At 46.0% G+C, this 72,089-nt stretch overlaps 1 protein-coding gene across 1 annotated transcript; it reads left to right on the top strand.

The window, feature by feature from the left end:
- The first annotated feature begins 33,554 nt into the window (after positions 1-33,554).
- On the top strand, positions 33,555-69,934 carry CHRNA9 (cholinergic receptor nicotinic alpha 9 subunit). The gene is made up of 5 exons (XM_063950737.1): positions 33,555-33,658; positions 53,626-53,771; positions 66,585-66,739; positions 67,066-67,598; positions 69,357-69,934. The coding sequence occupies exons 1-5, from the start codon at positions 33,592-33,594 to the stop codon at positions 69,932-69,934; spliced, it is 1,479 nt and encodes a 492-aa protein (XP_063806807.1). The 5' UTR covers positions 33,555-33,591.
- The last annotated feature ends 2,155 nt before the right edge of the window (positions 69,935-72,089 follow it).

Genomic DNA, 72,089 nt, shown 5'->3' with positions numbered 1-72,089 from the left:
TATCTCCTTATTACCTAACCCTGCTCACACTACTGTACCCTTACCCCCTAACCCTGCACCCAAATCTATCTCCTTATTATCTAACCCTGTTCACACTACTGTACCCTTACCCCCTAACCCTGCACCCAAATCTATCTCCTTATTACCTAACCCTGCTCACACTACTGTACCCTTATCCCCTAACCCTGCACCCAAATCTATCTCCTTATTACCTACCCTGCTCACACTACTGTACCCTTACCCCCTAACCCTGCACCCAAATCTATTTCCATATTACCTAACCCTGCTCACACTACTGTACCCTTATCCCCTAACCCTGCACCCAAATCTATCTCCTTATTACCTACCCCGCTAACACTACTGTACCCTTACCCGCTAACCCTGCACCCAAAACTATGTCCTTATCACCTAACCCCGCTCACACTACTGTACCCTTATCCCCTAGCCCTGCACCCAAATCTATCTCCTTATTACCTAACCCTGCTCACACTACTGTACCCTTATCCCCTAACCCTGCACCCAAATCTATCTCCTTATTACCTACCCTGCTCACACTACTGTACCCTTACCCCCTAACCCTGCATCCAAAACTATGTCCTTATCACCTAACCCCGCTAACACTACTGTACCCTTACCCGCTAACCCTGCACCCAAATCTATCTCCTTATTACCTAACCCTGCTCACACTACTGTACCCTTATCCCCTAACCCTGCACCCAAATCTATCTCCTTATTACCTAACCCCGCTCACACTATTGTACCCTTACCCGCTAACCCTGCACCCAAATCTATCTCCTTATTACCTAACCCTGCTCACACTACTGTACCCTTACCCCCTAACCTTGCACCCGAAACTATGTCTTATTACCTAACCCTGCTAACACTACTGTACCCTTACCCGCTAACCCTGCACCCAAAACTATGTCCTTATCACCTAACCCCGCTCACACTACTGTACCCTTATCCCCTAACCCTGCACCCAAATCTTTCTCCTTATTACCTAACCCTGCTAACACTACTGTACCCTTACCCCCTAACCCTGCATCCAAAACTATGTCCTTATTACCTAACCCTGCTCACACTACTGTACTCTTACCCCCTAACCCTGCACCCAAATCTTTCTCCTTATTACCTAACCCTGCTAACACTACTGTACCCTTACCCGCTAACCCTGCACCCAAAACTATGTCCTTATCACCTAACCCCGCTCACACTACTGTACCCTTACCCCCTTACCCTGCACCCAAATCTATCTCCTTATTACCTAACCCTGCTCACACTACTGTACCCTTACCCCCTAACCTTGTACCCAAAACTATGTCCCTATTACCTAACCCTGCTCACACTACTGTACCCTTATCCCCTAACCCTGCACCCAAATCTATCTCCTTATTACCTAACCCCGCTCACACTACTGTACCCTTACCCACTAACCCTGCACCCAAATCTATCTCCTTATTACCTAACCCTGCTCACACTACTGTACCCTTACCCCCTAACCTTGCACCCGAAACTATGTCCCTATTACCTAAACCTGCTCACACTACTGTACCCTTATCCCCTAACCCTGCACCCAAATCTATCTCCTTATTACCTAACCCTGCTCACACTACTGTACCTTTATCCCCTAACCCTGCACCCAAATCTATCTCCTTATTACCTACCCTGCTAACACTACTGTACCCTTACCCCCTAACCCTGCATCCAAAACTATGTCCTTATCACCTAACCCCGCTAACACTACTGTACCCTTACCCCCTAACCCTGCATCCAAAACTATGTCCTTATCACCTAACTCTGCTCACACTACTGTACCCTTATCCCCTAACCCTGCACCCAAATCTATCTCCTTATTACCTAACCCTGCTCACACTACTGTACCTTTATCCCCTAACCCTGCACCCAAATCTATCTCCTTATTACCTACCCTGCTAACACTACTGTACCCTTACCCCCTAACCCTGCATCCAAAACTATGTCCTTATCACCTAACCCCGCTAACACTACTGTACCCTTACCCGCTAACCCTGCACCCAAATCTATCTCCTTATTACCTAACCCCGCTCACACTACTGTACCCTTACCCGCTAACCCTGCACCCAAATCTATCTCCTTATTACCTAACCCTGCTCACACTACTGTACCCTTACCCCCTAACCTTGCACCCGAAACTATGTCCTTATCACCTAACCCTGCTCACACTACTGTACCCTTACCCCCTAACCCTGCATCCAAATCTATCCCCTTATTACCTAACCCTGCTCACACTACTGTACCCTTACCCCCTAACCCTGCATCCAAATCTATCTCCTTATTACCTAACCCCGCTCACACTACTGTACCCTTACCCGCTAACCCTGCACCCAAAACTATGTCCTTATCACCTAACCCCGCTCACACTACTGTACCCTTATCCCCTAACCCTGCACCCAAATCTATCTCCTTATTACCTAACCCTGCTCACACTACTGTACCCTTATCCCCTAACCCTGCACCCAAATCTATCTCCTTATTACCTAACCCTGCTCACACTACTGTACCCTTATCCCCTAACCCTGCACCCAAATCTATCTCCTTATTACCTAACCCTGCTCACACTACTGTACCCTTATCCCCTAACCCTGCACCCAAATCTATCTCCTTATTACCTAACCCCGCTCACACTACTGTACCCTTACCCGCTAACCCTGCACCCAAATCTATCTCCTTATTACCTAACCCTGCTCACACTACTGTACCCTTACCCCCTAACCTTGCACCCGAAACTATGTCCCTATTACCTAACCCTGCTCATACTACTGTACCCTTATCCCCTAACCCTGCACCCAAATCTATCTCCTTATTACCTAACCCTGCTCACACTACTGTACCTTTATCCCCTAACCCTGCACCCAAATCTATCTCCTTATTACCTACCCTGCTCACACTACTGTACCCTTACCCCCTAACCCTGCATCCAAAACTATGTCCTTATCACCTAACCCCGCTAACACTACTGTACCCTTAACCGCTAACCCTGCACCCAAATCTATCTCCTTATTACCTAACCCTGCTCACACTACTGTACCCTTATCCCCTAACCCTGCACCCAAATCTATCTCCTTATTACCTAACCCTGCTAACACTACTGTACCCTTACCCGCTAACCCTGCACCCAAAACTATGTCCTTATCACCTAACCCCGCTCACACTACTGTACCCTTATCCCCTAACCCTGCACCCAAATCTTTCTCCTTATTACCTAAACCTGCTAACACTACTGTACCCTTACCCCCTAACCCTGCATCCAAAACTATGTCCTTATTACCTAACCCTGCTCACACTACTGTACTCTTACCCCCTAACCCTGCACCCAAATCTTTCTCCTTATTACCTAACCCTGCTAACACTACTGTACCCTTACCCGCTAACCCTGCACCCAAAACTATGTCCTTATCACCTAACCCCGCTCACACTACTGTACCCTTACCCCCTTACCCTGCACCCAAATCTATCTCCTTATTACCTAACCCTGCTCACACTACTGTACCCTTACCCCCTAACCTTGTACCCAAAACTATGTCCCTATTACCTAACCCTGCTCACACTACTGTACCCTTATCCCCTAACCCTGCACCCAAATCTATCTCCTTATTACCTAACCCTGCTCACACTACTGTACCCTTACCCCCTAACCTTGCACCCAAAACTATGTCCCTATTACCTAACCCTGCTCACACTACTGTACCCTTACCCCCTAACCTTGCACCCAAAACTATGTCCCTATTACCTAACCCTGCTCACACTACTGTACCCTTACCCCCTAACCTTGCACCCAAAACTATGTCCCTATTACCTAACATATACGATAAATTGTAAATGGCAAACACTTGCTGAGCAGGACCCACCTTTTATCACAGAAAATGACTGCACACAGAGCAGGCTTGGGAAGGTTGTGTGCAGATTCAATTGAATAGATTTGAGTGTGGCACATTTCCCAGTTATTTATTATCACTGTAGCACATCACAAATGGAAGGAGACATGGAACACTGTAATACCCAATAATGCGATATGAAACATTTACCTATATGACGTTGGTAATTTGCTGATTTCCAACAATAAAAAGTAAATCTTTTGCAAATACCTTTACATTCTTTTAACATTGCTCCAATGATGTCTATCACTATTTGATTTTATGTCAGGAAAATAGTTCTCAAAATTATTTTGAATAATATTATTTGGAATAATAAATGATAACATTCTAGAGTAAAAATCATGAACATTCAATAAGGACACCAGCAAATAATGCCTTGGTACATCACACTATGACATTGTTCAATGCAATAAAAACCAGTGAAGATAAATTCAGTGATAACGGATAACGTGTTTATTTTAGGATAACAGCCTGTGGAATACAGGTCTCCTATATCAGCATGAGAACCGTGAATGCTTCTCTAGCACATGTTTATTGTACACCCCCTAATGCAGGAAACCCATCAAACAAGCCACTGACTGAGCATGTGACTGGGGTGGGAGAAGCATGTGGGTGATGTGTGGGTCACAACTAACACTTTCACACGATGCAGGGAATGGTGCACATTCATTCTTTACACCTGCACTGCCATAAGCTGCATTGTGGTGTCATTCAGGTAAGGTCGGATTTGCTATCACTGATTTGCTATTATTCCTCTGTAGCAGCAGTGATGGCGCTGAATGCAAATGCAGCAGGAGGCGCCAATTACATGCAGATGCCTCTTGCTGCACTAGTGATCCGAGCTGCGTCTAGGACGCAGCATCTGATGAAAGCACCCACTATCGGGTGGCTTGTGGCACCCATGGTGCTGTGAAGAGGCCAGGAAATGTATGCCCTACAACGAAGAAAAAGCAACAATAAAGTATAATTAAAGATATGTCAAGTATCGGGGAAGAAAACAACTTTAATAGTGTGTGCCGGGGGCTGTGTTATTCCCCCTCATATATCACTGTGCGGTTTCCTCTCTTCTATATATTAATAATACCACATATGGGAGCTGTGTTATTCCCCCTCATATATCACTCAGCGGTCCCCTCTCCCAGGCCTGTCTTAACAGCAGTGTAGGCCCCTGGGGAAAGCAATGCGCTGGGGCCCCTACCCATCCTCCAGCGGTGCTATCAGCAGCAGCTTTCATGTCCAGAGAGTGGTAGGGGGTGTTCTATCTTCTGCTCAGCATGTAGGACCTGGAGCAGTAATTTCTGCTAATTATTCCTCTGCTGCACAGATGGTGGGAGATTAAGTGGGAGGGAGAACACTAAGTTGTAGAAGGGTCCCCGGTACATGACTTCCAGGGTGGTAGGGGTTTAATACGCAGGGGAGGGGTGGATAGTGGAGTGGGCTTAATATTCATAATTTTGCAGTGGGAGGGCAGCTTGCTCAACTGCAGGTATCTCCCGTTCCTGGAAATAGATTTCTTAGCTTTCAATTGAACACAAAACTAGAAAGTCCCACCTTTCCAGAGGTGCTGGGGACTTTGGGATCTGAGTTCAGGAGCCGGTGCAATCCACCAACAAAAATATGAAACTCTTTACCAGGCGTGTGGAACTGTAGCAGGGACCAGCTGCTGGAAGGCTGATATCTCTGGTTTTGGGCATAGCAGAGACAAGTGTCTACTGAAAGGGGAGAATCCCAACTTTTGGAGTATACCTCAGAAAAATTCTACACCAGAAAGAACCCGAGATATCTGGTGTGGAAAAGCAATTGACAGGCTCGGATGGGGACCACTGCTTTGAAGTGGAAAATCTCCAGCTTTCCAGGAACGATTTTCAAAAATCTGGCACCTCTGGAAAAAGGGGACCCTCAGCTATCAGCCTAGGGCCCTTATACTCCTGGGGCCCTTGAGCAACTGCCCATTGAACCCATGCAAAGAGACGGCCCTGACCACTCCTCTATGTATTGCTAATATCACATATCAGTGTGAGCTGTGTTATTCCCCCTCAGATATCACTGGGCGATCCCTCTTTCCCTCCAGTCCAGCCACATGCCCTCTGGTATCCCCTCTTGCTTCTTGCGTCCCCTCCAGCCATAATCCCTCTGTGCCTCCTGTGTCTATTCAGCTTCCAAACCCTGTGCCAACCAATCCAATTTACCTTCTTCGTTGAGAGACATTTTTCTATCCAGATTTCAGAAAAATCCTCCTGCAGGTAGGGCAGCTGGGTACACAGGGCAGTCTGGCACACACACCTACAGTGCGTGATGGCTTCAGGAATGCAGCAGGGAGCAGAGCTTTGCCAAGGCAGCCGGGTATGCGCTGCAGCTCCCGCATGGATATTTCCCCACTCTGTCATTATCTTCTCCCGCAAGTGCAGAACGGTAAATGCTGCCCAATCAGAGCTAAGCTCCGATCACGGCAGACAGGCCAAGGCGGGCCACATTGCATTGTTTTTAAAAAGTAAACTTGGGTATCAAAAGTATGTTTTGTGGGCCGCATGCGGGGAGGTTGCTATTAATGAGCAGAAAGATGGCCTGCAGTATGTGCTTATTATGGGAGTGTCACCGGTGTCACGTTAAAGTGTTTTCCTGCACAGATGCTTCATCATTCACATAGGAGGCAATACTTAGATGGGAAATCTGCAACTGCCATAGGGCTGGTGCAAGTTTCAATGATGTGACAGATGGTGTCTTCTACAGCTGGGCATACTTGTTACGATTATCTGGCCGATCTACCCATCACTGGTGGATCTCCCAGATAATTGTAGCATGTATGCGACTGACCGATAGATCGGTTGGGGATGCCAGATTGTCTAACCTGTCTGGCCGCAGCGATATTTTCCAAGTGTCAATTTGGCCGCATTGGACAGTGTATGACCTCCAGCGGCCAACCGACGGACATTTCCCTGGTTACTCCACATGGGAAGGAAGGGAGGAATGTTTCCTCACTGGGGACGGAGCGCTGATATCATGGCCAATACACTATGGGGGTCATTCCGAGTTGATCGCTTGCTGACTAGTTTTAGCAGCCGTGCAAACGCTATGCCGCCGCCCACTGTGGAGTGTATTTTAGCTTAGCAGAAGTGCGAATGCATGTGCAGCCGAGCTCTGCAAAAACAGTTTGTGCAGTTTCTAAGTAGCACTGAACCTACTCAGCGCTTGCGACCACTTCAGCCTATTCGTGTCCGGATTTGACGTCATACACCAGCCCAGCGAACGCCCAACCACACCTGCGTTTTTTCAGACACGCCTGCGTTTTTGCAAAACCTCTCTGAAAATGGTCAGTTGACACCTAGAAATGCCCCCTTTCTGTCAATCTTCTTGCGGCCGTCAGTGCGACTGAAAACTTTACTAGAACCTGAGAACAACCACAACGGGCTTTGTACCCGTACATCGCGAGTGCGCATTGCGGGGCATACGCATGCGCAGAAATGCAGCTAGCGATCAACTCGGAATGACCCCCAATGAGAGATCTCACAGTGCATATCCCTGCTATCTGCACTGTCCGCAGCTGCCAGCTAAAATACTTGTCAGGCATTTTATCTGTACATGTATGCCTAGCATAAGGACTGTGTGTACAGATGGTGAAAGTTGGATACATACTTGAACACAAGGGAAGGGCTTTGTAGCGGCATTTGCAGAAAGCTGCAGATGTGTGACTGCCAAAAGACGTAGCCGTGACTACTGCTGAATCCGCTTCTATGTGTGTTCTCCAGTTCTGTTTGTTATACCATGGAGGTATATATTTTCTATGTAAGTTTTTGTTAGTTTCAACAATTGATTTGGAGATAATTGGGCATTGTGGAAGGAGAGGGACAGCTGCAGCGGCACCGCCACCAATTACAGTGCGCTGCTGCGGCTCCCTCCTCCCCCTCCCTCCTCCTCACCTTCCCCCCGAAGCTGCTCCTCTCCTCGACCCGGCACACAGGCGGCTTGTAATGAGTCAATTTGACTCATTACAAGGCCACTGACTTTAGGGAATGCGGGCAGTTGCGCCCTCAGGGCGACTGCGCTGTGTGCCAGGCACACCTGGCACACACATAGTTACGGCCCTGCCCCAGGGTGCCATGACACCCAGTTTGGGAACAACTGCCCATTTACAAGAGGCCTACAGCCTGTTTGCGGTGTCTGCAGTTGTGTATGATAAACAGTATTTTCAATTATTAGTGTGTAACATCTGTGGCACTTCTCATGGAAAATGGAAATATCTTGAGTGTTTTTAAGTATTTGACCCCTTATGGTATAATCCATCTATTTCTATGCACCTGTCCCTAAATAATGTAATTATTACTGAGCTACCAGCATGAAAAGAGTTCTATAATGCATGGGTGTTATAATAGAAGGAAATAGTATAAGTTGTAACACTGTAGGGGTGCAAGGTGCCTTTTCCTGGGGAATATGGCAGCCCGCAGCAGCTGAGGAACAACACAAGTCCAGTTTCTGGTACAACTGACCCCGGCCAGTTTTATTGAAACAGAAAATAAAACAAACCCCAAAATAAAAATACCTTGCCTGTCCGGCACTAACTAAACATAAGATGTTCCTAACTGTCACTAAACAAAACACAGAGTTCTTCAGTACATACTGTATAGCTTACTTGCATCAGAAAGCGTGTCTCTCACACACAGATCCTGCAGCCTTCCCAGGCAGTCTGCCCATACTAATCAGGTTAGAAGCACTATATCACTCTTACACAGCTGAAACCCTGATTAGCCCTCTGTGAGGCCAAAGACCCGAACTGGGCCCAATGTCTAGAACTCGCCTTATCTCTCTCTCAGAGCCTTTTCCCAGCTTTTACAGCAAACTGAAAAGGTTCAGACAAAACAAAAAGCATTTTTCCTAGAAGTTAACATTTTCTAAAACATGTAAGACAAGAACCTGGGACAAATATACCTGCCCTCAAACACTATCCCAGTGTTCTTGTCACATATCCCCCTCCCCTGTTTCGACCTAGGGGCCGGAACACTTGTAGCCCCCAAACAGAAGATGCGAGACAATGCATCTGCGTTGGCCAATTGTGTTCCCGGTCTATGTTCGACAGTAAACTTAAAGTCCTGCAACGCTAGAAACCATCTAGTTACACGAGCATTCTTGCCTCTATTTACATACATCCATTTTAAAGGGGCATGGTCTGTCACTAGTCTGAATTGTCTACCCAAGAGGTAATATCTCAAGGTATCTAGTGCCCACTTAATGGCCAAAGCCTCCTTTTCCACAATGGCATACCTTTTTTCATGCTCATTGAGTTTCCTACTCAAATAAATGATAGGGTGTTCGTCCCCATCTCTGGTTTGGGACAGCACAGCACCTATCCCTACCTCTGAGGCATCTGTCTGTACCACAAATTCTTTTGAAAAATCTGGTGTTATCAACACCGGTTGTGAACACAAAGCCACTTTTAATGCTTGGAACGCCTTTTCTGCATCAGGGTTCCATTTCACCACATTTGACTGCTTCCCTTTGGTAAGGTCTGACAACGGCACCGCTGTGGTCGCAAAATTAGGAATAAACCGTCTATAGTACCCAGTAATTCCCAAAAAAGCCCTTACCTGTTTTTTATTCACTGGACGAGGCCAGTTTTGAATAGCATCAACTTTATTCAATTGGGGCCTAATCAGACCTCTGCCTATGGTGAAGCCCAAGTATTTGACCTCCTCCATTGCGAGGCAGCACTTCTTTGGGTTAGCAGTTAACCCTGCCTCTCTGATTGAGTCCAGTACTGCTTGTACTTTAACCAAATGGGACCCCCAGTCTGTACTGTGAATTACCACATCATCCAAATAGGCAGCTGCATATTTTCTATGGGGCCTCAAAATTTTATCCATCGCCCGTTGAAAGGTTGCTGGAGCCCCATGCAACCCAAAGGGTAACATCTTATACTGGTACAGCCCCTCCGGAACCGAAAAGGCTGTTTTTTCTTTGGCGCTATCAGATAAAGGTATTTGCCAGTAACCTTTGGTCAGGTCCAATGTGGTGAGAAACCTGGCTGTTCCCAGCCTTTCTACAAGCTCATCCACACGGGGCATGGGGTATGCGTCAAACTTGGACACCTCATTTAACTTACGAAAGTCATTACAGAAGCGTATGCTACCGTCGGGCTTCGGGATGAGCACTATGGGACTGGACCACTCACTGTTAGACTCCTCTATGACTCCAAGTTCTAACATGGTTTTAACTTCCTTAGAAATAGCTTCTCGCTGAGCTTCAGGAATCCTATATGGCTTTAAATGAACCCTGACCCCTGGTTCTGTGACAATGTCATGTTTTATTATGGTCGTTCGGCCAGGCAGCTCTGAAAATACCTCCCTATTTTGGATGAGAAATTCTTTAACCTGATTGTTCTGATCAGCTGATAATGTCTCTGACACCTTCACTGCGGGAAGCAACCGGGGTGAAGACACCGAAGGGCAAGGCTCCGCTGACAGAGACAACCTATCTTTCCAGGGTTTGATTAAGTTAACATGGTAGATCTGTTCGGGTTTTCTCTTTCCCGGCTGGTATACTTTGTAATTAACCTCATTCACTTTTTCCCTAATCTCAAATGGACCCTGCCATTTAGCTAGGAATTTGCTTTCCACAGTGGGTACCAAAACAAGAACTCTATCTCCAGGAGCAAATTCCCGTATCTTGGCACTCCGGTTATAGACCCTCTGTTGAGCACTTTGGGCCTGTTCCATGTGCTCTCTGACAACAGGTACCACGGCTGCAATCCTATCCTGCATTTGTGTTACATGCTCAATAACGCTTCTATAAGGAGTGGGCTGTCCTTCCCACGTCTCTTTGGCAATATCCAACAGCCCTCTGGGGTGTCTACCATACAACAAATCAAATGGAGAAAACCCCGTAGAGGACTGAGGGACTTCTCTGATGGCCATTAACAAGTAGGGCAACAAACAATCCCAGTTTTTCCCATCTCTCTCAACAACCTTTTTTAACATACTTTTTAATGTTTTATTAAACCTTTCCACCAACCCGTCAGTTTGGGGATGGTAGATGGACGTCCTGAGGTGAGTGACCTTAAATAACTTGCACAATTCTTTCATGATCCTTGACATAAATGGAGTACCTTGGTCAGTCAAAATTTCTTTTGGTATTCCCACTCTACTAAATACCTGCACCAGCTCCCTAGCTATCGCCTTGGTTGTGATAGTGCGTAAAGGGACAGCCTCAGGATATCGAGTGGCATAGTCCATAATTACCAGGATATACTGATGGCCCCGAGCAGACTTTAACAAGGGCCCCACGAGATCCATGGCTATTCTGTCAAACGGGACCTCTATAATAGGCATGGGAACTAGTGGGCTCCTGAAATGGGGTCTAGGGGCATGATACTGGCATTCAGGACAGGAAGAACAATATTCAGACACTTCTTTATAAACCCCTGGCCAAAAGAACCTTTGTAAAACTCTTTCAGTGGTTTTTTCTGCCCCTAAATGTCCTGCGGTAACGTGACTATGAGCTAAATCTAGTACCGTTCTCCGATAAGGCTGGGGAACTACCAGCTGTTCCACCACATCCTCACCCCTTTTGACAATGTGGTACAAGAGCTCATTACAGATGGCCATGTGGGGATACGTAACCCTGTCACCTGGTACCACAGGTTCCCCATTAACAATCTTAACATTCTCTCTAGCCTTTATTAAGGTAGGATCCTTTAACTGTTCAGACGCAAACAGATCCTTCTTTACCTCCAGGTCAGGCACGCTTTCAGTTCTAACTACTATGTCTCTGTTCCCGGCAAGAGGGTCCTCACTGGACTCCCCATCTGTCACTTCCCCAGCCAAACTAGCAAAAGGCAAAGGGACAGAAAGTTCCGAAGACCCACGTACATCCATAAAATCACCGGTATTATCAACTGGTTTTTTACTTCTCACATCTGTTGATAACCGTGATTCCCACAGTTTCCAAAAATGAGGAAAATCCCTCCCTATTATGGCCTCATGCTTCAAGGTAGGGACCAGTCCCACTTTAACCCTTGCTGACCCACAACAAGTTTCTATATTCACCTCAGCAGTGGCATAATTTTGGGTATCCCCGTGTATGCAAGTTACCCCAATAGGTATTTGCTGGACCTTTAAGGGGTTCACTAATCCAGCTTTCACGAGGGTAACTAAACTTCCTGAATCTAGCAAGGCCTCTACCCGGTTACCTTCTAAGAACACATCACACATTTGTTTTTCCAGCTCAGGTGAAGGTACCACAGTACAGGCTAACCTAGCAAAGAAAGACATTCTGCGACATTCAAAGGCAGCATCACATTGCATGGGTTCTTGCGTGACTGGGCAATTGGCAATAACATGACCTGGCATACCACACCTAAAACATTTAACCACACGATTATCAACCCATTTGGGCAGCATAGACCGTTCTAGCCCCATTGGCCTGTTTCCAGGGCCAGTGTTTACAGTCTCTCCAGCCTTGCGTTCTCTTAACCGCCCAGCAACGTTTTCCCACGGAACAGTCTTACCAGTCTTTACTGAAGGGCGCTGTCGAGGACCTATGGGTTGCTGGGTGGTCATCAGTAGTTCCTCTGCTGCCAAATACCTCTCTACCATGTCCACTAATTGGTCAGCAGTACCCGGGTTTCCATGGCTCACCCACTTGCGCAGGACCATGGGCAAAGATCTCAAGTAGCGGTCCATGACGACTCTTTCCACCATCTGGGGACCAGTTAATGTCTCTGGCTGCAGCCATTTTTTTGTTAGCTGAATAAGGTCGTGCATCTGGGAGCGCGGAGGCTTCTCCATGGCGTACAGCCAACGGTGCACCCGTTGTGCTCGTACTGACAGCGTGACTCCCAGGCGGGTCAGGATCTCAGTCTTTAGTTTATCATAGTCCCGAGCCTCAGCAGGGCTTAAATCAAAGTAAGCTTTTTGGGGCTCACCTGACAGGAAAGGTGCCAGCAGACTGGCCCACTGTGCTTTCGGCCAGTTCTCACACTCGGCAGTCCTTTCAAACGTGGTCAGATAGGCCTCCACATCATCAGCCTCTGTCATTTTCTGCAGGAAGTGACTGGCTCGTATAGAACTAGAGCTGGTTGGAGCACTGACGGCCACATCCCCAACCCGAGCTGCAAGTCTCTGCACCACTTCTGTTAAGGCCTCTCTATCCTGACGCTGTTGCCTGTAAAGTTCATCAACAACTGCCTGCTGTTGTCTCTTATTTTCCTCCATTGCCACCTGCTGTAGTCTCCAATTTTCCTCCATTGCCACCTGCTGCTGTCGGTTGGCCTCCTGCTGAGCCGCTGTAGCTTGCAGCAAGGCTTTAAGCAGATCCTCCATGTCAACCGATTTTTCAGGCGGCTTTGCAGCTGCTTTCACCCAGGACATATATCAAACCCTCAGGGGTGAGTCTCAGTAACTTCACACTGGGCTGTATCTGCATAAACCACCGTTTTCTGCAGGCCTCACAAAGCTGCTGCTTTCACTTATGCGCAGAACGGCCTGCTCGCATTCTCCACCAAGTTGTAACACTGTAGGGGTGCAAGGTGCCTTTTCCTGGGGAATATGGCAGCCCGCAGCAGCTGAGGAACAACACAAGTCCAGTTTCTGGTACAACTGACCCCGGCCAGTTTTATTGAAACAGAAAATAAAACAAACCCCAAAATAAAAATACCTTGCCTGTCCGGCACTAACTAAACATAAGATGTTCCTAACTGTCACTAAACAAAACACAGAGTTCTTCAGTACATACTGTATAGCTTACTTGCATCAGAAAGCGTGTCTCTCACACACAGATCCTGCAGCCTTCCCAGGCAGTCTGCCCATACTAATCAGGTTAGAAGCACTATATCACTCTTACACAGCTGAAACCCTGATTAGCCCTCTGTGAGGCCAAAGACCCGAACTGGGCCCAATGTCTAGAACTCGCCTTATCTCTCTCTCAGAGCCTTTTCCCAGCTTTTACAGCAAACTGAAAAGGTTCAGACAAAACAAAAAGCATTTTTCCTAGAAGTTAACATTTTCTAAAACATGTAAGACAAGAACCTGGGACAAATATACCTGCCCTCAAACACTATCCCAGTGTTCTTGTCACAATATTTTCTGAGTTTTATTTTTATTTTTTTACAACAGTCAGAATTTTGTCCGATTCATTTTTGAAACAAGTGACATCCTATGGAAAAACTCTATTTATTTCTGTAGTTCCCCATCTTATTTTCTATAGCCTCTACTAGGCAGTTGTGCTACTAATTACTTAGCTATATAAACTACAGCTGCAAGAGACCTCTCAAGGGATTACAGTGAGGACCTCTCAAGGTATGTGAAGGGCTCTTATAGAGACACAGGGGGTGACCCAGAGGTAGACGCTATATCAGTGGTGGCTGTGACTTTTGTTGCAGCCACTAGCAATGGGCTGTCTATTGAGATGCCCACTGGCTGCTGCTCTAATCTGCCATGTCGCACCATCAATAGGACATTGGGGGTCAATCTGACCTGAACGCTCACTGCAGTTCTTCGCAGTGCAGTGATCAGGTCAGAACTGCGCATGCACCGGCGCCGCAGTGCGCCGGCGCATGGCTTACAGCCGACGGTTGTCATTGCTTATCAATCGCCTCTGCCTGATTGAAAGGAAGAGGCGGTCCCTGGGCGGGAGAGGGCGGCATGGTGGCATTTGGCCGCCGTTTTGTGGACAAGGTCCGGGCAACGCAGGCGTGGCCGGACCGTGCGGGGGGCAGGCCACAGCGGCTGCGTGATGTCACGCACAGCCACTGCGACCCGGGCAGCGATGAGTAGCTCTCCCGCATGTCTGTGTTCCTGATCGTAGCTGTGCTAAATTTAGCACAGCTATGATCAAGTCGGAATCACCCCCATAGGCCAGTAGGACATCGTCAGTAGGACATCAGTCACACAGTTGGACTTCACCCTATTTTTGTTCAGAATGTCTGACGCAATTTGATCGCCGCTGTCAGTGGAACTGTGTCTTATAATGCAGTCCATGATACCGGCACGCCCACCGATGCAAGCCCCCCTTCCGTCACCTCCCAGGAACACATATCGGAATTGTATGACTATCCATGCAATTCCCATCACATCTGCCAACTGCAACCATATGGACGCATACACATTGCATCTCAGGCGCATGCGCAGACGTAGAACATCTTGTTGCCGATGTTCTACAGTCCAGGTCTGAATCAGGTCCATAGTTAAGTCTCATTTACAAAAGTAGGGGAATAAAAGTTTACTATACCCCTCTCACACCAAAATCCCGGGTCTGACTCCAGATTTAGGGGCTGATTCAGCAGAAAATTTGTTAGCTAACGGGCAAAACCATGTGCACTGCAGGTGGGGCAAATATAACATGAGCAGAGACAGTTAGATTTGGGTTGGGTTATTTTGTTTCTGTGCAGGGTAAATACTGGCTGCTTTATTTTTACACTGCAATTTAGTTTTCAGTTTGAACACACCCCACCCAAATCTATCTCTCTCTGCACATATTATATCTGCCCACCCTGCAGTGCACATGGTTTTGCCCAATTGCTAACAAAAATCCTGCTGCGATCAACTTGGAATTACCCCCATGGTTTTGCCCAACTGCTAACAAATTTGCTGCTGCGATCAGATCTGAATTAGGCCCTAAGGTGGTCATTCCGAGTTGTTCGCTCGTTAGCTGCTTTTAGCTGCATTGCAAACGCTAGGCCGCGCCCTCTGGGAGTGTATCTTAGCTTAGCAGAATAGCGAACGAAAGGTTAGCAGATCTGCTACTAAATAATTCCTTGCAGTTTCTGAGTAGCTCCAGACCTACTCCTAGATTACGATCACCTCGGTCCGTTTAGTTCCTGGTTTGACATCACAAACACGCCCTGCGTTCGACCAGCCACTCCCCCGTTTCTCCAGCCACTCCTGCGTTTTTACCTGGCATGCCTGTGTTTTTTAGCACACTCCCTGAAAACGGCCAATTACCACCCAGAAACATCCACTTCCTGTCAATCACACTACGATCTCTCGAGCGTTGGAAAAACGTCGCTCTAGCTTGTGTAAATCTACTAAGTTTTGTGTTAAATTACTAAGCGCATGCGCGCTGCGTACTATGCGCATGCGCATTTTCCACCTAATCGCTCCGTTGCGAAAAACGGCAACGAGCGAACAACTCGGAATGACCACCTAAATCCTCTGCTGTGTGGAAACACTTTAATAACCAGTACTATGCGTAACTGATGTAGTAATCCAGATATAATATTGGAGCTTTTTTGAATGAATCTTTTTGGACTTTTTTTTAACTGCCAGGTGAGCATATATTTTATAATAAATTAATGTGATGGTATATATTTAATAAATAATGTTTATTTTTTACCATTATAAAAACTTTTTTTACCATTATAAAAACTTGTGTGTGTAGTGGATACTGGTGTGGGTTGTGCATACACAAGCACACTTGATCACTGCAGCTGAGCAATAATTGATCTGTAGTGTACAAAAGACAAAGACAAACTTGGTTTTAAAATACCGCCTACTTACAATTTGTTCTATATACCCATTCACACTGCCCGTTAACCTGGGGGATACGGTCGTTAGGTCGACACGGCTTAGGTCGACAGTCATTAGGTCGAACACTGAATGTCGACATGCATTAGGTCGACATGGCCGATAGGTCGACGTGGTAATTAGATCGACATGTACTATGTCGACAGGTCAAAAGGTCGACATGAGTTTTTCACATTTTATCCCATTTTTTGGACTTTTTCATACTTGACGATCCACGTGGACTACAATTGGGAATGGTAACCAGTGCCGAGGGCAGCAGTAGTGGAGTGAGGCATCTTGCCTGAAGCATGGCGAACGAAGCAAGCCATGCGAGGGGACACGGTGCACTAATTGGGGTTCCCCGTAACTTTATGAACAAAATGACACCAAAAAAAGTCCAAAAACCCATGTCGACCTTTAGACCTGTTGACCTAGTACATGCCGAGGTAATGACCATGTCAACCTATTGTCCTTGTCGACCTAATGCATGTTGACCTTCCATGGTCGACCTAATGATTGTCGACCTAAGTTGAGTCAACCCAATGACCCATACACAACCTGGGTCCAATCCTGCCAGCTACACGGTTTGGATTCATGGGTTACTGGACCCCGTTTTTTTGGGGTTTTTTTTTTGGGGGGGAGAGGTAACCCTTTCACACCAAGCTGCAGCCAAGGTTAATAACACAGCAATAATAACTCAGGTCCATTGGCGTTTCTATAATGGGTGCAATGTGTGGGGGCACACACTGCACCCATATTTAAATAATTACCTTTCCGGAGTCCAGTGGCGAGCACTGTAATTGCAGTGAAAATCACCACCAAAATGCCTGCCGCGCATGCGCAGTAGTTAAATTGGTCTCCTGGAACATGGTGGACGCCATGTTTCCTGGAGACCTATGCATGCGCAGTAGACTCTGGCAAATGGACCCCCTCCTCTGTTGAAATGCCCGTGCCCAGGTCAAAGCAGCGGTGTGAAAGGGATATTATTAGCGTTTGCCCTCCAGACATTAAGACTTTGTTGAGAACAGTGAATTGTTCAAACCATATTCTTTTAAAGGAGGATATATCGCAGCTTTGCTCCAAAACTATACTTTCCCTGAATTTCCCTGTATTTTATGCTGATTGTGCATTTTCATAAAATCAGCGCTGTGACCAACAGCATAAAGGTGCACAGAAGTCCCTACCCCACTACTCCAGCTATCTCCCCGGCACACACAAAACCCATCATCTGGGAAACCTGAGTCTGAGGTGGGCAGCAGTAAGACTCTGTTATCTATAAGTCTTCCTTACCTGTTGTGGATGGCATTTGTGTCATCCGATCCAGTTGGAAAACAGAACGCATTATTATTCGTAATAGTGACAGGAGGCAAGCTCAGGCACCACACTGTGCTCATGACTGAACAGAGACCCGAGCCAGTCTATTAGATAATAGAAGTCATTTGTCGGATTGCCCTTTTAGTAGGAAACTGCTTCCATATACTGTGAAAGTGTGAAAGGTGTTCTAGCTACTAGAGAAGCCCCAATAGAATACAGAACTGAGAGCTGCAGGCTTGCACACTCCTACTCAGTCTATTTATGTGTCCTTAACAAATACCAATTTCCTACATTAGTCACACAACACGTATCCCCCATGTGGGATGGCGTTGCTGACATACTGACACACGGCACAACATATACAAAGACTACTGTTCTCTATTGTAAGCACCATTGTACTGTAAAATACAATGTGTTTGCATTTTCTCCCCGCAATAGTTTATATACAGCTGAAGGAGCTACCAAAAATAAAAATGTTTGTCAGTGAAGTGAGGAATACATTGTCAGCATTTCCTCCACACGACCAGAGTACAGCTGTGAGCCTCCTCGTACAGTACTTCACTGCACTGTGTCATTAATGGATCTTCCTGTCTGTGATCACCAGTATTATTGCTACAATCCTTTTACTGGCATAGGGGGTCATTCCAAGTTGATCGCACCAAGCAACTTTTCGCTGCTAGTGCGATCAACTAATCTCCGCCTATGGGGGAGTGTATTTTAGCATAGCAGAGCTGCGATCGCTTGTGCAGCCCTGCTATGCTAAAAAAGTTTCACTCAAAACAAGACCAGCCCTGGACATACTTACCCTGTGCGACAGATGCAGTGATGATGGGGCCAGCTTCGACGTCACACCTCCGCCCCCCGTTCGCCTGGACACGCCTGCGTTTTACTCACCACTCCACGAAAATGTCAGCAAACGGTAAGTTGACGCCCCGGAAAGCCCTCATGCTGTCCATCTTCTTGCGGTCGCCGCTGCGACCGCTTTCTTCTCTGTCAGCGCCGCGCATGCGCATTCAAGACCCGTTCGCACCACAGCGAAGAACCATAGAGCCTAATTTAGCATGGAATGCTGCTGTGACAGCGCTCGTATGCTGATGCAGGGCGCGAGGGGCATTGTGTCGGCATTTTGGGGGTGGCATTGCGGCATTCGGGAGGGCGCGGTCCGGACAACGCAGGTGTGTCCGATCCGCTTGTGGGGTGGACCGCAGTAGCTGCGTGACATCACATGCAGCCGCTTCGACCCAAAACATGGCAGATAACCATCTGCCTTCGCAGCCAGGCTGCGTAGGCAGAGGGCAACCCTAAGCATGCAAAAGCATTGCCATCGTGCAATGTTTTTGCATTATTGCAGGGGAGGGACAGGACTCGGTATGTTGTGCGGACTTGCCGTGTGCTGGGCGTCTCCCCACATGTTAGTGTAATGGGTTGTAGATATGTGATTTTTTATACATCTACGATCCATGCTGAATTGGGGCCATAGTCTACAGTCCACTCTCACAAAGCAGGTGGCATCAAGTATATAAAGGGAACCCAGTTGCCCATACAAATTAAAATAGGAAGATTGAGAAAAATGTTTAAAACAAAAACAAATCTTGTCACATTATTTCTTCATAGAAATGTCTGGGAGAATGTGGTTGGGGTGATCAGAAGTTAAACTATACCCAGAACGGCCAATTTACAGCTGTATGTTGATGCAGCTATAAAGGGTCTGGCAATGCTGGTAGAAAATATATCCACACTGGATTGCACTGATGTATGTATATCATTTTATACAAGTCTACTGAAGAACAAACAACCCATAACCATGACAAGGTCTGCTCTCATAAATTGTGGGGCCCAGTGCACATTAAACATGCAGGGCCCCACTAACCCTCTGTGTCCCCAACATCTCCCATGCTACAAACAAACATTGGATGAAGAGAGTCACACTGACACAGATAGACACACATAGGACGTATTGCAATTAAATTACAGCACATTTTGCCCCTATTCGCATGCACTGCATACCAGTGCGTTAATTACGAATGTGTGCTGGCCCAAATCTTGGGTATTGGATCTATATCTCCTTCGTGTTTTGCCAAAACTGCACTTGTGGGTTTTGGTTCTGTATTTCCAGTCAATTTTGGCCACCTCACAATATTGTTTTCATCCAGCATCGGAGCTTGTAGGTTTTGGATTCCATATAAGGGAGCCTCAGCCGGGACATAATTTAATTTGTTGATTTAAAAAAATGTAATTAATTATTTGGGGCATTGGTGATGGCGTTTATTGCATAGACAACAATTTTTATTGGTTATTGCACTAATCCGACTTTTACTTTTTCTTTGATTTTATGCCCTTGGGCATCAACCTTAGTAGATGGACTTGTATCATCATGGCTGGTGGCAGCACCTGCAGCAATAGTATGTGCTTCCTGTTCTCCTCTCAATTCTTCGTCCTCCATATCAACAAACAAGAACCAAGTGGGGTACAGCACATACCACAATTTATACAAAAAATTTACCACCTACAGTGTCACAATACGTGTATGAGTCAGAGATAATAATCTAAGATTACGGTTTACTTTCACCTACAGTGTCACACGCGTGTGAGTACAAAATAAAATATGTTACTGTGGTACCACCTTCACCCAAAGTGTCACACAATACATGTATGAGTCAGAAATAATAATTTAACACTGGTTTAATTTCACCCACAGTGTCGCACAATACGTGTATGAGTATGAAAATATATTACTGTGGTACCACCTTCACCCACAGTGTCTCACAATACGTGTATGAGTACAAAATAAAATATATTACTGTGGTACCACCTTCACCCACAGTATCGCACATGTGTGTATGAGTACGAAATAAAATATATTACTGTGGTACCACCTTCACCCACAGTATCGCACATGTGTGTATGAGTACGAAATAAAATATATTACTGTGGTACCACCTTCACCCTCAGTGTCACACATTACGTGTATGAGTCAGAAATAGTAGTCTAACACTGTGGTTTAATTTCACCCACAGTGTCGCACAATATCTGTATGAGTATGAAAAATATATTACTGTGGTACCACCTTAACTCACAGTGTTGCGCAATATGTGTATGAAAATATATTACTGTGGTACCACCTTCACCCACAGAGGCCCACAATATGTGTATGATTATGAAATTATATTACTGTGGTACTATCTTCACCCACAGTGTCGCACAATACATGTATGAGTACAAAATAAAATATATTACTGAGGTACCAACTTCACCCACAGTGTCACACAATAAGTGTATGAGTCAGAAATAGTTATTTAACACTATGGTTTAATTTCACCCACAGTGTCGTACAATATGTGTATGAGTATAAAAATATATTACTGTGATACCACCTTAACCCACAGTGTCGCACAATACGTGTATGAGTATGAAAATATATTACTGTGATACCACCTTCACCCACAGAGTCCCACAATACATGTATGATTATGAAAATAGGATTTTAATTACCTACCGGTAAATACTTTTCTCGTAGTCCGTAGGGGACACTGGGAATCCATTTAGTACCATGGGGTATAGACGGGTCCACTTGGAGCCATGGGCACTATAGAAGTTTGATTACGTGTGCTGGCTCCTCCCTCTATGCCCCTCCTACCAGTCTCAGTCTAGGAAACTGTGCCCGAGGAGACGGACATAATTTGAGAGAAGGATATAGAAAAGGAAAGTGGTGAGATTTCGAACCAGCACAACCAGAACAAGAGGAAAGCCATGCCACCCAAACTTGCAAACAGGTAAAGCCACAGCTGAACCAAACAACATTACTTAACCAAGTAACAGTGCAGGAAGAACGAAGCACCGGGCGGGTGCCCAGTATCCCCTATGGACTACGAGAAAAGGATTTACTGGTAGGTAATTTCTCTTACGTCCTAGGGGATACTGGGAATCCATTTAGTACCATGGGGAAGTACCAAAGCTCCCAAACTAAGTGGGAGAGTGCTGAGGTTCCTGCAGAACCGACTGACCAAACAGAAGGTTCTCAGAGGCCAAGGTATCGAACTTGTAAAACTTGGCAAACATGTACGAACCCAACCAAGTAGCTGCTCGGCAGAGCTGTAAAGCCAAGACACCCCGGGCAGCCACCCAAGAGAAACCCACAGACCTAGTAGAGTGGGCTTGTACAGATTTTGGAATCAGCAAACCTGCCGTGGAATAAGGATGCTGGATAGTGAGTCTGATCCAGCGTGCAATTGACTCCTTTGAAGCAGGACACCCAATCTTATTGGGATCATAAAGAACAAACAGCGAGTCCGATTTCCTGTGACGAGCTGTTCTCTGTACATACACCTTCAAAGCCCTTACAACATCCATAGAATAAATGATAATGGTTCATTTGAAACGCAGACACCACCATAGGAAGAAAATGCTGATGAGTCCTGAGTTCAGCTCTGTCCTCATGGAAAATCAAGTAGGGGCTCTTGTAAGACAACGCCCCAGCTCAGACACATGTCTTGCTGAAGTCAAGGCCAACAGTGTGACGGTCTTCCCCATAAGATACTTTACGTCAACCTCCTGTAATGGTTCAAACCAGTCCGATTGGAGGAAATGAAGCACCAAATTGAGATCCCAAGGTGCTGTGGGAGGCAGAAAGGGAGGTTGGATGTGCAGAACACCTTTCAAGAATGTCTGGACCTCAGGGAGAGAAGCCAATTGTTTCTGAAAGAAAATAGACAAGGACGAAATCTGAACTTTTATGGAGCCTAGGCATAGGCCCACATCGACTCCTGACTGTAGAAAAAGCAGGAAACGTCCCAGATGAAATTCCACCGTTGAATATGTCTGCTCTCACACCAAGAGACATAATTCTTCCAGATATGATGGTAATGTTTAGATGTTACCCCCTTCCTGGATTGGATCATAGTCGGGATGACCTTGTCCGGAATCCCTATCCTGGCTAGAATCAGCCTTTCAACTTCCATGCCGTTAAACGTAGCCATGGTAAGTCTTGATAGATGAATGGGTCCTGTTGCAGAAGATCCTCTCGAAGAGGCAGAGGCCATGGATCTTCGATCAGCATCATGAGATGATCCATATACCAGGCCCCTGGTGGCTACTCCGGAGCAATGAGGATTGCTTGAACCTTTTCCCTTTTTATTCTTTTTAGAATTCTTGGGATCAGAGGAAGTGGAGGAAACAAGTACACCAGCTGGTAGACTCACGGAGTTGTCAGGGCGTCTACCGCCACTGCCTGTGGGTCCCTCGACCTGGAACAATACGACTTGAGCTTCTTGTTGAGTCAAGAGGCCATCATGTCGATTTGTGGATACCCCACCGACGTGTCAACCACCGTAACACCCTCGGGTGAAGGCCTCACTCCCCCGGGTGCAGGCCTCACTCCCCCGGGTGCAGGTCGTGTCTGCTGAGGAAGTCTGCTGCCCAGTTGTCTATTCCCAGAATGAAGATCGCCGACAACGCACCGGCGTGTTTTTCTGCCCAGAGGAGAATCCTTGACACCTCTGACATTGCGGCTCTGCTTTTCGTTCCGCCCTGTCGGTTTATGTATGTTACCGCCGTCACATTGTCCGACATGAATGGCCTGATTCTGAAGAAGAGATGAGGCCTGTTGTAGATAGCCCTGAGTTCCAGGATGTTTATTGGAAGGACAACTTCCTGACTTGACCACCTTTCATGAAACTGAACCCCCTGGGTGACTGTACCGCAACATCTGAGGCTTGCATCTGTGGTCAAAAGGATCCAATTTTGAATCCCGAACCTTCAACCCACCACTAGGTGAGAAGTTTGTAGCCACCACAGGAGGGAGACCCTGGATTTCGGCGACAGACGAATCCTCTGGTGCATGTGCAGATGTGATCCGGACCATCTGTCTAACAAATCCAGGTGGAAGGGCCTCGTATGAAACCTTCTGTACTGAATTGCTTTGTAAGAAGCCACCATTTTCCCCAGAAGGCAGATGCAGAGATGTACTGAGATCCGGGTTGGCTTCAAGACGGCCCGAACCATCGACTGGATTACCATTGCCTTTTCCAAGGGTAGGAACACCATCTGAGACACTGTGTCCAGTATCATTCCCAGGAAATGAAGCTTCTGCGTTGGTTCTAGGTGAAATTTTGGTTGGTTCAGAATCCACCCATGATCCAGGAGTAGCCTGGTTGTGAGACCAATGTTCTCCAACAACTGCTCCCTTGATGGCGCCTTTATAAGAAGATCGTCTAGGTACGGAATTATGTTCACTCCTTGTTTGCGGAGTAGTATCATCATCTCTGCCATCACTTTGGTGAACACCCTTGGTGCCGTGGAGAGATCAAATGGCTGGGCCTGGAACTGGTGGTGACAGTCCTGCAGTGCAAACCGTAGATAAGCCTGATGAGGCGGCCAGATCGTAATATGATGGCACGCATCCTTGATATCCAGAGACACTAGGTATTCCCCTCCTCCAGACCTGAGATCACCGCTCTCAGAGACTCCATCTTGAATTTGAACACTCGTAAATACGGGTTCAGAATCGGTCTTACCGAACCGTCCGGTTTCGGTACTACAAACAAGCTGGAATATTAACACTTTTGTGTAGATGAGGTGGAACTGGGACAATGATCTGGGTCTGTCACAGTTTCTGAATGGCGTCCTGTAAGGTTATGCTTGCCTCTTGTGAAACTGGTAAGCCTGATTTGAAGAATCTGTAAGGTGGGAGCTCCTGGAACTCCAGTCTGTAGCCCTGGGACATAATGTCTATGACCCAGAGATCCTGGAAAGATCTTGTCCAGATGTGACTGAAGAATTCTAGCTGGACTCCCACCTGCCTGTCTTCAAGGCATAGCGGTCCACCGTCATGCTGAAGGCTTTGAGGAAACAGAGCCTTAGCCCTGATCCTGTGAACCGGCAGTGGCTGGTTTGCGTGGTTTACCTCTAGCACCTCTGACAGTGGTTGAAGAACATCTGGCCTTGCCCCTCTATTTGGCAGTCCGAAAGGACTGTAGATTTGGTCCTGAGAAGGCCTTCCTAGCTGTCGGAGCTGCAGAAGGTAGTTATGTGGACTTACCCGCAGTAGCTCGTGAGATCCACTTGTCAAGTTAATCTCCAAATAAGGCCTCACCTGTGAAAGGCAGGCCTTCCACGCTTTTCTTTGAGTCCGCGTGAGCAGTCCACTGACGCAGCCATAATCTCCTGCGTGCCAACACTGCCAAAGCTGTAGTGCGTGCATTAAGCAAACCTATCTCTTTTATGGCTTCTACCCTAAAGTTTGCAGAGTATTGTATATGTTGCAGGAGTAAAACAATTTCCTCTTGAGGTAAGGTGTCTAACCCCTCAATAAAATTACCAGACCATTTGGCAATGGCCAGTGTAATCCACCCACATGCTATAGTAGGTCTCTGCTCCGCCCCTGCACCTGTATACAAAGATTTGAGTGTAGTCTCAATCTTACGATCAGCTGTATCCTTTAGGGAGGCTGTACCAGGCATAGGTAACACTATTTTACGTGAGAGCCTGGAGAGTGATGTATCCACTATCGGTGGATTTTCCAATTTTTTCCTATCCTCAGGAGGAAAAGGAAAAGATGACAATAACTGTATAGGAATTTGAAATTTCTTATCTGGAGTAATCCACGGTTCTTCAAACAGGGTATTCAATTCCTTTGACACAGGAAAAGTGGCTGAGGACATTTTCTTTACATTAAAGAAAGATTCCTCACACTCCTCTGTCACCTTATCAGGTATATTGAGGACATCTCTGATAGAATCTAAAGGCCCATATAGATGGGCCGATGCGGGGAGAGATGAGTGCTAAGCGAACCGCTCAGCACACATCTCTCCCGCCGCTCAGCACAGCGCGATCTGTGCTGAGCATGCGGGGGGAGACGGGGGGGCCACTCATTTCACCCAGCGGGTGAAGTGAGCGACCCGCTAGATTGGCATGCACGGCAGGCCAATCCAGCAGCAGCGATAGCGATGCGCGGGGCTGCGCATCGCTATCGCTGTAATCTAGTCAGATTGCTTAGAATATCGCTCCGTGAGTACCCCCCTTAAGAGAGCCTCTACACCCTGCAACAGAGTACCCTCCCCTACCTCGAAGTCCACCTCACCTTTTCTGACCGCTCATTGGGGGTCATTCCGAGTTGATCGCTCGCTAGCAGTTTTTAGCAGCCGTGCAAACACTATGCCGCTGCCCACTGGGAGTGTATTTTAGCATAGCAGAGGTGCGAAAGGTTGTATCGCAGTGCGGCTACAAAATTTTTTTGTGTAGTTTCAGAGTAGCTCAAAACCTACTCAGCGCTTGCAATCACTTCAGACTGTTCCGTTCTGGATTTGACGTCACAAACCCGCCCAGTTTCGCCCAGCCACGCCTGCGTTTTTCCGCACACTCCCTGAAAACGGTCAGTTGCCACCCAGAAACGCCCACTTCTTGTCAATAAAAAAAAAACACAGACTGGAACTGCGCTTAACATCCAATTAAAGATTTTATTCACTCTCACAATAAAAAATATATATATTTTTACAATCACCAGCCGGATTTCACATATTGCACAAACCATAAATATACTAATAAGGACCTTCAATGCCTCTATAACACATAATTAGCATACAAAAATCTCTTAAAAACAAAAATTAAGAACTCAGTGCACACATAGTCGTTTCACTGACTATAAGACTGCTCATAGGTGACTCCTATAACCTTGCAGGCGTCCCTGCAATGTATAGCATTTCGTCCAATGTCCGTATTATTTATTTCTACAACAGCAAAGGAATAATGAAATATTCTTGTAGTGCCCCTATGTCTACGGGGTTAAACTGAATGCCAGTCATTGATTAATAACCGTCCCATGAGCAGTAGGTCAGCAAAGCAATGTTAATAATGCGGTTATGGCAAGCTTGTAAATGTCCTTCCCTTTAGCACTAGGGTATCAAGGCTGTCTCTGAATGAAATTATGGCTGCGGATGTCCGGGTACCGAGTTGATTAGTTGGTTAATGAGCCGTCATGCAGAGTATGCCTAACACACTGAGGAAGCCGCCACATCGAGGCGGTGAAACGCGTATGTGGAGTGGATAAGTGAGTTTATAGCCGGCCGGCTGAGTTATTTACCAAGCGACTGTTAGGCATACTCTGCATGATGGCTCATTAACCAACTAATCAACTCGGTACCCAGACATCCGGACCCCAGTGCTAAGGGGGAATAGGGAGTGCGCTCCCAGACCTGAGTATCATTGCAGCCATAATTTCATTCAGAGACAGCCTTGATACCCTAGTGCTAAAGGGAAGGACATTTACAAGCTTGCCATAACCGCATTATTAACATTGCTTTGCTGACCTACTGCTCATGGGACGGTTATTAATCAATGACTGGCATTCAGTTTAACCCCGTAGACATAGGGGCACTACAAGAATATTTCATTATTCCTTTGCTGTTGTAGAAATAAATAATACGGACATTGGACGAAATGCTATACATTGCAGGGACGCCTGCAAGGTTATAGGAGTCACCTATGAGCAGTCTTATAGTCAGTGAAACGACTATGTGTGCACTGAGTTCTTAATTTTTGTTTTTAAGAGATTTTTGTATGCTAATTATGTGTTATAGAGGCATTGAAGGTCCTTATTAGTATATTTATGGTTTGTGCAATATGTGAAATCCGGCTGGTGATTGTAATAATATATATATTTTTTATTGTGAGAGTGAATAAAATCTTTAATTGGATGTTAAGCGCAGTTCCAGTCTGTGTTTTTTTCTTGTTCTATTAAAGTGGTGGCAGAGGAACCAAGCCCCAGGAACGTGCGGCTAACATCCGATTTAAACACTAGCGCCCAATTTTGTGTTTTCTTGTCAATCACTCTGCGGCAAGCAGTGCGACTGAAATGCATCGCTAGACCCTGTGCAAAACTACATCGTTTGCTGTGCCTGTACATCGCGTGTGTGCATTGCGCTGCATACGCATGCACAAAACTGCTATTTTTTAGCCTGATCACTGCGCTGCGAACAAATGCAGCTAGCGATCAACTCGAAATGACCCCCATTATCAGAGTCAGAATGCAGGATCTGGGCTAGAGTACGTTTTTGAGGACTGAGACGCTGGTCTGGGTACTGAGTCCTTTTGTATAAACTCAACCATAGACTGTCTTAAGTATTGCTTCTCTTTCTCATTATGAGATAGCTTAGTAGAGATGGTGGAAATCATTCCCCTAATGGAGTCCAGCCATGCTTGCTCCGCCCCACTAGCCTGAGAAGGGATACTACACTGAGTACACACTAATGAACCCCCTGGAGAAGAGGCACACTGTGCTTACATGAAACACACTCTTTGCCTGAAATACTGCAGCAGTGACAGCACACACACAGGAAAAGGTTAAATGCACAATTAACCCACAAAGAGCCTTCCCGCGAGACACAGAGAGAGGATAGAACCAGCACATGGCGCCCTTATAGCTAAAGCTAAGCTTAGCCGGGTCGCAGGCTAAGTACCTAGATTAGGGACTAAGGGGGACATTTACTAAGCAGTGATAAAAGTGGAGAAGTGAGCCAGTGGAGAAGTTGCCCATGGCAACCAATCAGCATTGATATAACATTTATAATTTGCATACTATAAAAACATACAGAGCAGCTGATTGGTTGCCAAGGGCAACTTCTCCACTAGCTCACTTCTCCACTTTTATCTCTGCTTAGTACATGTCCCCCTTAGTACACTAGTATATAGCTCCCCCCCCCCCCCCCCCCCGATATGACCCCCTGGTACCGCTGAGGTCATCTGGAGGCTCTCCGGTGGAGTTGCGCTTCCCTGTCAGTCAGCTTCTCAGTCAGCTGCAGAAGGGTAAAATGGCACCTGTGAGCTGCTGGATCTGCTCATAGTGAAGCCCAGTCCCTTCAATGGCACACGGTCTTCCCGCTCTTCTTTATACTGACTTGTGTGACTGAATGTATAAAATGGAGACAGTCCCCTTTTAAGCCTTTATTGCCAGTCTGGGTACTGTGTACACTACAGTGTACTAAGTCTGGAGATGCATTCTGCCATGTGTAGAAGCCGTGCGTCTCTGTACCCTTATGCTGCCATAATGGCCGGCGACCCGCTAACTGGGACGCCAGCTTAGTACTCACCACTCTTCTTTCTTCTGACTCTGTTAGCGGGGAACGGGACCATTAACTCTTAGTGGGGTCGGGCCATCTCCCCCCCACCCCCAAGTCCCACGAAGCAGGCAGGCTGGTGCCATCCAGTCCTGAATGAAAATAACAAACTTTGACAATAAATGCAGAAAACTCTTCAGGAGCTTCCAGAGATGTGACCGGCTCCTTCGGGCACATTTTCTAAACTGAGTCTGGTAGGAGGTGCATAGAGGTAGGAGCCAGCACACGTAATCAATCTTCTATAGTGCCCATGGCTCCAAGTGGACCCGTCTATGCCCCATGGTACTAAATGGATTCCCAGTATCCCCTAGGACGTAAGAGAAAATATATTACTGTGGTACTACCTTCATCCACAGTGTCGCACAACACATGTATGAGTACGAAATAAAATATATTACTGTGGTACCAACTTCAACTACAGTGTCACACAATACGTGCATAAATCAGAAATAGTAATCTAACACTGTGGTTAAATTTGACCCACAGTGTCGCACAATAGGGGTCATTCCGAGTTGATCGCTCACTGACTATTTTTGCAGCGCAGCGATCAGGTAAAAAAAGGCTAAACTGCGCATGCGTATGCTCCGCAATGCGCATGCGCGTCATACGGGTACAAAGAGCATCGTTGCTGTGCAATGCTTCTAGAGACTAATCCATTCGCTCAGACGATCGCAAGGAGATTGACAGGAAGAGGGTGTTTATGGGTGTCAACTGCCCGTTTTCTGGGAGTGGTAGGGAAAACGCAGGCGTGTCCAGGCGTTTGCAGGGCGGGTGTCTGACGTCAATTCCGGGACCTCTGTCGCTAGGATCATCTCACAGGATAAGTAACTTCAGGGCTGGTCTTGTTTTGCACAAAATGTTTTTGTACTGCTCTGCTGCACATGCGATTGCACACTTGCAAAGCGAAAATACTACCCGTGGGCGGCGACTATGCGTTTGCACGGCTGTAAAAAGTAGCTAGCGAGCGATCAACTCGGAATGAGGGCCAATATGTGTATTAGTACGAAATAATAATATACTGCCATCTGACCAGCAATGTCACAGTACTTATGAAAATAAAATAAAAATTGTATAGTACACTGGGGTACAGCACAGTAATAAAAAAAAATATATTTTTATAATTATATTTTAGGCTTTTTAGCTTTTATTATTTTAATTTTACACTGGGACTAGCAGAAAGAGCGGTACTTTTTGCAAAGCACCTGTTAGACAAATGTTATAGAGATGGTTCAAGTTGATGGTACAATTGCTGGGACAATAGAAATACTCAGAGAGATCGACGACCCTGTTCTGCTCAACTCCTACGGTCCAGACATACCTGCACCATCATTCCTGCCACCAAGTTCAAACTTAGACCACAAGTTGAGAACAACATACAAGATACTTTGCAGAACTCCAGGTTGTGGCTCAAAGCCACTCATGATAAAATATTAATTGCTTAAGACCGTAGTCCTCTGGACAGACCGTACCGTCCAGACAGTGTTTTATTTATTTATTAACAGTTTCTTATATAGCGCAGCATAGTCCATTGTGCTTTTGTATCAGTGCAACAGGTGCCACCTCCCAGGGGTGTGTGAGCCAACACCTCATTCTCTCCTGGCACTGACTGAGGGTGTCAGAACACCCATCATGAACAGTGAGTCCTCTAAAAGAAGTACCTATTTGCGTGCAGGGAAGACCCATGCCCTTGCACAATAGTGAACTTATTCAGGCACTGGACACACCATTAACCCCTTCCTTTATTTTCAAGTCTTGGAGAATTTGCAAACCTAATCCAATACTCCATGACTATGTATGTTACTTAGGGAGACATGTACTAAGCAGTGATAAAAGTGGAGAAGTGAGCCAGTGGAGAAGTTGCCCATGGCAACCAATCAGCACTGACGTAACATTTCTAATTTGCATACTATACAATTGTACGGAGCAGCTGATTGATTGCCATAGTAAATTTCTCCACTGGCTCATTTCTCCACTTTTATCACTGCTTAGTGCATACACCCCTTAATCTCCCATTTTTTTCAGTTTATGTTTGTTCTTTGTTACACACTGTCCCTGCAACCAACACAAGAAGGTAGGGATTGCATCTCTGCCATCTACTTGTTATTCTGGAGGTACTGCTGCAGCCATGTTTCAGCATGACTGCAGCTAGTAGAGTTACAATTCTGCAGCTCTTCAGACTCCTGTGGTGATTTACACATAAACTACTTGACAATGACTATTGTAAAACTTTTCATATTAATGGGGTTATGTGCTAAAGAGACTTACAGGACATATATGTGCACCATGGCAGAAATGTCTTTACCAGGGCTGTTTCTAGCCAATTTGGCTCCCAGTGCGAGATTTAAAAATGCGCCCCCCCATGACATAAAAAAGTGCCCCCCCCCCCACACACACCTAGATAAAAAAACAACAACTTGCGCGCGCACCCGGCAAGGGGGCGTGGTCTCATCTAAATGGGTGTGGCCTCGTCTGAAAAGACTACCTCACAATCCAGTTTTTGACGACAGGGAAAAAAAATTCTACCATAATAAGCCCCACACAGTAATGCCCCCTGCACCATATATGCCACACACCGCAATGCCCTTGATACATTAAATCCCCACACTACGGCAGGCAAGAGTCCCCATTTCACACATTACGGCAGGTGTCCCCATTTTACACATTGAGAGAGAGAGAGAGAGAGAGAATACATACAGAGGTGATTACCGCTCTCCGGCCCACCTCACCAGTCGCTCCTCGCGCCGGCCTTTCCCTCCTCCTAACTTGGATCCCCCTCTGTACTCCGCTCGGGGGGGGGGAGGGTTTCGCGGAGTGACGGGGTTGCGTCGTGACGTAACGACGCAACCGCGTCATTCCGTGAAACTCCGCCCCCCGAGCGAGTTACTCGGGGAGAAATAGGAGGGGTAAGCAGGGAGCCACAGTTAGTGCCGTGGCAGGCGCCCAGTGCGGTTGCACTGCTCGCCTGCCCCAAGAAACGGCCCTGGTCTTTACTGTGACAACTGTGCATGGTTTGCAAAACATAAATGCTTGGTTCAAAGCACAGCTTCCTATCACATTATGTAGCTGTTCTGTGTATGGTTTATATGTGCTGCTCTATGTAACGGCATTAAAGTGCATTTGTAATTTGACATGAGACAATTTTATGTCACGACTCTCAGATAGAGCAGCACACACCCTCTTCAGCACCACACACACAGGTGTTGTTTTAACAATCTGCTTGAAATGCTCACGCAAAAGTAGGCTAGTATGAATCAAATTTTAAGTAGATTTGACAAAGGACTCTGAACTAGGAATGACCATCGACCATTGATTGTTAACAGCCATCGATGGTTTACCACTGATGGTTGATGGTTGTTCTCCAACATCTAAGGCAGAGAGCCCTGTGATGTTTTCTTTCTTGCTTCCCGCTGGATACATGGAGCATAGCTCATGCTCTGAGCTGTGAAGCTCCACCCCCTCCCCTTAATGGCCTGGTGTGTCATGACCTGCAAAGCCCCTCCTCCCTCCCTTATTGGCCCACTACCTAGCGTTACAATGGTTTCACGCCATCATTGCTAAAGCACCGATGTTAAGCCTTCAATGGCCAACCCTACTCTGAACTGTACAACAGAGAACAGAACAACCAATGGCTGATGTGCAATGTTACTGCTTATGAGACCACAGTGAAAACCTCTGCACAGATTTAGGGGTCTATTTACTAAGCCATGAACGGAAATAAAATGGATGGAGACTTAGGGGTCTATTCATGAAGCAGTGAAAAGAGTGGAGAAGTGAGCCTGTGGAGAAGTTGCCCAGGGCAACCAATCAGCTGCTCTGTACAATTGTATAGTATGCAAATTATAAATGTTACTTCAATGCTGATTTTCACTGCTTCATGAATAGACCCCAAAGTCCCAGCCAATTGGCTCCTAACTGCCATATTACAGGCTTTGTTTGAAAAATGACAGTTAGGAGCTAATTGGCTGGTACTTTATCTCCGTCCACTTTATCTCCATCCAAGGCTTAGTAAATAGACCTAATAATTTTCAAAAGGGTATCAAGTGAAGAATGAGAGTGTGCACTAAAATGTGCCAGAAACCGTGGCTGGAAAGTAAACGGTAACTTCAGATTTTAGAACCGACGATTCAAATGGGGCCAAGATGCACTACTCTAAGATGCTGTATGAGGGTGGGCACAAGAACAGGCTATTGTATATAACTTGTGACATTAGGATGGAATCTGCTTTGGAGTATGGTCATATTAATAGGTTTTGTATTGTAACTTGCATCTTTCCTTAAATACCATCATACTAGCTTGTTTAGTGTCCACCGTGCTTAGCATCTGAGCTAGCGGCAGGTGCAGGACAAGCGGAATGACTTTAAAATTGCATGAAAACCTTCATTTCAGCCATGGGGTGTAATGCATTCTTTATTAGCAATTAAAACAAAACATGTGGTCTTTCCTGTGACACACTGTCTCACTGAGTCGGGTGAAACAGGAGAACACAATGGTTGGTAGTAGACTAGTTGTCACCGAACCATTGCACTGTCAGATCACCTTTTGTTGGCTGTTTGCTCCATGAAGTATCAGTTTCTCTCTGGTTATTAGAGAACACTGGGTGCCTTCCTTGTTTATCCCCACATCACTACAGGTACTAGGAAAGACTTCAGTATAGTAAGAATGAACCTGTTTCTCTAAGTTTGTCAGCGTGAGTAAACAATTCACCAGTCGTTCAGGATTGCTAGGTGTAGGGAAATACACTACAGCAGGACATCACTGTACACAATGAAGGCTGAGTCGGCAACTCTTTACCGATTAACATGGCTTATTTCCGCATCTCTGCATCTGAAAGGTGAGATGACCTACCACTAATTATCACAAGCAGCTGATTTACCGTAACCCAGATGTTCTCAAACACGGTCCTTCAAGGCTCCCCAATGGTCCAGGGTTTAAGTATATCCATGCATGGGCAGAGGTCTCCTAATTAGTACCTCAGTCAATTTGATTTAATCATCTGTGCTGAGCCATGGATATACCTAAAACCTGGACTGTTGGGGTGCCCTGTGGACTGTGTTTTAGCATGTAATCATAGGCATACTGTATGTAAGCCTGGTAAAAATGTAGTTCTGTGGTTGAATGAGAGTGCAAGTGAAATGCTTAGTTGCACTGGGGAGGAGAACATGCAGGGAGTGCTGCAGAGGACCTGTATACACATTACTGGGAATATGTATCACACCCACACGTGTGGAGGGAGTAGATATAATAGTAAGCAAGCACCATAGAAACTGTAAAGGCTGCTTTGTGTTTAATTATGTCACTTGTTTTATTGCAGACAGATACATAGGAATGTTTTGCTACTGACAAAGGGACTAATTCAGATCTGTTCGCAGCAGCAAATTTGTTAGCTAATGGGCAAAACCATGTGCACTGCAGGGGTTGCAGATATAACATGCGCAGAGAGAGTTAGATTTGGGTGGGTTATTTTGTTTCTGTGCAGGGTAAATACTGGCTGCTTTACTGTTACACTGCAATTTAGATTTCAGTTTGAACACACCCCACCCAAATCTAACTCTCTCTGCACATGTTATATCTGCCTCCCTGCAGCAGGGCCGTAACTAGGTGTGTGCGGAAGGGGCACTGCACATAGCACTGCAGGGTAGGAGGCACTGTTGGCGGCACTCGTCAATTATCTGTTTTAATTACTTTCACTTGCAGCTACCCCCCTTTTTCAAAGCCCAGCATCTCCTGACCACCGCTGTCTCCTACCCTGATCCCTTCTGTCACTAATACCTATACAGAGTTCATGGACTTGACTTGATAGCTCTTTGAAGAGTCCTAACTATTTGAAGCTTACCTTGTAGTTTGTGAAGGGGTAATCAGTATTGCGGCTGGGCTGATCTATGTAGTGTGTGGCTGCAAGGGATTGGAGGTGTAGCTGCACACTGCAGGTATCTGCTCGATTATGGTGCTGGTTATTTCTTTACTGGGCACAGGTAGCTTCATATAGTAAGAAATCTCATAGTTTTTATGCAAGATCAAGTGGCTCGGTGGGTGGGGTGTTTGGCTGGGATGCAGCAGCAGTGCCGTAACTAGACATTTTAGCGATGTGTGCAAGAAACGGCATTGGAGCCCCCCTCTATGTAAACAGGCAGTGCGTGCCATAGGTGCGCGCCAAAAATATAGGGGCGTGGCCACAAACTAATACCAATTCATATAACGGTGCACAGTAGTCTCCATTATCCAAATTACGCCGCACAGTAGCACCACTACACCAGGTAGAGCCCCTTTTACACATTACAGCGGACAGATTCCCCTTTATACACATTACGGCAGACAGCGTCCTCTTTTTACACATTACGGCAGACAGCGTCCCCCTTTTTTACACATTAGGACAGACAGCGTCCCCTTTTTTACACATTTCGGCAGACAGCATCCCCTTTTTACACATTACAGCAGACAGCGTCCCCTTTTTACACATTACAGCAGACAGCGTTGCCTTTTTACACATTATGGCAGACAGCGTCCTCCTTTTTACACATTACCGCAGACAGCGTCCCCTTTTTACACATTACAGCAGACAGCGCCCCCTTTTTACACATAACGGCAGACAGCGTCCCCTTTTTACACATTACAGCAGACAGCGCCCCCTTTTTACACATTACGACAGACAGCGTTCCCTTTTTACACATTACGGCAGACAGCGTTCCCTTTTTACACATTACGGCAGACAGCGTCCCCTTTTTACACATTAAGGAAGCCAGTTTCCCTTTTTACACATTGTGGCAGACAGACAGAATATGTAGATAGATAGACAGACAGACAGACAGAAAGAAAGAAAAGATTATACTTACTGTCTCTGCTGGCAGTCAGGCTCCTCGGTGCAGCTTGATGGCAGATGATGATCCCGGGCAGGGGAGAAAGAGGAGGAGGGAGGTGGAGGAGGGAGCTGCAGCAGTGCAGTGTAATTGGAGGAGGCGCTGCTGCTGCTGTCCCTTTCCTTCACCATAGGCTGTTCTCCGGCACTGTAAATGCTGGGAAGCGCTTCCCTCATCACAGCGGCGGAGGACAGCCTATGGTGAAGGAGAGGGACAGCAGTAGCAGCAGCGCCTCCACCAATTACACTGCGCTGCTGCGGCTCCCTCCTCCTTCCCCCCGTGGTGCAGCGCTCCTCTCCTCAGCGGGCAGCGGCATGTAATGAGTCAGTTTGACTCATTACATGCCGCGCTGGCTTTGGGTCCCTGGACAGTAGTGGGCCCCAGTGCAAGGCACTGCTTGCACTGGCCGTAGTTCCCGCCACTGTGTATACATATATATATATATATATATATACATATAGTACATGCATGCATACACACACATATATCGATACACAATACACACATACATATGTAACACACACACCTCCACACTCACCAAGCAGGGGATCAGCTGTCAGCTGCCTCCAGGTCCAGGACAAGGCAACATTCTATTAGGCTCCGCCCCCAAAATGTTGCGATTTGTGGGTCTTCCGAACTTTTGGTTGATGGGACCGCAGTGGCTCTGCTGCCTGTCACTGATTGTGGTGCTGGCAACTCTGAGTGTATGCTGGGGGGGACTGGTGACTGGAGGAGCTCCACAGACTCCTCCAAACTGCAAGCCTCTGGAAGGTGCCGGTACAGTTTAGCATGGTGACTGACGTGCTACTGGGGGCGGGACCACATATAGCATCCGGTCCCTCCGTAGTACTGGCTTCTCCTCCTTTAATTCCGGTAAGGGAGAAGGGGGGACGGTGAGGGGAGCCGCGTGCAGTGGGAAGCCGGGGGTTGCTCGACACTCTGGCAAAATACGGGAGGCTCCCGTGGGTAGGCAAGTCTGCTTGGTGGGTGGGTTGTCTGAGACTCCGGAGTCCGGCACCATTTCCCCCCCTGCAGCCCGCCCCCTCTCCTTTACAATCTGCGCTGCCGTTGTTAGAAGCTCTGCCCACGCTGTTACACAAATAGCAGACACAGCCCAGCCAGAGTGCTCACCTGCTCTGGAGCTGTTGCCAGCTGCCTCTCCCCCCAGCTAACCCCACAGACAGGTGTGCCCGCACCCGCAGCAGAACACACGTCTGCACAGTGGGGGACTTGCCACTGCTGCCACATTAAAACACAACAGGGCAGCCAATTGGGGGGGTCAGCGTACAATGCTCCTCCATCACAAGTGCGCTGTGTGCAATGCCCACTCTGCACACACGTAGTTACGGCCCTGCGCAGCAGGTTGTGGGTTTGAGTCCTGGGTGTCGCAGTATATTGAAATGTGTTATTTAATGAGGGGTATAGTGACTGAATGGTGCGAGCTCTTGGGTTGAGTGCATGAATGTGTTATAAAGAGGATTTGCATCCAAATCCATTTTGTTACAGTATAAAATGTGGGACAGGGCATCATAGCATGGGCTTTCTCTGGGATCAAGTTTGTCATGCTCCTTCCCCGCGATGTATGTACCTTATGTCCCTATTGAAATAATGGGGGGTGGGGGTGGGCGCCAATTCTCTATCTGGCACAGGGCACCAAAAAGTCTAGGTACGGCTCTGCCCTGCAGTGCACATGGTTTTGCCCATTAGCTAACAAATTTGCTGCTGTGATCAGATCTGAATTAGGCCGATTGTGTAACGCCGGCCATACAAACTGTCCGATAATAATGCCTGTAAATATCCATAACTGTATCCTAGTTATCTCACAATATTTTATATATATATATATATATATATATTTATTCCATGACTGTATCCTAGTTATCTCATAATGATTTTAAAACCTATTGAAATATATATATATATATATATATATATATTCTAATGTAAGCTGGAAGTGTACAGTGGTAGTGTACTGGGTTGTAACAAATCTTTTCTATGAATCGGTGTAGAAAATAGTTTGTTGGCTGTAGATAAGTTAAATTTGTATAATCAAACATTTTCTGAATAATTTTTCTCATTTGTAAATAAAAACAAGAGGGATGCAATTACTGCTTTTATTTCCATAAAAGGCTTTTTTTTGTATGGTATAAAGGGGCCCATTTATCAACGAGTTTTATCATATGCAACATGTTTTAAAACTCGTCGCATAGGACAAGTGGTGCTCCTACCAATAAGCTCACAACTGTCATTTTTCAAATACGTCAGTCAGGAGCTGATGTGCTCGTTGCATATGATAAAACTCATTGATAAATGGGCCCCATTGTACATATAACCAGTGGCGGCTGCTCCTCCTGGGTTGCAGCGCCGGCCACACATTGCAGGGGGGAACTGATCAGCTCATCTAAACATATATGCAATGTGGATACTGTTGCAATTACTGAGTCATGGTGCACTGAGAATCATGACTGGGACATAGCTATACCAGGATACAATTTATTTAGGAAGGATAGAATGGGAAGAATAGGAGGAGGGGTAGCAATGTATGTGAAAAAAAGCATAAATGCTACTTTAATATGAAATGTTGAGGACAAAACTGAGGCCCTTTGGGTCACCACGGAAACTGGGGAGAAGGACATTATTCGCTTTGGGGTGATCTATAGACCACCAGGGCAGGGGCAGGATTTGGACAGGAACCTATTGTTGGACATCTCTAAAATGGCTCTAAAGGGAGAAGTCATAATCATGGGAGACTTTAAGTTATCTGATGTAAATTGGGAGGGATCCTTTGCAAGTTCAGATACAAGTGGCAAATTTCTAAATTCCTTACAGGGAGCATCTCTCAAGCAATTGGTGAGGGAGCCCACTCGCAATGACTCAATATTAGATTTAATTCTTACAAATGGTGACAGGATATCAGACATATATGTGGGTGAGCACCTGGGATCCAGTGATCATCAAGCAGTATGGTTTAGTATAAAGACAGGATCCAACTCCTGTCACACAAAAACAAAGGTGTTGGATTTTAGAAATGCTGACTTTGCAAAAATGGGGAGATGTTTAAGTGATTCATTGGCGGACTGGAAGAACTTGGAAGGGGTGCAGGAGAGATGGGAAAAACTGAAAAGTGCAATACTAAGGGCAACTACCTTTGTATCAAAAGTGTTAGGAAAAGCACCAGGAAAAGGAAGCCAGTGTGGTTTACAAAAGAAGTATCAACTAGTGTGAAAGCAAAAAAGATGGCTTTAAGGAAATACAAACAGATTCAAAATAATAATGACAAAGAGATGTATCTTGACAGACGGAAGGATGTTAAGAAAGTGATTAGACTACCAAAGGCAGAAGCTGAGGAGAAAATGGCCCTGTCAGTAGATAAAGGGGGCAAAACTTTTTTTAAGTATATAAATGAAAGGAGAAAATCAAATGGAGGAATAATAAGACTTAAGACAGAGAGTGAGAATTTGGTGGAGGGAGACAAGGCAATAGCAGAACACCTAAATAATTATTTTTGCTCAGTATTTACTACAGAAGGAGAAGGGAAGGGGCCCCAGTTATGTTGCAAGGACATTCATAAAAATAAGGTAGATGAAAGTACATTTACAGAGGAGAAGGTCCTAACTGAACTTTCAAAACTAAACGTGGATAAATCAACGGGGCCATATGGGATACACCCAAGGATACTAAAAGAGCTAAAAGATGTGCTGGTGGCACCATTAACAGAATTATTTAACCAGTCACTAAATACAAGTGCCATTCCAGAGGACTGGAAAAGAGCAAATGTAGTTCCACTGTACAAAAGTGGAAGCAAGGAAGAAGCAAGTAACTACAGACCAGTAAGCCTTACATCAGTAGTAGGGAAAGTAATGGAAAAACTACTAAAATAAAGAGTTGTGGAATATCTTAAATCAAACAACTTACAGGATCCAAAACAGCATGGATTTACTGGTGGGAGATCATGCCAAACAAATCTTATTGACTTTTTTGACTCTGTGATGAAAATAATAGATCAAGGGGGAGCTGTAGATGTAGCATATCTAGACTTTAGTAAGGCATTTGACACTGTCCCATATCGCAGACTGCTAAATAAACTTGAAAGTGTGGGGGTGGATTATAAAATAGTTAAATGGATAAGAACCTGGATGCAGGATAGGAAACAGACAGTTGTAGTCAATGGAGTGCAATCTATGGAGGGAAATGTTACCAGTGGAGTACCCCAGGGATCTGTACTCGGACCAGTTCTCTTTAATATCTTTGTTGGTGACATTGCAAATGGTATTGAAGGGAAGGTATGCCTTTTTGCAGATGATACAAAGATATGCAACAGGGTAGACACACCAGGAGGGGTAAAACAAATGATTGATGACCTAGCTAGGCTTGAAAAAATAAGATTTTACTCACCGGTAAATCTATTTCTCGTAGTCCGTAGTGGATGCTGGGAACTCCGTAAGGACCATGGGGAATAGCGGCTCCGCAGGAGACTGGGCACAACTAAAGAAAGCTTTAGGTCACCTGGTGTGCACTGGCTCCTCCCACTATGACCCTCCTCCAAGCCTCAGTTAGGACACTGTGCCCGGACGAGCTGACATAATAAGGAAGGATTTTGAATCCCGGGTAAGACTCATACCAGCCACACCAATCACACCGTATAACTCGTGATACTATACTCAGTTAACAGTATGAATATAACTGAGCCTCTCAACAGATGGCTCAACAATAACCCTTTAGTTAGGCAATAACTATATACAAGTATTGCAGACAATCCGCACTTGGGATGGGCGCCCAGCATCCACTACGGACTACGAGAAATAGATTTACCGGTGAGTAAAATCTTATTTTCTCTGACGTCCTAGTGGATGCTGGGAACTCCGTAAGGACCATGGGGATTATACCAAAGCTCCCAAACGGGCGGGAGAGTGCGGATGACTCTGCAGCACCGAATGAGAGAACTCCAGGTCCTCCTCAGCCAGGGTATCAATTTTGTAGAATTTAGCAAACGTGTTTGCCCCTGACCAAGTTGCAGCTCGGCAAAGTTGGAAAGCCGAGACCCCTCGGGCAGCTGCCCAAGATGAGCCCACCTTCCTTGTGGAATGGGCTTTTACAGATTTTGGCTGCGGTAGTCCAGCCGCAGAATGCGCCAGCTGAATTGTGCTACAAATCCAGCGAGCAATAGTCTGCTTAGAAGCAGGAGCACCCAGTTTGCTGGGTGCATACAGGATAAACAGCGAGTCAGTTCTCCTGACTCTAGCCGTCCTGGAAACATAATTTTTCAAGGGCCTGACTACGTCCAGTAACTTGGAATCCTCCAAGTCCCTAGTAGCCGCAGGCACTACAATAGTTGGTTCAAGTGAAAAGCTGATATCACCTTAGGGAGAAACTGGGGACGAGTCCTCAATTCTGCCCTATCCATATGGAAAATCAGATAAGGACTTTTTTATGACAAAGCCGCCAATTCTGATACACGCCTGGCCGAAGCCAAGGCCAATAACATGACCACTTTCCGCGTGAGATATTTTAGATCCACGGTTTTTAGTGGCTCACACCAATGTGATTTTAAGAAACTCAACACCACGTTGAGAACCCAAGGTGCCACTGGAGGCACAACCGGGGGCTGAATATGCAGCACTCCTTTTACAATGTCTGAACTTCAGGTACTGAAGCTAGTTCTTTTTGGAAGAAAATCGACAGAGCCGAGATCTGTACCTTAATGGAGCCTAATTTTAGGCCCATAGACACTCCTGCTTGTAGGAAATGCAGAAATCGACCTAGTTGAAATTCCTCTGTTGGGGCCTTTTTGGCCTCACACCAAGCAACATATTTTTGCCATATGCGGTGATAATGTTTTGCAGTTACATCTTTCCTGGCTTGAATCAGCGTAGGAATGACTTCCTCCGGAATGCCCTTTTCCTTTAGGATCCGGCGTTCAACCGCCATGCCGTCAAAACGTAGCCGCGGTAAGTCTTGGAACAGACAGGGCCCCTGCTGCCGCAGGTCCTGTCTGAGCGGCAGAGGCCATGGGTCCTCTGATATAATTTCTTGAAGTTCTGGGTACCAAGCTCTTCTTGGCCAATCTGGAACCACGAGTATCGTTCTTACTCCTCGCCTTCCTATTATTCTCAGTACCTTTTGTATGAGAGGCAGAGGGAGGAACACATAAACCGACTGGTACACCCACGGTGTTACCAGAGCGTCCACAGCTATCGCCTGAGGGTCCTTTGATCTGGCGCAATATCTTTTATAGCTTTTTGTTGAGGCGGGACGCCATCATGTCCACCTGTGGCCTTTCCCAATGGTGTACAATCCTTTGGAAGACTTCTGGATGAAATCCCCACTCTCCCGGGTGGAGGTCGTGTCCGCTGAGAAGATCTGCTTCCCAGTCGTCCACTCCGGGAATGAACACTGCTGACAGTGTTAACACATGATTTTCCGCCCATCGGAGAATCCTTGTGGCTTCTGCCATCGCCATCCTGCTTCTTGTGCCGCCCCGTTGGTTTACATGGGCGACTGCCGTGATGTTGTCTGATTGGATCAGTACCGGCTGGTTTTGAAGCAGAGGCCTTGCCTGACTCAGGGCATTGTAAATGGCCCTCAGTTCCAGAATATTTATGTGTAGGGAAGTCACTTGACTTGACCAAAGTCCCTGGAAGTTTTTTCCCTGTGTGACTGCCCCCCAGCCTCAAAGGCTGGCATCCATGGTCACTAGGACCTAGTCCTGTATGTCGAACCTGCGGCCCTCTTGCATGGAACCTGCCGAATGGGATTGCTTCGTAGGAAGCTACCATTTTTTCCCAGGACTCGCGTGCAATGATGCACCGATACCTGTTTTTGCTTCAGGAGGTCTCTGACTAGAGATGACAGTTCCTTGGCTTTCTCCTCCGGGAGAAACACTTATTTCTGTTCTGTGTCCAGAACCATCCCCAGGAACAGTAGACGTGTCGTAGGAACCAGCTGTGACTTTGGACTGTTTAGAATCCAACCGTGCTGTTGTAGCACTTTCCAAAATAGTGCTACCCCGACTAGCAACTGCTCCTTGGACCTTGCCCTTATAAGGATATTGTCCAAGTACGGGATAATTAAAACTCCCTTTTTTCGAAGGAGTATCATCATTTTGGCCATTACCTTGGTAAACACCCTCGGTGCCATGTACAGTCCAAACGGCAGTGTCTGGACTTGGTAATGGTAATCCTGTACCACAAATCTGAGGTACTCCTGGCGAGGATGGTAAATGGGGACATGCAGGTAAGCATCCTTGATGTCCCAGGATCCCATGTAATCCCCCTCGTCCAGGCTTGCAAAAACCGCCCTGAGCGATTCCATCTTGAACTTGAATTTTTTTATGTATGTGTTCAAGGATTTTAAATATAAAATGGGTCACACCGAACCATGCGGTTTCGGTACCCCAAACCGTGTGGAATAGTAACCCCGTCCTTGTTGAAGTAGAAGCACCTTGAGTATTACCTGCTGGGAATACAGCTTATTAATTGCCTCTAGCGCAGCCTCCCTGCCTGAGGGAGTTGTCGTCAAGGCATATTTGAGGAAACGGCGGGGGGGAGACATCTCGAATTCCAGCTTGTACCCCTGAAATACTACTTGAATGAAACAGGGATCCACCTGTGAGCGAGCCCACTGATCGCTGAAATTTTTGAGACGGCCCCCCACCGTACCTGGCTACACCTGTGGAGCCCCCGCGTCATGCTGTGGACTCAGAGGAAGCGAGAGAAGAATTTTGATTCTGGGAACAGGCTGACTGGTGCAGCTTTTTCCCTCTCCCCATGTCTCTGTACAGAAAGGAAGTGCCTTTGACCCGCTTGCTTTTCTGAAGCCGAAAGGACTGTACCTGATAATACAGTGCTTTCTTAGTCTGTGAGGAAACCTGAGGTAATGGATACGAGGTCCCAGAGACCATCCCCAAATAATTCCTCACCCTTATAAGGCAGAGTCTCTATGCGCCTTTTAAAGTCAGCATCACCTGTCCAGTGACAGGTCTCTAATACCCTCCTGACAGAATGGTCATTACATTCATTTTGAATGCCAGCCGGCAAAATATCCCTCTGTGCATCCCTCATATATAAGACGACGTCTTTAATATGTTCTCATGTGTGACAGGGTCACCGACCACGCTGCAGCAGCACGATCTGCAGGTCTCAGTCTAGTACCTGAGTGTGTAAATACAGACTTCAGGATAGCCTCCTGCTTTTTATCAACAGGTACCTTCAAAGTGGCCGTTCCTAAAACGGCAGTGCCACCTTTTTTGACAACCGTGTGAGCGCCTTATCCACCCTAGGGGATATCTCCCAGCGTAACTTATCCTCTGGCGGGAAAGGGTACGCCATCAGTAACTTTTTAGAAATTACCAGTTTCTTATCGGGGGGAACCCACGCTTTTCACACACTTCATTCATTCATCTGATGGGGGAACAAAACACTGCCTGCTTTTTCTCCCCAAACATAAAACCCTTTTTTTTAGTGGTACTTGGGTTAATGTCAGAAATGTGTAACACATTTTTTATTGCCGGGATTAAGTCACGGATGTTCCTAGTGGATTGTGTATATGTCTCAACCTTGTCGACACTGGAGTCAGACTCCGTGTCGACATCTGTGTCTGCCATCTGAGTGAGCGGGCGTTTTTTGAGCCCCTGATGGCCTTTGAGACGCCTGGGCAGGCGCGGACTGAGAAGCCGGCTGTCCCACAGCTGTTACGTCATCCACCCTTTTATGTAAGGAGTTGACACTGTCGGTTAATACCTTTCACCTAACCATCCACTCTGGTGTCGGCCCCACAGGGGGCGACATCACATTTATCGGCATCTGCTCCGTCACCATATAAGCCTCCTCATTAAACATGTCGACACAGCTGTACCGACACACCGCACACACACAGGGAATGCTCTGACTGAGGACAGGACCCCACAAAGCCCTTTGGGGAGACAGAGAGAGAGTATGCCAGCACACACCAGAGCGCTATATAATGTGGGGATTAACACTATAACTGAGTGAAATTTCCCCAATAGCTGCTTGTATATATAATATTGCGCCTAAATTTAGTGCCCCCCTCTCTTTTTAACCCTTTGAGCCTGAAAACTACAGGGGAGAGCTTGGGGAGCTTTCTTCCAGCTGCACTGTGAAGAGAAAATGGCGCCAGTGTGTCTGAGGGAGATAGCTCCGCCCCTTTTTCGCGGACTTTTCTCCCGCTTTTTTCTGGATTCTGGCAGGGGTATTTACCACATATATAGCCTCTGGGGCTATATATTGTGGTATTTTTGCCAGCCTAGGTGTTAATATTGCTGCTCAGGGCGCCCCCCCCCCAGCGCCCTGCACCCTCAGTGACCGGAGTGTGAGGTGTACATGAGGAGCAATGGCGCACAGCTGCAGTGCTGTGCGCTACCTTGGTGAAGACTGATGTCTTCTGCCGCCGATTTTCCGGACCTCTTCTTGCTTCTGGCTCTGTAAGGGGGACGGCGGCGCGGCTCCGGGACCGAACACCAAGGACTGGGCCTGCGGTCGATCCCTCTGGAGCTAATGGTGTCCAGTAGCCTAAGAAGCCCAATCCGGCTGCAAGCAGGCGAGTTCGCTTCTTCTCCCCTTAGTCCCTCGCTGCAGTGAGCCTGTTGCCAGCAGGTCTCACTGAAAATAAAAAACCTAAATCTATACTTTCTTTCTAAGGGCTCAGGAGAGCCCCTAGTGTGTATCCAACCTCGGCCGGGCACAAAATCTAACTGAGGCTTGGAGGAGGGTCATAGTGGGAGGAGCCAGTGCACACCAGGTGACCTAAAGCTTTCTTTAGTTGTGCCCAGTCTCCTGCGGAGCCGCTATTCCCCATGGTCCTTACGGAGTTCCCAGCATCCACTAGGACGTCAGAGAAATGGTCAAGAACATGGCAACTACAGTTTAATGCTAAAAAATGAAAAATCATTCACTTGGGTCTCAAAAACCCAAAGGCTAAATATTAGAGATGAGCGGGTTCGGTTTCTCTGAATCCGAACCCGCCAGAACTTCATGTTTTTTTTCACGGGTCCGAGCGACTCGGATCTTCCCACCTTGCTCGGTTAACCCGAGCGCGCCCGAACGTCATCATGACGCTGTCGGATTCTCGCGAGGCTCGGATTCTATCGCGAGACTCGGATTCTATATAAGGAGCCACGCGTCGCCGCCATTTTCACACGTGCATTGAGATTGATAGGGAGAGGACGTGGCTGGCGTCCTCTCCGTTTAGAATTAGAATAGATTAGAGAGACACTTGATTTACTAATTTTGGGGAGCATTAGGAGTACTCAGTAGTGTACAGTGCAGAGTTTTGCTGATAGTGACCAGTGACCACCACTTTTATTTATAATCCGTTCTCTGCCTGAAAAAAGCGATACACAGCACACAGTGACTCAGTCACATACCATATCTGTGTGCACTGCTCAGGCTCAGGCCAGTGGGCTGCATCATCTATTATCTATATATAATATTATATATATCTGTCTGACTGCTCAGCTCACACAGCTTATAATTGTGGGGGAGACTGGGGAGCACTACTGCAGTGCCAGTTATAGGTTATAGCAGGAGCCAGGAGTACATAATATATTATATAGTGAGTGACCACCAGACACACAGTGCAGTTTATTTAATATATCCGTTCTCTGCCTGAAAAAATCGATACACACAGTGACTCAGTCAGTCACATACCATATCTGTGTGCACTGCTCAGGCTCAGGCCAGTGTGCTGCATCATCTATATATATTATATATCTGTCTGACTGCTCAGCTCACACAGCTTATAATTGTGGGGGAGACTGGGGAGCACTACTGCAGTGCCAGTTATAGGTTATAGCAGGAGCCAGGAGTACATAATATTATATTAAAATTAAACAGTGCACACTTTTGCTGCAGGAGTGCCACTGCCAGTGTGACTAGTGACCAGTGACCTGACCACCAGTATATAATATTAGTAGTATACTATCTCTTTATCAACCAGTCTATATTAGCAGCAGACACAGTGCAGTGCGGTAGTTCACGGCTGTGGCTACCTCTGTGTCGGCACTCGGCAGCCCGTCCATAATTGTATATACCACCTAACCGTGGTTTTTTTTTCTTTCTTTATACATACATACTAGTTACGAGTATACTATCTCTTTATCAACCAGTCTATATATTAGCAGCAGACACAGTACAGTGCGGTAGTTCACGGCTGTGGCTACCTCTGTGTCGGCACTCGGCAGCCCGTCCATAATTGTATATACCACCTAACCGTGGTTTTTTTTTCTTTCTTTATACATACATACTAGTTACGAGTATACTATCTCTTTATCAACCAGTCTATATATTAGCAGCAGACACAGTACAGTGCGGTAGTTCACGGCTGTGGCTACCTCTGTGTCGGCACTCGGCAGCCCGTCCATAATTGTATATACCACCTAACCGTGGTTTTTTTTTCTTTCTTTATACATACATACTAGTTACGAGTATACTATCTCTTTATCAACCAGTCTATATTAGCAGCAGACACAGTACAGTGCGGTAGTTCACGGCTGTGGCTACCTCTGTGTCGGCACTCGGCAGCCCGTCCATAATTGTATATACCACCTAACCGTGGTTTTTTTTTCTTTCTTTATAGTCATACTAGTTACGAGTATACTATCTCTTTATCAACCAGTCTATATTAGCAGCAGACACAGTACAGTGCGGTAGTTCACGGCTGTGGCTACCTCTGTGTCGGCACTCGGCAGCCCGTCCATAATTGTATATACCACCTAACCGTGGTTTTTTTTTCTTTCTTTATACATACATACTAGTTACGAGTATACTATCTCTTTATCAACCAGTCTATATATTAGCAGCAGACACAGTACAGTGCGGTAGTTCACGGCTGTGGCTACCTCTGTGTCGGCACTCGGCAGCCCGTCCATAATTGTATATACCACCTAACCGTGTTTTTTTTTTCTTTCTTTATACATACATACTAGTTACGAGTATACTATCTCTTTATCAACCAGTCTATATATTAGCAGCAGACACAGTACAGTGCGGTAGTTCACGGCTGTGGCTACCTCTGTGTCGGCACTCGGCAGCCCGTCCATAATTGTATATACCACCTAACCGTGGTTTTTTTTTCTTTCTTTATACATACATACTAGTTACGAGTATACTATCTCTTTATCAACCAGTCTATATATTAGCAGCAGACACAGTACAGTGCGGTAGTTCACGGCTGTGGCTACCTCTGTGTCGGCACTCGGCAGCCCGTCCATAATTGTATACTAGTATCCAATCCATCCATCTCCATTGTTTACCTGAGGTGCCTTTTAGTTGTGCCTATTAAAATATGGAGAACAAAAATGTTGAGGTTCCAAAATTAGGGAAAGATCAAGATCCACTTCCACCTCGTGCTGAAGCTGCTGCCACTAGTCATGGCCGAGACGATGAAATGCCAGCAACGTCGTCTGCCAAGGCCGATGCCCAATGTCATAGTACAGAGCATGTCAAATCCAAAACACCAAATATCAGTAAAAAGCCTCTTTTTTTCTTTGCGTCATGTGCTGTTTGGGGAGGGTTTTTTGGAAGGGCCATCCTGCGTGACACTGCAGTGCCACTCCTAGATGGGCCCGGTGTTTGTGTCGGCCACTAGGGTCGCTAATCTTACTCACACAGCTACCTCATTGCGCCTCTTTTTTTCTTTGCGTCATGTGCTGTTTGGGGAGGGTTTTTTGGAAGGGACATCCTGCGTGACACTGCAGTGCCACTCCTAGATGGGCCCGGTGTTTGTGTCGGCCACTAGGGTCGCTTATCTTACTCACACAGCGACCTCGGTGCAAATTTTAGGACTAAAAATAATATTGTGAGGTGTGAGGTATTCAGAATAGACTGAAAATGAGTGTAAATTATGGTTTTTGAGGTTAATAATACTTTGGGATCAAAATGACCCCCAAATTCTATGATTTAAGCTGTTTTTTAGTGTTTTTTGAAAAAAACACCCGAATCCAAAACACACCCGAATCCGACAAAAAAAATTCGGTGAGGTTTTGCCAAAACGCGTTCGAACCCAAAACACGGCCGCGGAACCGAACCCAAAACCAAAACACAAAACCCGAAAAATTTCAGGCGCTCATCTCTACTAAATATAGTATCAAGGGTACTATAATGGAAAACTACTGAGGAGGAAAGGGATTTAGGAGTCACTATTTCAAGTGACTTAAAGGCAGGAAAGCAATGCAACAAAGCAATGAGAAAGGCAAGTCAGATGCTTAGTTGCATAGGGAGAGGAGTCAGTAGCAGGAAAAGAGAAGTAATAATGCCACTGTATAGGTCATTGGTGTGGCCTCATCTGGAATACTGTGTCCAGTTCTGGAGACCATATCTCCAGAAGGATATAAATACATTAGAGAGTGTACAAAGAAGGGCAACTAAAATGGTGCATGGCCTACATCACAAAACTTACCCGGAAAGGCTAAAAGATCTTAACATGTATAGTATGGAGGAGAGAAGGGAAAGGGGAGACATGATAGAAACTTTCAAATATACCAAAGGTTTTAACAAAGTTCAGGAGGGAAACATTCTTCAAAGGAAGAGAAGTATTAGAACTCGAGGACATACACTGAAACTGGAGGGAGGCAGGTTCAGGGGAAATTTAAGGAAAAATTATTTCACAGAAAGGGTAGTGGATAAGTGGAATAGCCTCCCATCAGAGGTGGTAGAGGCTAAGACTGTAGAGCAATTTAAATATGCTTGGAATAGGCATATGAATATCCTTACAAAGAATTAAGGTTCAAAAAGGGTTGCTATTACCTAAAGGATAAAAAAAATGGGCAGACTAGATGGGCCAAGTGGTTCTTCTCTGCCGTCAAATTCTATGTTTCTATGTTCTATGTAAAATATGTGCAGGCTGCCTTACCCAGAGATCAGTAGCGCCGCTGTGTCTCACTGACCTGCAGCAGCACGGGACACAGCGCTCAGTTTGTGTATCTTTTCAGAGCCGGCCCTAGGCACAGGCAAACCAGGCAATTGCCTGTGGCATATGGAAAGCCTAGAGGAACAAGCAGCTTCTGCTGATTAAAATGATATGCAGCATGCCTATATTCTGTGTGTGACTGCGGCTCTATCTGCATACGAAATGCATTGCTTATGTGCGGCATTATGTGTAAGGGGCATTACTGTGTGGTATTATGTGAATAAATGCATTACTAATGTACGGCATTATGTGTATAAGGTGTACTACAGGACATTGTGGCGTAACGTATAGAAAGGGCACTACTGTGTGGTCTAATGTGAATAAAGAGCAATATGGTGTGGTGTAATGTGCATAAGGGGCACTACTGTGAGGAGTAACGTGGTACTACTGTGTGATGTAACATGAATAAGAGACACTATTGCATGATATAATGTGAATAAAGTTGCAGTACTGTGTGGCGTAATTTCAACTGGGGGTATTATTGTGTGGTCATGCCCGTCCCAGCAAGAACACATCCCGTTTTGGGCTGCGCACTGAATGTGCACACTGTTCCTATATAAAATATAGGGGGTAGGAGCATCAAAATGAGGACTGCTATGGGTGAGGGGTGATGGTGCTGGGAAAGGGGTACAGGTCAGAGGCGGAACTAGCATTTGTGCTAGGAGTCACCAGCCAAAATCTTGCCTAGGGCATCATATTGGTTAGGGCCAGCTCTGTATCTTCTATAAGCCCGCCCCGAGACTTCTGTGAAACTAGCCAATGGGAGTCTGGGGGCGGGCTTATAGAAGATAGACAAGCTCAGTGCTTAGTGCTTAGTTAGTGATACACAGCGGCTTTCTTGCGACTGTACATTTCCATCCAAACATGAATTAGGCCCATTGTCCCACCCGACGTGCAGATGGGACAATGCGATGAATGATCTTTACAAACGGCAGATTGGCATACTACATGATGGCAGTTGATGCAGGTACCATAACTGCACCACCAGGGCCGGCTCCAGGCCTACTAGCACCCTGAGCGAGAAAATGTAAAAGTGCCCCCCCCCCATGCGCGCACCGAAGGCGCTCGCGCTCCTGGAAAAGTGGGCATGGCCTCCTGAAAAAGTGGGCGTGGTCTCGTACCCCAGCAGTGCCAGCTACACATGACATGCCCTCCAGCAGTGCCAGCTACACGTGATAGTGTTCACTTTTTAGGGCAGGGTGCTGATCACAGGGAGGGCACATTTTTAAGTTAGGTGGGCAAAATGATGTACATACTGTAATGCTTGTTGTTCCCATTTCCACACGCCAAAGCATGGACAGTGCGCGCCGCAAAAATTTAGGGGAGTTACTTCGTGGGGAAGGTGCGTAGCCACATTATAGTGGCAATTCACATTACACCACACAGTAGTGCAGCTAATACACATTGCACCAGGTAGAACCTCCTATAAGAGCACGTTAGACACATTGCGCCAGGTAGAGCACTGAGACACACTGCCCAGCCACAGACGCCTAGCGGGAACACTACATGATATGCCCCCCAGCAGTGCCAGCTACACATGACATGCCCCCCAGCAGTGCCAGCTACACGTGACATGCCCCCCAGCAGTGCCAGCTACATTAATGGCCACACAGTTCCAGATGGATAAATGCCCCCACAGCGCAGATATGCCCCCACAGTGCCAGATACATTAATGCCCTCACAGTGCAAGATATGCCACCACAGTGCAAGAAATGCCCCCACAGTGCATGAAATGCCCCCACAGTGCCAGATACATTAATGCCCTCACAGTGCAAGATATGCCCCCACAGTGCAAGAAATGCCCCCACAGTGCCAGATACATAAATGCCCCCACAGTGCCAGATACATAAATGCCCCCACGTGCCAGATACATAAATGCCCACACGGTGCCAGATACATAAATGCCCCCACGGTGCCAGATACATAAATGCCCCCACGGTGCCAGATACATAAATGCCCCCACGGTGCCAGATACATAAATGCCCCCACGGTGCCTGATACATAAATGCCCCCACGGTGCCTGATACATAAATGCCCCCACGGTGCCTGATACATAAATGCCCCCACAGTGCCAGATAAATGCCCCCACAGAGCCAGATAAATGCCCCCACAGAGCCAGATAAATGCCCCCACAGAGCCAGATAAATGCCCCCACAGAGCCAGATATGCCCCCACGGAGCCAGATATGCAATGCCCCCACAGTGCAAGATATGCCCCCACAGTGCCAGATATGCCCCCACAGTGCCAGATATGCCCCCACAGAGCCAGATATGCCCCCACAGACCCAGATATGCCCCCACAGAGCCAGATATGCAATGCCCCCACAGTGCCAGATATGCCCCCACAGTGCCAGATATGCCCCCACAGTGCCAGATATGCCCCCACAGTGCCAGATATGCCCCCACAGAGCCAGATATGCCCCCACGGAGCCAGATATGCAATGCCCCCACAGTGCAAGATATGCCCCCACAGTGCCAGATATGCCCCCACAGTGCCAGATATGCCCCCACAGTGCCAGATATGCCCCCACGGAGCCAGATATGCAATGCCCCCACAGTGCCAGAAATGCCCCCACAGTGCCAGAAATGCCCCCCACTGAGCCAGAAATGCCCCCCACTGAGCCAGATATGCCCCCCACAGTGCCAGATATGCCCCCCACAGTGCCAGATATGCCCCCACAGTGCCAGATATGCCCCCACAATGCCAGATACATAAATGCCCCCACAGTGCCAGATATGCCCCCACAGAGCCAGAAATGCCCCCACAGTGCCAGAAATGCCCCCACAGTGCCAGAAATGCCCCCACAGTGCCAGAAATGCCCCCACAGAGCCAGAAATGCCCCCAGTGCCAGAAATGCCCCCACAGTGCCAGAAATGCCCCCACAGAGCCAGAAATGCCCCCAGTGCCAGAAATGCCCCCACAGAGCCAGATAAATGCCCCCACAGAGCCAGAAATGCCCCCACAGTGCCAGAAATGCCCACAGTGCCAGAAATGCCCACAGTGCCAGATAAATGCCCCCACAGTGCCAGATAAATGCCCCCACAGTGCCAGAAATGCCCCCACAGTGCCAGAAATGCCCCCCACATAGCCAAAAATGCCCCCTGTGCCAGAAATGCCCCCACAGTGCCAGATAAATGCCCCCACAGTGCCAGATAAATGCCCCCACAGTGCCAGAAATGCCCCCCACATAGCCAAAATTGCCCCGTGTGCCAGAAATGCCCCCACAGTGCCAGATAAATGCCCCCACAGTGCGGATCCCCCCCCCCCAAATACCTGCGGCGCTGGGGAGTAGTACTGCTGTCCGCCTGTCCGAGTGTGGGAGTGCTGGCGGGCGGGCGTCCGGGCGAGTGAGCCTGAGCCTGGGTGGTCCGGGTCCGGGTGCGGGCTGGCGGGCGGGCGGCCACTTGTGTGCGCTATGCGCGGCGCCGGCGTCTGACGTTAGACACCGGCGCCGCGCAGCGCGCATAGCGCACACACAGCGCGACGGGCAAATGCTGCACACACAGGGCCGGCTCCAGCATCGAATATGGCAGCGCCAGCGCGCGGCACCCATTAAGGGTGGCGCCCTGCGCGGCCGCTCTATTCGAACATGCCTAGAGCCGGCCCTGTGCACCACAAATCATATAGTGTGTACCCGGTTTTAAGCTGCCCATACACCTTATGATTTTTTCCCCAACTTTACAACTAGTTGGCTGGTTGGAACGAAACTCTAGTAACATTGACAATGACTAGCGACCATTTGCTACCAAACACAGGAGAATAGGCAAACACCGGTTATGATAAATCTGTTGTATCAAATGTGTAATAATGTGTATGGACAGCTCAAATTGCAGTGTACACAAAGCAACGAGAATTTACAATCTATGCAAAAGAAAGAAATAATAATGATTTGTCCCAGAAACAAAGTTACTTGTTTTTCTTTGTTTTTGTTTTGCTTCTCTCCCATCGCAGAATCAGCCCCACGTGTGTGCAAGGATATATACTGTGTAATATATTCTCTTCTTTTTCATGTACACTGAAGGTGTGGAGTCAGCTAAGGGGAAATACGCTCAGCTGTTATTCCGAGAACTGTTTGAGGATTATTCTAATGCACTGAGACCAGTGGAAGACACTGACAAAGCATTAAATGTTACCCTCCAAATTACTCTTTCTCAGATCAAAGACGTGGTGAGTGTATTAATGGGGACAGTGGGGCACAGCAATAATAAATCCCAGCACACCCAATTCATGCTCTTTCATTCATCTCATGCTTTGTCTTCATTGGATTTCTACCACGTGCGCCTGTAGTCCCTATCTGATTATGAAGGTTAATAGTGTGGTTGTCTTTCTGGGTGATTGCTGATGGTGGCTGTTTTTGCTGTACTTATGGTAGGACACTGTTGCCAGCCCCAATGCAGAGGGAGCTAAGACCCTTTAAGCTCTTTTTCTGTGCTTTCCATACTTACCTATTTTATTCTGTGCTCTAGGTGATTCAGGGAGGTTGAATTACATGTCATTACGCAGCAGGGAGGGGGGAAGATGAGATTATTCACAGAGAATTTCATCATAACCCCTCCCCCACCACACACACACACTTAAAGGGGTGGGCGGGGGCATGCGGGAGGGATGTCTCCTCTCCCTGGAGCCTGGGTGAACTCTTCCAAATCTAGGAGATTCTACTACATTTCCTGGAGAGTAGGCAGGCAGTTGTGGATTTTACACTAGGCACCTGCCTAGGGGTGCCATTCCTGGAGGGGGGGGGGGGGGGCACACCATACTCCCCTGCATGAGTGGTAGGCCACTCGGCAGATGAGACAGGTGATTTATTTTTTTCATTACAACTTCTATTTTATTTTGCAACTGGTATGGGGGGGGGGGGATCACTGAGCAGTAAAATGTGGCGCAGTATGTGGTGGGCGGCAAGCCTGGGCTGCTTTAGAAGTCCAGAGGGGCTCCAACATGAAGGAGGCAGTGACATGATGGGGGGGAGGGAGGCAACCAATAATGTTGTGCCTAGGGACAACTAAATTCACCCCTGTAGGCAGGTATGCCCAGTGCTATGTGGCCATTTCTATAACTCCTTCCTGTTTCCTGTATCTAGTTTGGGAACACCTTTTTCAGTGGCGCAGGGAGAAAAGTCAGAACCCAGTGAGATGTAGCTGTAGATGGGGGCATCTATATTTCTCACTGCTGCCACCTACAGTATTGGTTCTCTGCTGCCTTTTCTCCATTATACACGTACTGTATTAATCATTTCATTACAAGTAGTTATTTCTGCTACCGAATTCCACTCTTCTCAGACTTTGTATAACATACTAAACACTAGTGTTAGCGGCTACTTAGCAGCTTTCCTGACTGCCGGAATTCTCCAGTAAAACCTTGCTGGGATACCTGCATAATATGCTACTGTCCTGGCAATGCCTTCCCTTCCGGGTTTATCACCTGACTGATGTCGTGCACATGTTTGGCCATCATGCTGCATATATGCTAGTTGCCACTATTGAGGAAAGTTCCTTCGGATCCCTCTCCAGTCCACTTTGTGATATTGTAGCCAATAGGCTACATGCTATCTAAAGATGGCATTACCTTTTGAGAGCAGGGAAGAAAGACTTCATGTGTATATTATATACTGTATTGAAGCAGTTACAGGAACCTAGGAGCAAGGATATAGAGATCATTGTATAACTAGTGGAGACACTAATACTATTTTTCCACCAAAAACCCACGTCCAACCTGGGTTTCCAGACCCAGTTACAATCCAAGCCAGATCCAGGTCAGACCCCATTTACACTGAACGTGTATCTGCCCTGCATGTCACTCATAGACACTCCCTTGAGGTAGACCTCTGCACACACAGCCAATCAGCAGCTTTTAAGCAAAACCTGGGTCGGATAACTCTGGTCATGCCATTTACATGGCACTCTTACCCTGGATCCAGGTTGTTTTTCAAGGAACCTTTTACACTTAGCCACGACCCGGGTAGACCCAGCAATAACCCAGGTTATTGCTGCAGTCGAAAAGGGGTAGAATGAAGCATATGAGACACTGATGAGTCTCCATTGTTTCCTACGCTAGTAGGTTCAGAACTGCATTGCACCTTGCACTAATATAGACGTACTGTATGTACCTCTTTTAATAAAAGAAAATGGTGACTCAGGCAGCAACTGCAACTTGGTATTACACATAAAATCGAAGAGTGCAGTGGTTCCTAAACTGAGTGCTATGGCACACTTGCAGAGGTGCCATGGGTGGGTAGTCCAGGGCCATGGGCGAATTTAGGGGTCAGGCCGCGCCTAGACACACCATTATATGGTGCCCTCATCACATTATTGCCCCCTTCATGTTAGGGCCCCTCGATCGCTAAGCAGCACAAACCTCATTCCCCCCTCCACTACCACAATTTACTGACTATTGCCCCCCACCCCCTTACCAGTTGTAAAATAAAAAAACAAATTGTAATGACAAAAACAAAAAAAATTATTTCCTGACCTCATCTGCCCATTGGCATAGCAGGGCTGTCATACAAATTAGCATGCTCTGCCGCCCCCCAAAAAAGTGTCACCCCCTAGGTATGTGTCTCACATGCCTAGTGAAAAATCCACCACTGTCGAGGGCTGAATTAAATTATTTATGGTCAATATAAAACTAGTGCTGATGGCTGTGCAACCATATCCACCACCACATAACTGACCCTATAGATGAATGGCTAGCAAAATTTACTTACTTTAATAATTTTTGCTGCTTTTCTCAATAAAAAACATTTGGCCTAGGGTTGCTGTGAAAAAAAAAAAATCTGCTACTCTACTGTGCCAAGATTGAAGAAAGTTTGGGAACTTCTGGACTATTGACTGTTATACAGAGTCAGGCTGGACCACAGGGGTACAGGGAAAATCCCTGGTGGGTCCCACTACCTTATGGTCCCTACCTTTCATCTAGGGTTTAGGTTGCTCACCGTGCACTGGTGTAGTAAGATCAAGGATGAACATGGGTTTTTGGTTCAAACCCTGTGGGATGTGGTGCAGATGGATGTAAAGTTAGGGAAATCTGGGAGCAATGATGAATAACAGACAAGACAGCACATTGTGCCCTCTAACATAGGTGCCAGCTCTGTGGTTGCTGAGGGTGAGCACCCCCAATATTTGTGCTGCCACTATCCATGCCTATACATGCTATTTTTCTGCCATATGGAGGGGGCATCCCCAATCATTTTTAAAGCTGTCTCCCCTCTAATGCACGCAGGCCCCATCCTCTACTACTATTTACAATATAAATGTGTCCCTAAACTATTTTACATCACATGCTTTGAGAAATCACCAGTTAGCAGTTGGGATAATGCATGGGTAGATGTATCAAACCTGGGAGAGAGATAAAGTACCAAACATTTGCCTCCTGACATTTTTTACACACAGCCTGTAAAATAGCAGTTAGGAGCTGATTGGTTGGGAGTTTATCTCTCTTAAAGGTTTGATACATCTCCCCCTAATGTTTTATTTAGAGATGAGCGGGTTCGGTTCGTTGAGATCCAAACCCCCCCCGAACTTCACCCATTTTACACGGGTCCGAGGCAACCTCGGATCTTCCCGCCTTGCTCGGTTAACCAGAACGTGCCCGAACGTCATCATCCCGCTGTCGGATTCTCGCGAGATTTGTATTCTATATAAGGAGCCGCGCGTCGCCGCCATTTTCACTCGTGCATTGGAGATTGAACGGAGAGGACGTGGCAGCGTTCTCTCCCTGAAAAGCTCCGTAATCTGTGCTCAGTGTGCTGAAAATATCTGTGCTCAGTGTGCTGCAAATAATCTGTGCTCAGTGTGCTGAAAATATCTACGTTCTCTGCCAGAAAACGCTCCATATCTGTGCTCAGTGTGCTGCAAATCTCTGTGCTCAGTGTGCTGCATTGTGGGGACTGGGGACCACCAGTATAATAATATATACTATTCTATAGCTTCTATACTGCTTGTCAGGACACGTGTCACAGTTACACTGCTCTGTACTGATATATATACAGTAAATGTAATATATATACTATTCTATAGCTTCTATACTGCTTGTCAGGACACATGTGTCACAGTTACACCGCTCTGTACTGATATATATATATATATATATACAGTAATATATATACTATTTTATAGTTTATATACTGCTTGTCAGGACACGTGTCACAGTTACACCGCTCTGTACTGATATATATATACAGTAATATATATATACTATTCTATAGCTTCTATACTGCTTGTCAGGACACATGTGTCACAGTTACACCGCTCTGTACTGATATATATATACAGTAATATATATACTATTCTATAGCTTCTATACTGCTTGTCAGGACACATGTGTTACAGTTACACCGCTCTGTACTGATATATATATTTGTGATGTGCACCGGACATTTTTCGGGTTTTGTGTTTTGGTTTTGGATTTGGGTCCACGGCCGTGTTTTGGATTCGGACGCATTTTGGCAAAACCTCCCTGAAATTTTTTTTTTGGATTCGGGTGTTTTTTTACAAAAACCCCTCAAAAACAGCTTAAATCATAGAATTTGGGGGTCATTTTGATCCCATAGTATTATTAACCTCAATAACCATAATTTCCACTCATTTCTCATTCAGTCTATTCTGAACACCTCACACCTCACAATATTATTTTTAGTCCTAAAATTTGCACCAAGGTCGCTGGATGACTAAGCTAAGCAACCCAAGTGGCCGACACAAACACCTGGCCCATCTAGGAGTGGCACTGCAGTGTCAGACAGGATGGCAGATTAAAAAAATAGTCCCCAAACAGCACATGATGCAAAGAAAAAAAGAGGCGCAATGAGGTAGCTGTGTGACTAAGCTAAGCGACCCAAGTGGCCGACACAAACACCTGGTCCATCTAGGAGTGGCACTGCAGTGTCAGACAGGATGGCACTTCAAAAAATAGTCCCCAAACAGCACATGATGCAAAGAAAAAAAGAGGCGCAATGAGGTAGCTGTGTGACTAAGCTAAGCGACCCAAGTGGCCGACACAAACACCTGGCCCATCTAGGAGTGGCACTGCAGTTTTCTAGCGAGAGGATGAGTGCTTCCATCCTCATGTGAATCTGAACCACTAGCCATGAATATAGGCAGGGCCTCAGCCGTTCCTTGCCACTCCGTGTCGTAAATGGCATATTGGCAAGTTTACGCTTCTCATCAGACGCTTTTAATTTTGATTTTTGGGTCATTTTACTGAACTTTTGTTTTTTGGATTTTACATGCTCTCTACTATGATATTGGGCATCGGCCTTGGCAGACGACGTTGAAGGCATTTCATCGTCTCGGCCATGACTAGTGGCAGCAGCTTCAGCACGAGGTGGAAGTGGATCTTGATCTTTCCCTATTTTAACCTCCACATTTTTGTTCTCCATTTTTTAATGTGTGGAATTATATGCCAGTAATATATCAATAGCAATGGCCTATTACTATATATACTGCGCACGACAACTAAAATGCACCACAGTTATGGATGGATAGTATACTTGACGACACAGAGGTAGGTAGAGCAGTGGCCTACTGTACCGTACTGCTATATATTATATACTGGCGGTCAGCAAAATTATGCACTGTCCTCCTACTATATATACACCGCACCACTTAAATGCACCACAGGGATGGATGGATAGTATACTTGACGACACAGAGGTAGGTAGAGCAGTGGCCTATTGTACCGTACTGCTATATATTATATACTGGCGGTCAGCAAAATTATGCATTGTCCTCCTGCTATATATACACCGCACCACTTAAATGCACCACAGGGATGGATGGATAGTATACTTGACGACACAGAGGTAGGTAGAGCAGTGGCCTACTGTACCGTACTGCTATATATTATATACTGGAGGTCAGCAAAATTATGCACTGCCCTCCTACTATACTGTATATACACCGCACCACTTAAATGCACCACAGGGATGGATGGATAGTATACTTGATGACACAGAGGTAGGTAGAGCAGTGGCCTACTGTACCGTACTGCTATATATTATATACTGGTGGTCAGCAAAATTATGCACTGTCCTACTACTGCGCACAACAACTAAAATGCACCACAGGTATGGATGGATAGTATTCTTGACGACACAGAGGTAGGTAGAGCAGTGGACTACTGTACCGTACTGCTATATATTATATACTGGTGGTCAGCAAAATTATGCACTGTCCTCCTACTATATATACACCGCACAACAACTAAAATGCACCACAGGGATGGATGGATAGTATACTTGATGACACAGAGGTAGGTAGAGCAGTGGACTACTGTACCATACTGCTATACTGGTGGTCACTGGTCAGCAAAATTCTGCACTGTCCTGTCCTCCTATACTACAATGCAGCACAGATATGGAGCGTTTTTCAGGCAGAGAACGTAGATATTTTCAGCACACTCAGCACAGATATTTGCAAGCACACTGAGCACAGATACTTGCAGCACACTGAGCACAGATATTTGCAGCACGCTGAACACAACTGAGAGGACGCTGCACGTCCTCTCCCTATCATCTCCAATGCACGAGTGAAAATGGCGGCGACGCGCGGCTCCTTATATAGAATACGAATCTCGCGAGATTCCGACAGCGGGATGATGACGTTAGGGCGCGCTCGGGTTAACCGAGCAAGGCGGGAGGATCCGAGTCTGCCTCGGACCCGTGTAAAATGGGTGAAGTTCGGTGGGGTTCGGATTCCGAGGAACCGAACCCGCTCATCACTAATATATATACAGTAATATATATACTATTCTATAGCTTCTATACTGCTTGTCAGGACACATGTGTCACAATTACACCGCTCTGTACTGTAATATATACAGTAATATATATACTATTCTATAGCTTCTATACTGCTTGTCAGTACACATGTGTCACAGTTACACCGCTCTGTACTGATATATATATATACAGTAATATATATACTATTCTATAGCTTCTATACTGCTTGTCAGGACACATGTGTCACAGATACACCGCTCTGTACTGATATATACAATAATATATATACTTTTCTATAGCTTCTAGTATTACAGTGCAGCATTTTGGTGACCAACAGTATACATATATAGTACAGTACAGCAGGCCATTGCTATTGATATATTACTGGCATATAATTCCACACATTAAAAAATGGAGAACAAATATGTGGAGGGTAAAATAGGTAAAGATCAAGATCCACTTCCACCTCGTGCTGAAGCTGCTGCCACTAGTCATGTCCGAGACGATGAAATGCCATCAACGTCGTCTGCCAAGGCCGATGCCCATTGTCATAATAGAGAGCATGTAAAATCCAAAATACAAAAGTTCAGTAAAATGACCGAAAAATCAAAATTAAAAGCGTCTGATGAGAAGCGTAAACTTGCCAATATGCCATTTACGACACGGAGTGGCAAGGAACGGCTGAGGCCCTGTCCTATGTTCATGGCTAGTGGTTCAGCTTCACATGAGGATGGAAGCACTCATCCTCCCGCTAGAAAAATGAAAAGAGTTAAGCTGGCAAAAGCACAGCAAAGAACTGTGCATTCTTCTAAATCACAAATCCCCAAGGAGAGTCCAATTGTGTCGGTTGCGATGCCTGACCTTCCCAACACTGGACGGGAAGAGGTGGCGCCTTCCACCATTTGCACGCCCCCTGCAAGTGCTGGAAGGAGCACCCGCAGTCCAGTTCCTGATAGTCAAATTGAAGATGTCACTGTTGAAGTACACCAGGATGAGGATATGGGTGTTGCTGGCGCTGAGGAGGAAATTGACAAGGAGGATTCTGATGGTGAGGTGGTTTGTTTAAGTCAGGCACCCGGGGAGACACCTGTTGTCCGTGGGACGAATATGGCCATTGACATGCCTGGTCAAATTACAAAAAAATCACCTCTTCGGTGTGGAATTATTTTAACAGAAATGCGGACAACAGGTGTCAAGCCGTGTGTTGCCTTTGTCAAGCTGTAATAAGTAGGGGTAAGGACGTTAACCACCTAGGAACATCCTCCCTTATACGACGTCCTGGAGAGCATTCATCAGAAGTCATTGACAAGTTCAAAAACTTTGGGTGACAGCTGAAGCAGTCCACTGACAACTAAATCCCTTCCTCTTGTAACCAAGCTCCTGCAAACCACACCACCAACTCCCTCAGTGTCAATTTCCTCATTAGACATGAAAAACAATAGTCCTGCAGGCCATGTCACTGGCAAGTCTGACAAGTTCTCTCCTAACTGGGATTCCTCCAATGCATCCTTGAGTGTAACGCCTACTGCTGCTGGCGCTGCTGTTGTTGCTGCTGGGAGTCGATCGTCATCCCAGAAAGGACGTCGGAAGACCACTTGTACTACTTCCAGTAAGCAATTGACTGTCCAACAGTCCTTTGCAAGGAAGATGAAATATCACAGCAGTCATCCTGCTGCAAAGCGGATAACTCAGGTCTTGGCAGCTGCGGTGGTGTTAAACGTATGTCCAGTATCCACCGTTAATTCACAGGGAATTAGAGAATTGTTTGAGGTACTGTGTCCCCAGTACCAAATACCATCTCAGTGGCAAACGCAGGATTTGCATGGGGGGGTTTCCAGAACTGGGCGGAGCCAATCACGGGGATGGGGACTGAGGTGACCCAGTATATCCTGGGTCCGTAAAACTAGTGTGTCTGTGTGTGTGTGTGTATATATATATATATATATATATATATATATACACATATATCTACACACATATATATATATATATATATATATACATACACACACACATACATATACACATATACATAGCATATTAAACATGCATTCATATATATATATATATATATATATATATATATGTGTACACACACATACAGTACATATATATACACACATGTATATATCATATGTGTGTGTGTGTGTGTGTTTATATGTATGTATGTATATACATGTGTATATATGTATGCACATGGATATATATATGTACTATAATTAAAATAAAGTAAACTTTTATTGCACTTACAAGGAAGACAGCAGGCTGCAGAGGACGCTAGACAGCCATTAATAATACTCATGCAGCTAAAAAAAAATAAAATAATTTTTTGTGGAGGGGGGTTTCTGGGTGCTCGGAACCCCCCCCTGGGTGCGCCACTGCACCTAGGTTCCATTTCTCTAGGCAGGCGATACCGAGAATGTACACAGACGTCAGAAAAAGAGTCACCAGTGTCCTAAAAAATGCAGTTGTACCCAATGTCCACTTAACCACGGACATGGGGACAAGTGGATTAGGGCAGACTCAAGACTATATGACTGTGACAGCCCACTGGGTAGATGTATTGCCTCCCGCAGCAAGAACAGCAGCGGCGGCACCAGTAGCAGCATCTCGCAAACGCCAACTCGTTCCTAGGCAGGCTACGCTTTGTATCACCGCTTTTCATAAGAGGCACACAGCTGACAACCTCTTACGGAAACTGAGGAGCATCATCGCAGAATGGCTTACCCTGATTGGACTCTCCTGGGGATTTGTGACATCGGACAACGCCACCAATATTGTGCGTGCATTACCTAATTACATGTGGGCAAATTCCAGCACGTCCCATGTTTTGCACATACATTGAATTTGGTGGTGCAGAATTTTTTAAATAATGACAGGGGCGTGCAAGAGATGCTGAAGGTGGCCCAAAGAATTGCGGGCCACTTTCGGCATTCAGCCACCGCGTGCCGAAGACTGGAGCACCAGCAAACACTCCTGAACCTGCCCCGCCGTCATCTGAAGCAAGAGGTGGTAACGAGGTGGAATTCAACCCTCTATATGCTTTAGAGGATGGAGGAGCAGCAAAAGGCCATTCAAGCCTATACAGCTACCTACGATATAGGCATAAGAGGGGGAATGCACCTGACTCAAGCGCAGTGGAGAATGATTTCAACGTTGTGCAAGGTTCTGCAACCCTTTGAACTTGCCACACGTGAAGTCAGTTCAGACACTGCCAGCCTGAGTCAGGTCATTCCCCTCATCAGGCTTTTGCAGAAGAAGCTGGAGAGATTGAAGGAGGAGCTAAAACGTAGCGATTCCGCTAGGCATGTGGGACTTGTGACTTGTGGATGGAGCCCTTAATTCGCTTAACCAGGATTCACGAGTGGTCAATCTGTTGAAATCAGAGCACTACATTTTGGCCACCATGCTCGATCCTAGATTTAAAACCTACGTTGTATCTCTCTTTCCGGCAGACACAAGTCTGCAGAGGTGCAAAGACCTGCTGGTGAGACACTTGTCAAGTCAAGCGGAACGTGACCCGTCAACAGCTCCTCCTTCACATTCTCCCGCAACTGGGGCTGCGAGGAAAAGGCTAAGAATTCCGAGCCCACTCGCTGGCAGGGATGCTGGGTTGTCTGGAGCGAGTGCTGACATCTGGTCCGGACTGAAGGACCTGCCAACGATTACTGACATGTCGTCTACTGTCACTGCATATGATTCTGTCACCATTGAAAGAATGGTGGAGGATTATATGAGTGACCGCATCCAAGTAGGCACGTCAGACAGTCCCTACGTATACTGGCAGGAAAAGAGGTAATTTGGAGGCCCTTGCACAAACTGGCTTTATTTTACCTAAGTTGTCCTTCCTCCAGTGTGTACTCCGAAAGAGTGTTTAGTGCAGCCGGTCACCTTGTCAGCAATCGGCGTACGAGGTTACTTCCAGAAAATGTGGAGAAGATGATGTTCATCAAAATGAATTATAATCAATTCCTCCGTGGAGACATTCACCAGCAATTGCCTCCAGAAAGTACACAGGGATCTGAGATGGTGGATTCCAGTGGGGACGAATTAATAATCTGTGAGGGGGATGTACACAGTGAAAGGGGTGAGGAATCGGACGATGAGAAGGCGGTGGACATCTTGCCTCTGTAGAGCCAGTTTGTGCAAGGAGAGATTGATTGCTTCTTTTTTGGTGGGGGTCCAAACCAACCAGTCATTTCAGTCACAGTCGTGTGGCAGACCCTGTCGCTGAAATGATGGGTTTGTTAAAGTGTGCATGTCCTGTTTATACAACATAAGGGTGGGTGGGAGGGCCCAAGGACAATTCCATCTTGCACCTCTTTTTTCTTTAATTTATCTTGCATCATGTGATGTTTGGGGCTAATTTTTTTAAGTGCCATCCTGTCTGACACTGCAGTGCCACTCCTAGATGGGCCAGGTATTTGTGCCGGCCACTTGGGTCGCTTAGCTTAGTCATCCAGCGACCTCGGTGCAAATTTTAGGACTAAAAATAATATTGTGAGGTGTTCAGTGTTCAGAATAGACTGGAAATTAGTGGAAATTATGGTTATTGGGGTTAATAATACTATGGGATCAAAATGACCCCCAAATTCTAGGATTTAAGCTGTTTTGAGGGGTTTTTGAAAAAAAACACCCGAATCCGACAAAAAATTTTCAGGGAGGTTTTGCCAAAACGCATCCGAATCCAAAACACGGCCGCGGAACCGAATTCAAAACCAAAACACAAATGCCCTCATTCCGAGTTGTTCGCTCGCTAGCTGTTTTTAGCAGCATTGCACACGCTAAGCAGCCACCCTCTGGGAGTGTATCTTAGCTTAGCAGAATAGCGAACAAAAGATTAGCACAATTGCGAATAGAAATTTCTTAGCAGTTTCTGAGTAGCTCCAGACTTACTCAGCCATTGCGATCAGTTCAGTCAGTTTCGTTCCTGGTTTGACGTCACAAACACACCCAGCGTTCACCCAGACACTCCCCCGTTTCTTCAGACACTCCCGCGTGTTTCCCAGAAATGCCAACGTTTTTTCGCACACTCCCAGAAAACGGCCAGTTTCCGCTCAGAAACACCCACTTCCTGTCAATAACACTACGATCACCAGAACGATGAAAATTCCTCGTTATGCCGTGAGTAAAATACCTAACTTTTGTGTAAAATAACTAAGCTCATGCGCTCTGCGAATCTTGCGCATGCGCAGTAAGCGACTAATCGCAATATAGCGAAAATCGGCAACGAGCAAAAAACTCGGAATGACCACCTAAACCCGAAAAATGTCCGGTGCACATCTCTAGTTTTATTGTGTGACTCAATTATAAAATATAGCATATTGCAAACTATGAATGTAGATACTGTATAAATAAAAGCAAAAAGTAGTCTACACTCAAATCATCAAGTGGTAATAACTTCTATAATTAAATCCTTCTTTACAAATGGGCTTTACTAGATCTAATGCAGTTCTCAATGGGATTTAGACACTGACTGAGTACAAGGGACTCCTATCATATGTACCGTACATTAATGTGGTATATACATACAGGTTGCACTGGCAGTAGTCACTATATATATATATATATATATAGCAACGAGGAATGAAGTGGCACTCTGAGTCTCCAATCAGTGCAAAACAGCAGTCAAGCCTTTATTTTTCAAAAATAATAAATGCTTGACTGCTGTTTTACACTGATTGGAGACTCCGAGTGCCACTTCATTCCTCATTGCTACATGTGTGGGGGGCGCTGTCCCCTGTAAGAGGGCACCGGAGCAGCTACAAAGTTGTCTATTCTGGGAGTGCCGATTGGTGGAACTATATATATATATATATATATATATATATAGATTACAGGCAGTGCATTGTACTAGCCATGATGTCTGTAAGTTACAGGATGTCCTCACTATTGGTTGGCTAAGCTTCTGTGTTGGCTAACCAACCCACTCTCGTGGCTGGGCACACGCCACAACCAAGGGCACTGCATTACCCTAGTGGGCCTACATGCCCCAGTCGGACACTGCTGTTACGTATAAAAATAAAATCTGATAGCTTTGTTAAGAGAAAGGAATCTTTTTACTGTTTCCTCAAGAAATTAAAACTGGTTTTGTTTTCAGTATTCTGTTGAAATAATATGCTGGATACTCACCAAGCTAGTTACTTCCCTGTCCATAGATAAGCAAATCCTGAAAACATGGCCTCCAGGGTGCAATGGAGGAGTGACTTACAGAACTCGCGCAAGCAGGGACTAGCTGAATTCTGCCTTATTCATATTTCCTCCAGGATGAAAGGAACCAGATACTGACAGCATACTTATGGATCAGGCAGAGCTGGTACGATGCATATCTGATGTGGGACAAAGATGAGTATGATGGTCTGGATTCAATCCGTATTCCAAGCAACATGGTATGGAGACCAGACATTGTTCTGTATAACAAGTAGGTGGGATTATTACAGTATTTGTATAAATGATTGCAGTGTGCACGTCACATCACTAAAGCACTAGGGTTCATACATCATACTAAGATCAGTCAGCCCCTTTTATACAGATCTTTTTTTTAATAGTGAAGTTACCAGAACAACAGAACTACCTGCTGTGTACTAGGATATAGCTCTTGGCCAACTCTTTCACTCCTGTAATTGTATATAATATTTTTCTAAACATAACTCCTAAACACACTATACTGTCTCCCAACCCTTCCCCCGTGTGGGGCTATCTGCACATAGACGTAAACATCTGGATTTCTCTACTTCCATTCAACAGGGCAGATGATGAATTTTCCGAGCCGGTAAACACAAACGTTGTCCTCCGTCATGATGGGAAAATCACATGGGATTCCCCAGCCATCACCAAGAGCTCCTGCGTAGTAGATGTATCCTACTTCCCCTTTGACAATCAGCAATGTAACCTGACCTTCGGCTCCTGGACCTACAATGGTAACCAGGTGGACATTATTAATGCTATGGACACTGGGGACCTGTCCGACTTTGTGGAAAACGTGGAATGGGAAATGCAGGGCATGCCAGCCGTGAAGAACGTTATTACCTATGGCTGCTGCTCGGAGCCTTACCCTGATGTCACCTTCACACTGATTCTTAAGAGGAGATCTTCCTTTTATATATTCAACTTATTAATTCCCTGTGTGATGATCTCCTTCCTGGCACCACTAGGATTCTACCTTCCTGCGGACTCAGGGGAAAAAGTCTCCCTGGGAGTGACCGTCCTCCTGGCTCTCACTGTCTTTCAACTAATGGTAGCAGAAAGCATGCCCCCTTCTGAAAGTGTGCCCTTGATAGGTAAGTGCTGGCCATGAAAGTGTGCCCTTGATAGGTAAGTGCTGCCCATGAAAGTGTGCCCTTGATAGGTAAGTGCTGGCCATGAAAGTGTGCCCGTGATAGGCTAGTGATGGCCATGAAAGTGTGCTCTTGATAGGTAAGTGCTGGCCATGAAAGTGTGCCCGTGATAGGTAAGTGCCGGACACGAAAGTGTGCCTTTGATAGGTGAGTGCTGGCCATGAAAGTGTGCCCTTGATAGGTAAGTGCTGGCCATGAAAGTATGCTCTTGATAGGTAAGTGCTGGCCATGAAAGTGTGCCCTTGATAGGTAAGTGCTGGCCATGAAAGTGTGCCCTTGATAGGTAAGTGCTGGCCATGAAAGTGTGCACTTGATAGGTAAGTTCTGGCCATGAAAGTATGCCCCTAATAGGAAAGTGCTGGCCATGAAAGTGTGCCCCTAATAGGTAAGTGCTGGCCATGAAAGTATGCCCCTAATAGGTAAGTGCTGGCCATGAAAGTGTGCCCCTAATAGGTAAGTGCTGGGCACCACCTGGATGGTGAGCTGTCTGATTAACTGAACTTGTGTAGTCTTCAGCATAAGTATATTAACATAAAGTTGGCTTTATCTACACAGTAAATATTATTGCATATTTGATTTATTATCCCATATTTAGGATCAGATTTCTCAAGGAACCCCTCACAGACTCCATTCTCTTAGCAATCAGTGTGGTAGCTGTTCAATGCATACCATTCCAGTCGTTTTTACTGACATGCAACATTTTTGCTGACACATTGTTGCACAAATATACTCTGCACTTATTTATTCCCACCAGTCTCCATCTTCGCTGTAATGGAGTTTACAATAGAATTTTCCTACCTGGTCAATTTTAGTTTAGAACAAACTAACCTACTAGCATGTTTAGGAAGTGTAGGTAGACACCAAAGCATTATGAAGAAACCCATGTGGAAGAACATACAAACTCCGGTACTCATATATGCAATATAGTTATAGAGAGAGTACAAAGTTTTGCTCACAGAATTAAAATTTCACAAATGGCTCAGTATGCGGCAGTCTGGTGCGTGCACAGTGCAATTGGGGATTTCACTACGGATGCAGTTGATCTCCTGGTGTGGTGATAGCTTTATTTACCACCAGTCCGAACACCTCTAAATTAAACAACAAACAATATATTATATTTGCAGCAGTTTGTTTCCGTGCTTTCAACAGTATATTTCTGTTAGTTAGGGTGTACTCAGCGATTTTGCCACCTCTCAAGATGGTGCCCCTCTTGATCGTCACTCAGAACAACATAATAATTTAGGGATTTGTACTGGGTCTCTTCTACCATAATTAGATATGACAGAAACCTCTAATTTAGACATTTTTGGTTCAGATAACTGCCTCAGTGTGCCTTATGACAGGCAGCTTCGTACATACCTGCAAACTCATTTGACCTATTCCCAATGCATGTTAATCCATCATTAATTCACTATTTATTTGCATAATCCTTTGAGTATAATTTAGAAAATGAAAGGAGTGGCCGGCTTGTTTTTTATATATTACATAACATTGTATTTTTGGGTTGTTTTTTTCTAGCTATCTTTCCACAGTGTTCCTTTGATGTATAGTATTACTTTTGCAGTTTATTAGTAATATATTACATGCACATCATTATTTTTATAACACTTTTTGCATATATATTGCAGCATAAACATGTTGTTGGAAGCATGCAGATAAATATATATATTTAAGATTTTCTTCTACCTTTTACTTATTTAGGTAAATATTACATAGCAACAATGACCATGATCACAGCATCCACCGCTCTGACAATCATTATCATGAACATCCACCTGTGCGGAGCAGAAGCCAAGCCCGTCCCCCGCTGGGCCAGGATCGTTATTCTCAACTACATGTCCAAGATATTTTTTGTGTACGATGTTGGTGAGAACTGCACGAGCTCCCGGGAGGAATGTGACACCGTTTCACAGGACAGCGTTCATTCCTATGATGTGTACGATAAAGATGCCTATGACACTCTGAAGTATCCCCTTTCTGGTAGAGATGACTTTGTCTGTGACCTTGACCTACGTACAAAGCACAATGGTCATGCTGCTGGAAACAAAGGAGGACAGGTTGACATTCCAGATCATCCATACTGTAACCACTGCATCCATTACAGAGTCCTAGCAAGTAACATTGAGTACATCACTAACTGGTACCGAGAGCAGAAATCCATTAGCGCCAAGGGGATTGAGTGGAAGAAGGTGGCCAAGGTGATGGACCGGTTCTTCATGTGGGTCTTCTTCAGCATGGTCTTTGTCATGAGCATTTTAATTATTGCTAAAGCTGTGTGACACTATCGCTGGGCCACAGGAATGCACAATTCAGCATTCAGTACCTGCAAATAGAGACTGAAGTGTTTATACAGAACATGGCTGAATGGGCTATACCTGAGTGTTATAATAACTAGACACTATTTGCAGTGTTTTATTATTATTTAATGACTAGTGTAAAAGTACCAGCAGCAATTTAAGAAACATAGGGCCTAATTCAGACCTGATCGCAGCAGCAAAATCTTTCTCAAATGGGCAAACCCATGTGAACTATAGTTGGGGCAGATATAACATGTGCAGAGAGAGTTAGATTTGGGTGAGTTATATTGTTTCTGTGCAGGGTAAAATACTGGCTGCTTTATTTTGACACTGCAATTTAGATTTCAGTTTAAACACACCACACCCTAACTCTCTAAATTAGTCCCTAATTATGGAGCCATTTGTCATGAATGAGGAAAGTTTGGATCTGACCATTGTAAGTCCTTTTAAATAGCAGGAGAAAATCATGAGGACGTTTCAAATTATTTTCATCCGGATAAAGAGAGTGGGGTGGAATTGTGAGATGAGGATAGGGTGGTAAAGTACCCATTATTATATATATCCAGACACTGGCCCATACGGGTACAGAGGAAATCATTGGTGGGCTCCACTGCTTGAAGACCCACCCCCTCCTCTAGGGATTAGGTGTTAGACTGTGCACTTTAATTATACATTAAACATATGTTACATTATACTGCACAGGACTATGGTGTTCACTGCAGTGCATTGTTGTTAATAATCTGATATATTATTGTGCATGCAATAGCACTATTTACTGTATACACAGTCTTGTGCAAAAGTTCTAGGCAGGTGTGGAAAAAAATGCTGCAAAGTAAGATTGTTTAAAAAAATAGTAGTGTTAATAGTTTCTTTTCAATCAATTAACAAAATGCAATGTGAATGAACAAAAGGGAAATCTAAATCAAATCAATATTTGGTGTGACCACCATTTGCCTTCAGAACAGCACCAATTCTTCTAGGTACACTTGCACAGTTTTTGAAGGAACTCGTCAGGGAGGTTGTTCCAAACATCTTGGAGAACTAACCACAGATCTTCTGTGGATGTAGGCTTGCTCAGATCTTTCTGTCTCTTTTTGTAATCCCAGACTAGATGATGTTGAGATCAGGGCTCTGTGGGGGCCATATCATCACTTCCTTGCTCTTCTTTACGTTGAATATAGTTATTAATAACATTGGCTGTATGTTTGGGGACATTGTCCTGATGCAGAATAAATTTAGAGCCAGTCAGATGCCTTCATGATGGTATTACTGGTTAGATAAACTTACTGCATATATATCAATGTGTCAGACCCAAAACGAGGCATAATTAAAATTAAGCTTTCAAACCTAAAGCTGCCATACAGTTTCTGTACTTTGAGCAGTCCATCTAGCCTCAGTGAGAATATTGAGGAAATGAGATATGCTGAAATCAGCCGCACAAGTTGTATGGAACAAGCTAACTTATGCACAAAAGGCCTGATGAGGAACAACCCTCCCACCTATATTACTATCAGCAGTACATGAAAATCAGAGGGATATAAGGTCACCAACCACGACATCCCTTAGGTAAGTTTTGGGGTCACTGTTAGGGTTAGGGCCCAGGGAGGTTACGGTTAGGCACTAGAGGGGGGTTAGCTGTAGCCACCACCCCCTGAGTCTTAGCCCTAGCCACCACTCTCGAATCTTAGCCCTAGCCACCACCCCAGGCAGGTTAGGGTAGGGGTCAGGGAAGGGGTAAAATAATTACCCCATACTCTATTAGCATTCTCATTGACGGGATGCCGGTGTCGGTCATGTGACTGCTGACATCCCGACAGCCTAGATCACATATCCATCCCGGAAATAATGCCCTTACCTAGCATCTCTGTTGATGTTTACACATAGAGGCACCAGCAAACACAGCATATGGTCAAATAGCAAGACATTTATTCACTGGTGCAATTAGTGTAGATGTACAGCATCTAACAATGATTACAGATTGTAACAGCATTTGAAACTAAATGTGTACCCAATTCTCTGGACCTAATGCAGGCTTCCGATTCTGAAGAAAACTCTAAGTATGAAGAAGTGGAGCAAGAGCAGACCAGAAAGAGGCAGATGAATAAACATTTATAAATTGTGGAAGTCGTGATAATGA

Source organism: Pseudophryne corroboree, chromosome 1 (assembly GCF_028390025.1).
Source record: "Pseudophryne corroboree isolate aPseCor3 chromosome 1, aPseCor3.hap2, whole genome shotgun sequence".
NCBI classification, from domain to species: Eukaryota; Metazoa; Chordata; class Amphibia; order Anura; family Myobatrachidae; genus Pseudophryne; species Pseudophryne corroboree.
This window is presented reverse-complemented; position numbering and strand designations above follow the sequence as displayed.

Coding starts and splice junctions, on each gene's coding strand:
- CHRNA9 (XM_063950737.1), top strand. CDS start 33,592: ATGAAGGCTGAGTCGGCAACTCTTTACCGATTAACATGGCTTATTTCC. Junction 53,772..66,584: donor TTTCTCAGATCAAAGACGTG/GTGAGTGTATTA, acceptor TATTTCCTCCAG/GATGAAAGGAACCAGATACT. Junction 67,599..69,356: donor TGAAAGTGTGCCCTTGATAG/GTAAGTGCTGGC, acceptor TTACTTATTTAG/GTAAATATTACATAGCAACA.